Source organism: Pagrus major, chromosome 4, assembly GCF_040436345.1.
Source record: "Pagrus major chromosome 4, Pma_NU_1.0".
Classification (NCBI taxonomy): Eukaryota; Metazoa; Chordata; class Actinopteri; order Spariformes; family Sparidae; genus Pagrus; species Pagrus major.
The window spans coordinates 37,868,356-37,939,357 of NC_133218.1; the positions used below are offsets into that span (position 1 = coordinate 37,868,356).

The 71,002-nt window shown below is 40.1% G+C and overlaps 5 protein-coding genes across 7 annotated transcripts; 1 reads left to right on the plus strand and 4 right to left on the minus strand.

Annotated features, from left to right (window-relative positions):
• The first annotated feature begins 6,172 nt into the window (after positions 1 to 6,172).
• Positions 6,173 to 11,521, plus strand: LOC140994869 (uncharacterized). Of its 2 annotated transcripts, none has more exons than XM_073464694.1 (4): positions 6,173 to 6,660; positions 9,394 to 9,445; positions 10,123 to 10,207; positions 10,398 to 11,521. In XM_073464694.1, the coding sequence occupies exons 1-4, from the start codon at positions 6,343 to 6,345 to the stop codon at positions 10,663 to 10,665; spliced, it is 723 nt and encodes a 240-aa protein (XP_073320795.1). In that variant the 5' UTR covers positions 6,173 to 6,342; the 3' UTR covers positions 10,666 to 11,521. The 2 variants fall into 2 exon arrangements, with proteins under 2 accessions (XP_073320795.1, XP_073320794.1); XM_073464693.1 differs by lacking the exon at positions 6,173 to 6,660 and adding an exon at positions 8,480 to 8,851.
• Positions 11,522 to 12,944: 1,423 nt separating this feature from the next.
• On the minus strand, positions 12,945 to 19,109 carry LOC140994885 (uncharacterized). Its single transcript, XM_073464715.1, has 8 exons — positions 18,740 to 19,109; positions 17,992 to 18,099; positions 16,386 to 16,493; positions 15,081 to 15,149; positions 14,824 to 14,926; positions 13,902 to 13,992; positions 13,702 to 13,780; positions 12,945 to 13,568 (listed from the first exon to the last, which is right to left on the minus strand). Exons 1-8 carry the CDS (start codon positions 18,973 to 18,975, stop codon positions 13,379 to 13,381), a joined length of 984 nt encoding a protein of 327 aa, XP_073320816.1. The 5' UTR covers positions 18,976 to 19,109; the 3' UTR covers positions 12,945 to 13,378.
• Positions 19,110 to 23,546: 4,437 nt separating this feature from the next.
• On the minus strand, positions 23,547 to 38,638 carry LOC140994245 (centrosomal protein of 95 kDa-like). Its single transcript, XM_073463814.1, has 21 exons — positions 38,463 to 38,638; positions 37,598 to 37,726; positions 36,315 to 36,422; positions 35,966 to 36,076; positions 34,863 to 34,983; positions 33,377 to 33,495; positions 32,402 to 32,607; positions 31,214 to 31,262; positions 30,887 to 30,954; positions 30,489 to 30,676; positions 30,244 to 30,370; positions 29,998 to 30,115; positions 29,583 to 29,788; positions 29,350 to 29,445; positions 28,818 to 28,968; positions 27,143 to 27,312; positions 26,944 to 27,018; positions 25,688 to 25,840; positions 25,168 to 25,314; positions 25,013 to 25,084; positions 23,547 to 24,518 (listed from the first exon to the last, which is right to left on the minus strand). Exons 1-21 carry the CDS (start codon positions 38,485 to 38,487, stop codon positions 24,342 to 24,344), a joined length of 2,616 nt encoding a protein of 871 aa, XP_073319915.1. The 5' UTR covers positions 38,488 to 38,638; the 3' UTR covers positions 23,547 to 24,341.
• A 3,862-nt stretch (positions 38,639 to 42,500) lies between these two features.
• LOC140994898 (uncharacterized) lies at positions 42,501 to 47,057 on the minus strand. 2 transcript variants are annotated; one of them, XM_073464730.1, is made up of 6 exons: positions 46,420 to 47,057; positions 44,776 to 44,844; positions 44,519 to 44,621; positions 43,606 to 43,696; positions 43,406 to 43,484; positions 42,501 to 43,272 (listed from the first exon to the last, which is right to left on the minus strand). In XM_073464730.1, exons 1-6 carry the CDS (start codon positions 46,656 to 46,658, stop codon positions 43,083 to 43,085), a joined length of 771 nt encoding a protein of 256 aa, XP_073320831.1. In that variant the 5' UTR covers positions 46,659 to 47,057; the 3' UTR covers positions 42,501 to 43,082. The 2 variants fall into 2 exon arrangements, with proteins under 2 accessions (XP_073320831.1, XP_073320833.1); XM_073464732.1 differs by lacking the exon at positions 46,420 to 47,057 and adding an exon at positions 45,008 to 45,883.
• Positions 47,058 to 54,631: 7,574 nt separating this feature from the next.
• On the minus strand, positions 54,632 to 58,695 carry LOC140994194 (THAP domain-containing protein 1-like). The gene is made up of 5 exons (XM_073463742.1): positions 58,219 to 58,695; positions 56,989 to 57,040; positions 56,363 to 56,438; positions 55,935 to 56,172; positions 54,632 to 54,943 (listed from the first exon to the last, which is right to left on the minus strand). Exons 1-5 carry the CDS (start codon positions 58,483 to 58,485, stop codon positions 54,929 to 54,931), a joined length of 648 nt encoding a protein of 215 aa, XP_073319843.1. The 5' UTR covers positions 58,486 to 58,695; the 3' UTR covers positions 54,632 to 54,928.
• Positions 58,696 to 71,002: the final 12,307 nt, after the last annotated feature.

A 71,002-nucleotide genomic window follows, 5' to 3' on the forward strand; every position in this document is an offset into this window, starting at 1 on the left:
CTCTCAGTGACTTCTGTGCCGTCAGAACAGAAACTAAACAAGCCCCCATCGGAGGATGTCCAGGCGAGTGAAGCGAGCTGACAGTCAGCCGGCCGACCGGGCAGCACCAGACTAAACCCCGGCCCGGGATAACGTCACAGTGCTTGGGGAAAAAACTGCGGGGAAAGTTGACTTTATTTCTTATAAACTTGTAAGTGAAATACCACAAAGGTTAGAAACATGTCTGCAACTCCTGACCATGATTCTGGTGCCTCCTTTTCACGATGGAGTTAATGTAAACAGACCAGTGTTTTTTATTAAAGGAACCACTTAAACTTATTTTAATAAGTCAGCTAGTTAACTTAGTTATAACCTATGATGGCGTCCTGAACAGAGAATGAACTCTCTCTCCCTCTCTGTGAGTTGTAATCTGAATTTCTCTGGTCTTTGTTTTGGTAGCCGGGCCGCCTCGCCTCCATGATGACACCCTGATGACTGCTGCCCCCTCACACTGTGTATATAGAGAGACTGACCACACACACACACACACACACACACACACACATACACATACACATACATTAAGCAAGATGGCTGAGAGCAGTTTGAAACGTCCAGCTGAAGGCAAACTTCAAGCGTCGCCTACACAGAACAAGAAACCATGTTCTTTGGCTAAAAAGGCATCCGACAGAGAGAGAGATAAGACCAGGATCAACATCGGTCTGGCTTTTCCAAGATGGAGAGCCCTAAGAGCTGCTAGAAGGCCTCAGCTTGACCTGGAGCTGGCTTATCTTCTCCTCCATGCGTACGTTATTTGTTAGGTACATACAATGTTACAACATAGGTCCTTAAAGTCTTAAAATGTCTTAAATTTATAAATATTAGGCCATAAAAGTAATTAAATGGTCTTAAAATTGAATTTATGTGGCCATATTCCAAAAAATATTTTATCTATTTCATATATCCATCTTTTAGTTGTTGTTTGCCAAAATAAGTCATGTTATTCTGTGGGAAAGTCAACATTTTGATGTTAGAAATCTTTAAACCACTGATATTCTCTAATGTTGTCCACAAACTGTGCTCCATTAGCCAGCTTCATCACATCATGTTTGGGTTTATATATTTATATTATATTTATATTATATTATGTTTATATATTTGAGTTTTTATACTTGACCATATGTGAGCCGATTGTAACGTCATGTAAAAAACGAGACCTTCCCCGTCTCTCTCAGTTGTCTGTACAAGCCTGTGGACTATTTGTCTAAGTTGTTTAATGCTGCTGGACTGTTGATTTCTTTGTGAAAGACTCAGATTTTCCGAGACAGTCCAAAGTATGTGACTTCATGCACGTTCTTGAGTGAATCATCTCTCTGCTCAGCTAAAAGAGAGCAACAGTTAGTTTATAAATGGTGTCCGCTAACATAAACTAACGACCAGCTTCCTGCAAAACACAGTTCTACAGAGCTCTTTTAAAGGGATACTCCTCTCATATGATATTTCCCTTTTAAAAGGTTTGGGGACTCACAACAGACAGATTATAAAAGTTTGATATGCTGACATCCTGACTTTCCCTTTTCCATTTCCATTTAATCATCGTAATGTATTGCTCTAAATAACACATGCTTTTGTTGAATATTTTGCATGGATATGAAGCTTGAGTATGGTAATTATAAGATTGTATCAATGTTTTTTTTCCTTTGATATATTTTGGTCCAACTAAGAATCCAAATAATACATATTCATTAAATAAAGCTAAATCTGCCATTTAATTATCAGTAATAAATTACTATGAGTATAGGTGCAGCCCTTTAAATTCTGGGCCTCACTGGCGCTGTGAATAGTTAATGAAAAGGCTGTTTTTTGGGAGCCAATTGTCTGGTCGTGGTGAAACTGTGAGTGGGGCTTATCCTGCAGATGGGCATGGATTTAAGTTTTTCAGTGATGTGTGGGTGCATGAGGGATAAACCCACTAGCAATAGCCTCAGAGGGCTGTGGTGATAGACAAAGAATCTGGAGTTACGATATGTAACGGCTCATCACAATGGAATAGAAAGTGAACTAGTGTTACGCTAATGTTAATGTAGTGTAGAAACGAGTTGTCAGTCTCCTTCCATGTGTTTCCATACTGTATATGTTAATGTATTTGTCCATATGAATGAACCGGCAAGCTAACTGCCACGTGTTAAGACTGTAGTTATCTTCAGCCAGAGAATCAACCTCAACGGCCAACTGTAAGAAGAAGTTCTTCATCTGAAACCTGGTGAGAGGGCCTGAGTGTAAATATAAGTTTTAAGTCATTTTAAATTATACAATAATGATGAATGACAATATAACAAGTTCATTTCACAACCTGCTGAAATACACATGCGTATAGGTAAAAGTACATTTTCTTTATTCTTGTTCTGTTTATTCAGTGAAAATGTGGATTATGAATATCCATATATGAGCCCCCCAAATGAAGCTGCGTGGGAAACGTCTTCTGTCGAGTCATCTGAAAATAGAAAGGTAAATGTGACACTGACACATTTGCCAGGTAGAGCTGAAATGATTAGCTGCTCAATGAACTGACAGAAAATTAATTGCCAACCATTTTGACAATCGATGAATCTTTTTTTTCTCTAATGTATGAATTGTCTGCTTTTCTCTGTTTGATATCATTGAACCTGCTTTGGGTTTTGGACTGTTGCTAAGGTAAAACAAGCTGTTTGAATACATCTCCTTGCCCCCGAGAACAGGCTATTTTCTGTCATTTTTTGGTAGTCTAAACATCTTATCAGTTTAATGGGGAAAAAAAGAAAGAAAAATCACCAGATGGTTTGATACTGAAAAATACAAGTTATTAGCAGTGATAGTTTAAAATCTTGAAGATTGTTTAATGCGGATGTCCTCAATGAAAGGTTTCACCTAAAGTCTCCAGCTCCAAAGCTCAGAAGATACTGTCATGTGACCCTTCGGGTTGATGACTGTCTACCCATGCAGACATTTCTAGCTGAAACACATGACAGCACTTTCACTTGAATAGTAAAAAAATGCATGTAGGACCACAAACTCAGACTACAAAGTTGAGTTGCTGAAAACAGAGCCCTGTTTGTACGTCTGTTATCACATTGAAGTTATTATACTAGCTGATTGGAGCCCGACATGAAACCAAACTGTTTTGTTTGTAATAAAAGTGAATGTCAGTGGCGGTTGTAAACTATATTTATCATTGCACCGACAAAAGATTTAAGCTCATCAGTGAGCCAAGTCGTCTCTGTAGTTCTGCTTCCACCTCTGTTGATGTCTTTCAACATTTCAGCTTCAGACGTTCCACTTTAGTTTTACAATTTGCTGCACTTATTTAATATCACACTTTTCTTTTGTGACAGTTTAAATGTATCATCTTTAAATTGTAAATATTTCTACTCAGAAACTGAAGAAAATAGAGGTGAGTCATCTTGACAGCAGCACAGCCCTTCTCCAGCAAAAAAAAAGTGAAAGGGAAGTTTTACCACATTTATGTGGATTTCCATTCAGTCTTGATTATAAATGTAGTCAATTGAAGCAATACATTCCTGTGTGTGCTATATTGACCGAGAGAATCAAGTTCTCCTGCCCGTGGAGCTGTGCCAGCAGCGCCTACATGTACCAGGATGCCTACTAAACAAACTAGCAGCTCAGCGGAAATAAAAGTTTGACAAAGTTGCCAAGTAAATGAATTCCTGCTGTTTTTCTCTTTCACGTCACTATATCGTTACCTCCAGGGCGTGTCTATCAAGTACATACAATTACATACAACAGTAACACATGCCAGAACTAGCGTCCGTTTGACAAAAGCTATCGTAGCCTTTTATCCAAAATATGGATATGCTTTCTTATAAAAGTACATTTTAATAGAACAGATTCGAGAGAAGACACTGATAAATAAACAGTCAAAAGGTTGCAACATTATGAGATTTATAATGTGAGCACGATAACCATCTCAGTAAATATCAGGGTGTCACAGTATACAGAATTACACAATTATTATTATTAATATCAGTTTAAGGAATGAAACAGAAAGATTGTTTTTAGTTGACAAACACTATCATAATTTCACAAAATATTTGATATAAAATTGAAATATATTTTATTATAACTTAAATGGATACTCATACCAATGTATACCTTTAAACTGATAGGTAGTAGACACACACAAACAATTCAGTGGTTTTCCAGTTGTTGTGGGGAAATCTCCATCCAAAATAAAGTTAATCCACTTGGTCTCAACATCCTCAGATGGTGGGAGTGAGCAGATGAAAACTTTTGAATTGGTTCTTGCAGCCAGCAACAGAGCAGATAGGCTTGCTTGGTCCTTGTCGGTCCCTCCCTCTTGCACAGTTAATGCGGCCTCAGCTGCATGTCTTTGGCCGTATACTCTGGCTCGGATAAATACTAAATATCTGACTCAGCCAAACCACAGTAAAATTAATCCTTATCCATAACGTTCTCTGCACATTATGAATGCTATTTCCATTGTTTGGAAATAGCATCCATTTGTTTTCAAGCGGCACCAGTAGAACTTTCTTGGCTGATATCGCACAGCCGGAACAATTTGTTTACAATTGGATGTTTACAGGAAAAGTGAAGTAACAAGAACTTGGCTATTCATGCATCTTTTCTAACTCCCTCAGCTCGTCAGCTTTCGTTGTTGATGAAGAGTGCATCCTTCAGCTGTTCAATTCATGCAGAGAATGCAACAGACAATGTACAGTTATAAAACAAGCCCAAGGACTAAAGCTGGTGGTTTACCAGACTTGCTGTTTCTGTCAGAGCAGCTGTAAATGGACTAACCTGCCGGATGAAGACCATGGTGATTTCCATACGAGTGGAGAAGAAGAAGCACATGGACAGACTGCCTCTGCTATGTCATCAAGCAGCATCACAAGTTGAGATAGAGTCATGTCTGAAATGATCCTCCAACAGACAGTGGTTGTAAAAAATGGATAACTGTTTGTTGAGTCTACCTGCTTCATCCGACCCAGCGCATGGGGGGAGATTTGAAGGTGGGCAGCTTCTCCAGGAGCACAAGGAGGAGCTCATTCTGAGAGGGGATACAAACCCGAACATTTCTTGTATAATTAGACTATACCCATATAGTATTATTTCTTTGACTTGTGACAATAAATAATATTGTGTGCGACAAAAACAGGAATTTCCTAATATCTGAATTGTCATGTGCCTCCTCAGGAAAGATTCAAGTAATTTGAAGACGCCTTGGTTTCAGTAGTAGCTTAATACAACGGATGCCACAGTTGAAAACAAAGGTAAGTTACAGTAAAATTGACATGGAAAAAGTTGCTATGAAAAATTAAAGCTTCTGCGTGCTCTCTGCCTGCTGCTTAATAGTGATGTTGCACTCAACACACATACCTTGACAAAATATTGATCATTCAGTGGCCAAGTATCAGAGAATGATGTTTTGATGCCTCAGTTTAACATGTCACACCTCAAGGCCTTTTTCGGTGGTTTATTTAATTGGAGGAAAATATATATAAATGCGTGATTATGCTGTTTGACATGCCTTTATCAATTATATTGCACTTTTGTTTGTTTCATGTCTGTCTGTAGATTTTGTCAACACTATAGTATCAATTGTGCCAGATGGGATCATGAAGCTTAACAGGTGTGTAGATCAAAATGAAAGCAGAGTTTGAAGATGGGTGTGACCCAACAAGGCTGTCGATAGTAGAGGGGTGAGAGTAGGAAAGGGGCTGTTGGGGCCAACTGAGACTGCTTTTATTGAATGGTCTTGACCAGAGATTTAAGATTTACTATAAATGTAGGTGGCAAAGCTGGCTGCCATATACATTGGTTACATGGTGGGTGCCTACAGCAGAGTGGAGGGAGCTGGATGGAAGATGGAGGATGGTGAGTTTGAAAGAAGCAACTGTGCAGTGAAAGAAATATAATAATAAATAAATAATTTTAAAAAACTGTGTCTGAATGTCTTCTCAATGAAAAGTATTTCCTCAGCATCAATTTAAACAGTGAAATACTGACGGACAAAAAAAAAAAAAAAACTAAACTAAACATAACGTAAAATGAGCACAGACAAGTCATCATGTCTCAAGTCAAGCCACGGGCTGAGTCTTTAACTTTTTATTTTGTGAAGTTATGCTGACTCGACTCGAGTCCAATCACAATGACTTGAGTCCACAGATTTTGGGGGAGAGTCGACCACGCCCACTCAGGAGACAGAACTGTACAGAGAAGCTTCGCGTTACATTTTCGGCAGACCAAAACGTCGAGGCTTATTCCTGTAGCGCCGACACACACACACACACATACACACACTCACACAACACACAGACAAACACACACACACACACACACACCATCATGGTCCGAGTGTGCTCTTTCCCTGGATGCTTCAACAGAGAGAAGCGTGTGAGATGTCGCGTGCGCTCTTCGTCGCAGGACGTCGGCCTCCCGGTGACTTTCCACAGACTCCCGCTACATGACCCAGAGAGGCTCTGGCTGTGGCTCATCGCTCTCCGCCTGGATCTCAACCCCTTCCTCAAATCCCTCCGTGCAGTGCGGGTGTGTAGTGAGCACTTTTCACCGGAGGACTACCGTCCAAAAATGCACGGGAGGAAAACAGAGCTACTTCTGCTGAAGCCGACAGCTGTGCCGACCGCATCACTACAGCAGGCTGAGGTGAGTGCTCGCGAGTTCCAGCTCGTGCACCCACTCGCGCGCTGTCGCTTTAATCCTCGTGGCTACAGTGAAGATTTCATTTGAACAAAGTGTAAATAATGTCTTTACAAACCGGGGTGGGATCTCGGGGCCTGTGTAGTGGCCGGACTAGCTGTGTGGAGCCATTTTGTTTTTTTCTTTGGTTGTTTACGTTTTAAGGGAAGACACTACAGGTGCACTGAAAACACTTTAAACTGTATCACCAGGATTTCTTACAATAAGATATTTTTTACGACAAGTTTTCTTACATTTTATTTCTAAATATGCCAGAGATGCATTATCTAATGTAAAATGCACTAACTTGTATAGAACATATATCTGAACACTGGATAAAGGCACATTTAAATACATACTAGAGTCAAATGTCAGCATCCATCATAACCCACGTCTTTAGGAATAAAATGTTATATAACTCCAAATCTCTCTCCACAATATAGATTGGAATAAAACTGGAAAGTGTTGTGTACTAAATGCCACTGAAGTGGAAATATTTGGCTCGCAATAAAAAAGGCATTTAAAGGTGCAATATGTAAGTATTGGCCACCTCTCAAATTCATACTCCAAACAAGTAGGGGGCAGCACATCACCAGAGTAGCTGCTAACTGTAGCTGTCGTTAGCTCAGTTAGCCATGCTGCTAACTGAGAGCTCAGAGTGGTATTTTGACATGACATATTTAGACAATAAAATGGTGAAAAGGGTAAAAACCTAAAAAGATATCAGCACGAAGCTTCCACAGTGCGGATGATCCGGGTAATTTTATACCTGGGAGGTCTAGCTTTTTTCGATTAATCCACCACTGAGCAGCTTACATAGGAATGAACGGGGTGCCGCCTCTGAAGCTGTATCCAGATTGTAAATGTTACATCCAGGTGTGCTACTTAGACTGGGCAGCTACGTAGATCAGGTAGTGACAGCTCATCTGGCTCATACGTCAAAATAAGCTTCCGGGTGTATTTCCTGGGTGTGCAGCCACTGAATATGGATAGCAGTGTTTCTTCTGCTCAGCCCATCAACTTTACATTGTGACTACATCACAGATTTTTAAAATGTCTTTTTTTTTTTTTAGCTCAAGAAAAGTTATACAAATATAAAACTTCAATGAAGCAAAAGTTCATAATAGAGTCTTAATTGACCTTGTTTGCAGTCTGAGGTGAGCTGCAAACAGCTTGAAAGTTGTCGCTTTCCTCATAGTGGCGTAGGTGAAAATGCTTTTTGGGTCGCAGGGAATTTTTACAATATATGTTTACAATATTTGCAATAATACGAATTTGTAAGCCTTCATTATTTGCAATACCGTGAGTGGCCACTGGGCAAAATTGGAAGCAAGGCTGAGCTGTATCCACCACTGTATCCAGTTCAGTAATACATTCATGGATTAACTGCTGCTGAGGCAGAAAGTAAGTCTGAGAGAATAGAAATGGTTACTGCTGCAATCTTGTGTGAATTACTGGAAAGGACGTGCAGGCCAGACTGCTGAGAGGCTTTCAGGCCCTCTCAGAATCTAGATTGAATAGGCTAGTTTACCAGAGAATGGCTTTATTGGTGCGGTTGAGGTTTTTTTGGTTAGATAGGAGAATTAAGACTGTTTGCAATCCAGTCATAGTCGGCTATGCACATTTTTGGTTGCAAACTGGCTTTAAAATCAGAAGGAGGCCTCTAAGCTTCATATAGGTTATATAACAGGAGGCTGCAGGTGGCGGTATGCACCTACAAAGTCATTTACTGCAATCACCCATAAAACGAAAAGAAGAAGACTCTGCTTCCTGGAGAAAGTAAAAGTTCACTCAGAACATTTTCGTCGCAATGGTGTCGGCCTGCATCGTTCCCAAGTGCAAGGCAGTGAAGTGGAAACGGGGCGCTGGAGTGAGTTATTACCGGCTGCCATTAAAGGACCCGGAGCGTTGCAGGCAGTGGCTGAGGGCAGTGAATAATCCTAAATATGGAGAGAGCAGCGCCATGGAGACTCTACACAACCTCCGAGTTTGTAGTCTCCATTTCAAAGCGGAGGACCTCGAACGCAATGTTTTGGACAAAGCTGAGGGTTACGTGTATGGGAAAAGATTAAAAAACACTGCCGTCCCGTCTGTTAACTTAGACGGAGAGAAACCAGCGGCTTCTGCTCAACCAAAGCGGAGACGCGTTGGATTAAAGGTACAGTGGTCCCTTGTCGTGTGTTGTGATAATTGACAAACCACGATACTATTTTTCAGTGTTAAAGCTCCTTATGTGTGCGAGCTTTAACGTTACCTTCGTGAGCTTGTGGGCTTGTTTTTGCTCACGTGGTATAGAGATTGTGGTTTTAAGTCACTGAGGATAAACAAACGGGGTGTCAGCATGAAGTAAAAACGTGATGTTGTTTTATAGGACATGGAAATCCTGATATTCAGAAGGTGACCGTAGATGCATCATTCAGTCGGATTGATGAGGCAGTGATGTATTACCATTAATTTGGCAGATGCTTTCTCTATGACAGTGCTGGCTAGCTAATGTTAGCTGCTAGCTTGGCTGGCACAAAGTGTTAAAACTGTGTGTAGGCAGATGATGACACAGGATTACACTCTGGGTGTGTAATGTCTGTCCTGAGGAACATGGAGTAGATTGGTTGGATAGTTTATTTTAGTCATACTAAATACTTAAACTCATGTCTGCCATCAGCTGTTAAGAGTGTGTCTGTGTTGTGTGTTATTTTACAGCAACAGGACACCTTGGAAACCGACAAACCACCAGGCCAGATCGGAGACACAGGTGAGTCAGTGAAGTCAGGTGAATGATTTTCACTATCAAGTGAAGTTTACAGGTGCATGTGGCATTCATTAATGACATATGTCTTACAAGTAGCCATATCTGTGTGTGATGGTTGTGTGTAAAGATGACTGCTATGGTGTCCGTTTGGGACATTGTTGATGCAACACTGATGATCAGTAAACCACGTTGTTAAAGGATAAGTTCACCCAAAAATGAAAAGTCACTTCTACTAAAGTTGGGTGGTCCAGAAAAAATTTCTGGAGCTGCCAACATAATAGTGTTGCAACATTCTCATAAACAAGTAGATGGGAAAGGTAAAAAAACAAAAACAACTGGAAGAAAGCCCCCATCTACCCCACTTTTTTAGGAGACTGCTGTCATTCTGTTTTGCTGTAAAGCTCCAGAAATGTTTTGTTGACAACAGAACTTCACCCAACTTCCCATCAAAATGGGTGCGAGTAGATAATGACTACATTTCCTTTTTGAGTAAAAAGGACATTTTTACCCCAAAACAGATATGCCAAGTGACACAAATCTGCCACAGTTAATAACGTGTGTCTTGAACTTTTAACTGGCATCAATTGGGATTGCTCAAAGTCTCCATCTTTGCTATTTTACTATGATATAAATAATGCAGTTCATGAATCCAGCTTGAAAGCAATTTTTCTTCCCTTAAGTTTCTGATGTTGTCCAGCCTGGTGAAGACAGTTTGTTCGAGTCCACCTATAATACACCTGAGACGTCAACTGCAACAATGGAGAAGTAAGTCTTTAAATAACATTTGTCATATTCTTTCCAATGTACCAAGTAAATTATGTAGCTTAAAGTGAGAACTCTGTAATACAGCGTATTGTTTACCACCTGCAAAAATGTATCCATGGTGAGATTTAAGTTTCCACCTCTTGCCGGCTCCATACAACCTGTGTGTCATATCTCTCCTGTCCTGTAACAGAGCACCTCTGCAGCACATTGTTGACGAGGAGGCCATCCTGCAGCTGATGAAGAACTGCCCGATGTGCGACAGAAAGTGCCGCTGTACCAAACACAATCGAGGTCCTTACTTCATAGTCTACCAGAGCTGCTACTTCTGCCATTATCAACGCAAGTGGGCCAGCCAGCCTGAAGCTCTAAACATGAACATTAATAAAGCACACACAGCGCCCAAGAGGAAACATCAGCCAAAGGAGAAGGTGTGTGTAAATACCAAGGCTCAATCATGACCCATTAGAGACTTTAGGAGCCCAGTGTTAACTCTGGCTTACATGAATCTGAATTTGGGCACAGAACCAGAGTCAGATGTGCCTTAAAGTGGAGCATTATTAGGCAGCTGGATATGCTTAATGATGACAAACAATTCTATAAAGAAGAATCGCCCCTGAGTCTACTTACTCAGTTGGACAAAAAGCTGCCAGCTGGTGCCAACAGTGCAGACACACAGCAAACAGAGGGGCCACGGACGCTCAGTGATGGCCATGATGTTGACTGACAGCTGACCGTTGTCCTGGTGTATCAGGACCTTAAGTAAACTGGGAGGAATTGTTTAACAGTCACAAGCACTTAGTATTTCACTTTAGTATGTTTATGCCCACTTTCGTCCAAGCTGGACGCATTATTGTTAAGGTTAATACCCTTATATCCTTGGTTGTTAAAGTGACAATCTCTGTATATTTTTTGGTTATATTTATTTAAATAAATGTCTTTTAAGCATTTACTACTGCTCAGCTTTACATTAAATGCATTTAACTGACGACTCATGGTTAGCGTTTTTATCATGAAGAATTTACAAGAAATGCAATGCATTTGTCAGTAAGCATAACACTTTATTTCACTGCTGTCATCTATCAGCGATGTGTCTACAAAACAAGACAACAGTGATCTTCTGCATTTTTGGACAGTTGATCAATCTGAAATATTGCAGGGATTAATGGAACAAGGAGGAGCAGCTGTGGGCACCAGGCTGCACACCCCCTGACCTCTTGGGGAGCTAACCAACTACTTCCACCATGACGTGCTATTTGCAGACTTCTGCCATGTGCAGTGTACAATCCGATAAACAGAATGATGTTAAAAGGCCAATTATTGCCTGACTTCTTTATTAAAATTACAATAGTTTGTTTTCGCCCCAGAATTGTGTGACCTGTAGTATTAAACTGCATTTGCTGTTACTTCCAGTAACAACAGGTTTTGTTTTTTTAAAATGTATTTTTATTTATTTATTTTCATCCCTTAACAGGTGTCACCAAATCCACCCAGAGTGACTACTTTGAAATAGTTGTCTGGAAATCAGCACTTGATACCCCGTTTATACCAACTTGTGGGGTTAAAGCTATAGTCTGTAGCTTTTTTTTGGTTATATTTGCTAAAATTGTCATTATGATCTGACAGTAGAATATGATACAGGTCAGCTGTGTAAAATCCACTGTCTGTTGGCCCACCCAGTGGCTGTACTTTTGATTTGCAAGAATCTACCTCTCCGACTGAATACAACCAATCAGAGCCAAGGAGAGTGAGCCAGGTGTCAATCACTCTCGTGCATGCCTGCTGGCAGCCCCCCTCCCCCGCGCAGGTGCAGTGCCTGCTCTTACCTGGTCTGATACCACAAGCTCAAAGGCAGAGAACAAGAGTGATGCCGAAATTGAAAAGTGGCTGAAGGTATGTCAATTGCTGCTCAGCAGCATATACCGATCCCTGGACTGGTATACCGATCCCTGGACTGGTATACCGATCCCTGGACTGGTATACCGATCCTTGAAATGGTATGCCGCTGGTATTCTACTGACACATGACGGTATGTGTCACTTGAGACTGTTATGCCATTGAAAGACTATTGGATGACTAATAGATAGCAGAAACTTTAAGCCAACCAACCAAACAATACTTACTGACAGGTTTTCTTTATTAGGAGAACACAATAATGCATTACTTCAATTACATCTACGTCACAGAACATTAACCATTGTGGCATATTATGTATCATGTTCACTGTACTTTGAATGACCGGAATCAGCCGCTAATAAAAAAAAAAAGGATATTATATGGGATATTTTCTGATTCCTGGTACTTTTACTGTGTACTGTTTTACTTCTGGCTTATTGTGATAAGAAAGTGGTGATCCAGCATATAAGCCTTGAGGCATCGATATACCAACTGATCCAGCAGTATAAGCCTTCGGGTATTATACAGGCTAAATTTGGGTATATGTCTATTTGAGTGATTCATCTTTTTCTTTATTAGTAGCTTATTCCGGTCAGAGCTCTGAAACCCATTGTTTTCAATGGCTTGCGCCATGCTACATCAACCTTTTGCTGCATCCAGCAAACAGTGTGCTACGCAACACTTGCATCTAGCTGAGATCCAATCATAGTGCATCCTGATAGCATATTAACAGGAGTGTACGTGTGGTCTTGAAATTTACCACATACAGTGAAGAGTCACTTTAACATTGTTTATTACTTGAACATATGACAACAAACCTTGTTTGAGTGAATATGTATTTTGAAAATACATATTGGCACAAGGATGACACAGCATCATAAGATTAATGACTTCTTGAACAAAATAAAAATCTTAAACGTTTTTCCTGTAAAGAGAAAAGGACTTTCCTTACCTTCTTTCCTTTACTTACCTGCCAGTCAAAACCAAGTATTCTCACTCCCGCTCACTTTGCTGTATGCATATTAACAGACAAATGTGGCAAGCTGAGAAAACCACCCTCTCGCTTGCATCAGGAAAGTAGCCTCAAGTCCAGCAGCTCAGTCTAACATCTCACAGGTTTAATAACAAATAAATAAATGGGACATATTCATTGTTTATCGAAATCTCCATACAATCACTGTCCACTTGAAGCCTTATTTAAGACACGATGCTATCTAAAATAGTAGTACTGCTTTGTGACATCGCCGAGTTGGTCCATGCTGCATCTTTTACTTTCACCTAGGAACAATCATCGTCTTCATCTGGCAGGTTAGTCCATTTACTGCTGCTTTCACAGAAACAGCACTTCTGGGAGACCACAAGTTTTAGTCCTTTGACTTGTTTTCTAACCGTACATTGTCTGTTGCATTCCCGACATGACTTGAACAGCTGAAGGATGCACTCTTCATCAATGATGTACTCTGATGAGCTGAGGGAATCAGAAAAGATGCATGAATAAAATGATGACTTCTTGTTGTGACTTACGTATATGTACAGCTGGGGGTAGTATTTAACAACAAAAGCTTCAACCTGGATTGTGATTATTGATAATAACAACATACCTCCCCAAATCCACCAGATAGCGTCCGTCCCCCACACTTAATGAGATGCTGACTTCGTCATCCTCATCTTCTGGCATATCTGTGTGTGGATCCATTTCAACATATCAGTAATTACTTCACTTATCCTGTAAACAATTAGCTTGCAATCTTAAGGATTTGTTTTGCTGGTGAGGGACTCTGCTAATGTGAAGAAGACTCACCACTATCTTCATTATTTTCTGTCTGGTTGATTATCATCGACTCGTCTTGACTGTTCAATATTTGAGAAGCAGCATCTTCTGTCTGTGGCTCCTTTAAATAGGACAAGAAACAGCAACCCGTCAGCACAAAGCTTAGTTAAAACAGGCAACGTCATTTAATTTATTTAGCACATTTCATAAACTGCAGCTCGACAAATACAGGTTAATATAGTTTAAAGAGAATACATTTAAATCTGTAACAAAAGAACAAGTTTGTATTATAAATGCATGCAGTAAATTGTAAAACTAAAGCAGACTGTCTGCAGCTGAAATGTTGTAAGGGATGGAAGCAGAACCTGAGGATAAAGAGACGACTTGTGCGCATTAATAAACCGTTTTATAACAGCTCAAATCTTTTGTTGGTGTAACACAAGACCAAAAACATTTTCAATGGTTTTTTTTATGTGTCTACAGGTGAAACTCTGAAATTGTAAATCAAAGCCCACAAATGCCCCTGACATTTACTTTAATTACAAGGCTAGTTCTGTTAGGTTGTTAGGTTTAACTGCTTTATTGCTTTGGAGCTGGAGACAATACATGAATCATTTTCAGTCAGAACATCTGCTTTTATCAATCATCATTTTATCAATGATATTTATACTGTCACTTAGCAAATCATTTTCATGATTGAAAGGTTTTTCAGATGAATGGGTAAGACTGTAAAATATCAGAAAATGGTTTCACCAGGAGGTAAGGAAATGTAATCAAACTTCTTGTTTTACACAATCGATGGTCCAAAACCAAAGCTTTTTAGTTTACAAAGATAACAAACAGAGAGACGATAAAGTTAGTGTCAAAATAGTTGCCGACTGATTTTCCGTCAGTTTTATTAAGTGACTAATTGTTTCAGCTCTTGTGGGAGATGTGTCAGAGTCACATTTACCTTGCAGTTTTCAGATGACTGGACAGAAGGAGAAGGAGAAACTTCCTGCTTCACTTCAATTGGTGAATTCATCATTATTGGATATTCATCACCCATGCTTGCCCTAAATATACAGAACAAGAAGCACAAGAGTGTAAATTAACTTCTACCTTTGCGCAAGTCTTTTTCAGTAGGTTGTGTGATTAACATGTTATGCTATTATTCATCATTACTTCATGGTTTAAAAAGACGTAGCAGTAACAATCAGGCCTTCTCACCGGGATTCAGATGAACTTGTTTCATAGGCTGGTCGATCCGCTTGATTCTCTGACTTGGTCCGAAGATAACTACAGTTATAACACATGGCAGTTAGCTTGCTGGTCAGTCAGTAAGGGCTCAAACAGTTGTATTTATGGTACCACCGACGGAGAATAACAACACGTTTGCACTACATTAACGCAAGTGGTGTTACATACCACAATATGTCAAGATGATACACACCTAACCTACCTGTCCAGTAGTATAAAAGCCCTCTTTGAGTCCGTTTTAATACCACATTGTTTCTTAACTTGTTGCCACTTTGTAATAGCAGCGCCAATATATTCTCGTCTTACTGCGCCGTTTATCACCGTCTCTTTTTGCTCGCTGGCCTTTCTCTGATCTAACCCTCTTCTTCTTACCCGCAGAGTCTGCAACAGCTGTGTTTTGAGGCGCTTTGGGCGCCATATTTGTTTATCACTGAGTTATGACATCACGTCCAGTGCGCCAGGTCACAGAATATGGTGTAACACCTGTGCACTGGTTTATTTATGATAACTAAATATATTATTTAGCGTCTTTTAATTAACATCAATTTTTGGACCAATGACCCACCTATCCCATCACCACTCATTCAGAGACCACGCCCCCCAGATTTGTGGATCTGTGAAACAACAACACTCATGTCAACCAATATAAATTGGTACAATAGAATTGCTGTCTGGTTTTTCAGTGTCAGACCGTTTAGACTGCCAAGTTGAATTTAGTTACACCCTAAGAAGAGTTAACCATGTGCTAACACATTGTTTCAGCTACATGGAAGCTACTGCATTAGCCTCTCACAATTGTCGCTGAGGAAAATCTGACATTTTTTAATTGCGTTTAATTGTTAGAGTTTTGAAACGGATTCAATGGGCTCAGGGGAAGAATACACGCCGACAGCTCCTTCTACGAGCAGACGGGCAGGTAGAAGAGGAAGCCGTGGGCGAGGAGCATCAGGCAGGGGAGCGCAGAGGACATTACGCTGGTTGAAAATTTAAGATTGGAGAGGATTGCATATGAACGTGTAAGTAGCCTCAATTGCATTTTTTGTAAAACAATGCCCATTGCACCTGTCTTAGTTGTTGACAGCTTTTTATCTGTGGATAATGAGCCTCAGTAAACATATTTACTTGTTGTCAACTTGCCTCTAGTTTTCAATTGAACCTATATTTGTAGAAGGGCATGGTCAGATTCTGACCTGACATCTAATAATAAACCACACAGCTGAGGCTGTAACAACACAGTAAACTTGGCAATATATGCCTTCACAATCATTTTCGTACCTATCAGAGGATGCCCCGCCAGAAACACTGGAAATGACAGGGAATGGAGGTGCGGTCATCTGACGTTTGACTGCTGTTGAGGTAATGGTGGAAGAACCTGCCTGATATCTGCAAGACACAATGCAATACATACTTACACATACATACCTACACACACACATTACTCTTATAACTTTCTTCTTCTCTTCTTTTTGTTTAATGGCGGCTGACAGCTGGCGTTTAGGTGCAACACCGCCACCCAATGGATGGAAAAAACTAAATAATTTACACCAATGCTTATTAAATTCTTGAGATTCATTTTTATTCATTATTTTTCTCTATCCACTGCAATGCCATTGCAATAGCTAACATCTAAACTTACATACTGTTTGGAGATCTGGTCCAATCACTGCTCACTGCTGGGTGAACGCATCACTAACTGTGCGCCGCTTGTGATTTTTTCCGTGAAAGTTGCCATTGACACCCAGTGTGCATCTTTGCTATTACAGCAAAATGCAAGGGCTTTCATCAGTGGGCCTTAGGCTCAATCATCATTGCCGTCACATCATTCGGCGATAGATAGTGACTGATATTTATTTACATGAAAATCTTCAAGGTTATTACTTTAAAATGCAGAGTTAATAACACAGACTTTAGGACACATTCTACAAATATGCATTTCAAAAATATTTGAATTTCATCTCATTATTTTGTATGATGTCCTGGAAACTGAAGGAGAACGTGTCTCTAATCTGTAAACACCAATTTAAAGCTGCAGTCTGGAGTTTTGAGAAAAGAGTGGACTTAGCTAGAATATTTGAATGATACAGCTCCCAGGTCCCTCCTTCTTTCTCTCTGCTGCACTGCAGCCCTGCCTTCAAAGCCCCTCCCCACAGAGGAGCCTGCTGTGCACGAGCACGCCTGTAACGGAGGACGCAACATAACCAAGATGGCGCATTCACAGGTAAGAAGTTTATTGGGAATATTTCTAGAATTGCTGTTTGGTTTTTCAGTGTCAGACCGTTTAGACTGCCAGGTTGAATTTAGCTACACCCTAAGAAGAGTTAACTATGTGCTAACACATTGTTTCAGCTACATGGAAGCTACTACATTTGTCACTGAGGAAAATCTGACATTTTTAAATTGCGTTTTATTGTTAGAGTTTTGAAATGGATTCAATGGGCTCAGGGGAAGAATACACGCCGACAGCTCCTTCTACGAGCAGACGGGCAGGTAGAAGAGGAAGCCGTGGGCGAGGAGCATCAGGCAGGGGCCGTGGAAGACGGAGCAGACGGTGCAGTATGGGACAAACTGCCGAGAATATTACGCGGGTTAAGATTGGAGAGGGTTGCATATGAACGTGTAAGTAGCCTCAATTGCATTTTTTTGTAAACACAAACCATGCCCACTGCACCTGTCTTAGTTGTTGACAGCTTTTTATCTGTGGATAATGAGCCTCAGTAAACATATTTACTTGTTGTCAACTTGCCTCTAGTTTTCAATTGAACCTATATTTGTAGAAGGGCATAGTCAGATTCTGACCTGACATCTAATAATAAACCACACAGCTGACGCTGTAACAACACAGTAAACTTGGCAATATATGCCTTCACAATCATTTTCGTACCTATCAGAGGATGCCCCGCCAGAAACACTGGAAATGACAGGGAATGGAGGTGCGGTCATCTGACGTTTGACTGCTGTTGAGGTAATGGTGGAAGAACCTGCCTGATATCTGCAAGACACAATGCAATACATACTTACACATACATACCTACAAACACACATTACTCTTATGAAATTTCGACATGACTAATCATGCAACATAATTATCTACTTGTAGAAGAACTACTACACACTGTTCAGTGCCCAGGTATTACAGAACAAACACTCTCGTAAATAAGTACAACATTGATTATGAGTTTATTTAGTGGAGTGAGCAAAAGCACACATAAATCTGGGAGAAAACCTGCTAACGAAAACTAATGTTGTTCAGGTTAAAGGAACTTGGGGCAGGATCAAGAAATAAGACTCGACAGTGACACGACGGCCATTAAAGGTAACTGCAGCCATCAGCCAAGCCGGTGCGGGAGCGTGCATGAACTCTTCACAGCAGTGCAGCTGCTAACTCACCTCCCGGATAACAGGTTGGGCTTTTGGTCCCATATATAAAAAGGGACATATTTCCAACTATTCGGTTTCAGACTAAAGGACCATGGAAAATGCGCAGTCTGTAACTATTCAGTGTAACACAGCGGTGACTAAGTTACATGTTTGCGGCTAACGCTACTTTGCACGTTAGGTCACTCCGAGTCCTCGTGATCTCATATGATTTTCAAATCAAGCTCTAAACATGACCTGTAATGTTTTCTTACCTGGTTACTAGGAAATGAGCCATGTCAGCATCTGTTTTCAGTCCCAATTCAAGTTGGAGCTGCCTCCATGAGTCGAGCGCGTATCCAATGTATATTCGGGTGCCAGCCCGGCTTTGGTCGTATTTTCGTTTAGACTCAAGAGATGCTGCTGATAAACCCTTCTTTTTCTTCTGAGTATGACTTTTTAGTGGAGTTTGTGTGGTGGTGGGTCGTTTGCTGGCTGTAGCAGACTCCATTACTACCTAAACACTAGTTTGGGTCCACCGCGCTTTTCTTCTTCCCGTATCCAAGTCGAAAGCCGTCGAGGACGCGCATTCAGCGTCATCTGACGTCACGTCCGCAGGACTGCGCGGGAAATTCGGACCACGAATTGCAGTACATCATGCAGCACACAGCCTGTTCAAGGCAATGGAGAGATACGTGGGTGGGCTCATTCTTTTTGGTTTTCAACGCTTCATCACCCATTAGCATCAAAACACTTAAAATGCATGTTTATTTTTTCACAAATCCTGCCCCAAGTTCCTTGCAGCTTGCACATCGTGTTGAATACTCATTACTTTGACAGGGCATTGGGAACAAAATACGCCCTGATTGTTCTATTTCTGATCAATACAGCTAAATTACAATGATGAGTGCCTCAGGCGAGTCACTGTAGATATCCAGAGCAACAAACACTATTCCTCACATCGCGAGTTACCAGGTAATCATCTTCACCATGCTGTCTCTCTGGAGCATGAGTAACGTTATTATACAAGCTAACAAGCTAGGATTTCGCAACAAGCTACGTAGCTTGACTGCAACATCGGCGATGTGCGCTATGGTGAGTATTACTATAACTGTCGCCACCATAGCCTTGTGGTTAAAACATAGAATGAAACATGTATCAAGCAATGGTCCTTACTTGTCCCGCAGAAGAGCGGCTAACTCTGCGTCGCTCTTCAGTCTTTGCAAATCCCGCAGCTCCCTCCACCTCTGACGAGACGCTCCATTACTGATCACTTGATCCTACTTTTATTTCGGGCACGGTCCCCTGCTTTCCTTTTACAACGTTTTTATTCGTCAGTCTGCTTATTTTTTCCCTGTGATGTGGGCAATTGTGGAGCCAACCGTGGGATAGGCATTTTTCCGAGCTGTTTTCGCTCCGTCATTGTACTCCAGTAGCGCCGAGATCGAAAAGTGGCCGAAGGTATGTCAATTGCTGCTCAGCGGTATATCCCGATCCCTAGACTGGTAAACCAATCCTCGGAATGATATGCCGCTGTTATTCCACTGACACATGGCGGTATGTGCCGCATGCCATTGAAAGACTTATAAATGAATCAAAGCTAATGAAAGAGCTAGCCTCAGCTAACATGACTAACGCTAGCCCAGCCACTGTAGCCAGTCTGACTAATCGATAGCAGAAACTTTGAGCCAACCAACCAAACAATACTTACTGACAGGTAACATGTTGACCGACAACATGCACTTTTGGACGATTTATTGACAGTTGCGTTTTTTTGGACAGGCATCGACACAGTCACCTACGCTGTCACTGTGTGCTGAACAGTGGCTTGCAGGCATGGATCTATTATAGATCCATGCTTGCAGGTCGCAGACTCCGGCATCTCCGTGTGGAATAGTAGTGTACAAGCCACTTCAAAATTAATTTACATACACATGACTTGGATCGATGAGCAGGGTGATCGAAATGGGTTTCCTGGTTAGCGGACAGGGCCGAGGACCCCTCTCGAGACCGGATTCTCTAACCACCAGTTAAACTGTCACACCGGGCAAGAGGTTGTTATGGAGACATGAATCCGGACAGGATGAATGAAACCTCAACGCGAAGTGGAGGGGTTTCATTCATCCATTCATCCATCTTACTTGCTGCTTCATTTAGCTGCCACGAGCAAATAAATAGGCTGATTTGGTTGTAAACATGATAGCAATTTTAGCTTACACTGCTAACATAGAGGCTAACGTCTCTGTCGAACAAGTAAACAAGTGTTGACAATATTGCAGAGACAGAAATTGTCTCGACGCCGTCTAATAACAGAAAAAAAAAAACTAATGGCAGCTTTCACAGTCATAAGCCAGCATCGGCATAAAAGTTATCTGTGTCACAACATCCACAATAAAGAGGAAAGATTACCTGTTCAACAAAAACTCCGCTGTATCAGCATCGCTTTTCAGGTCCATATCTTCGCGGAGCTTTCGCCACCGTTCAAACGATGACCCAATGTTTACTCGGGTTTGAGCCCTCTTCATTTCGCATCTCCTCTTTGTCTCTGCCTTTTCAGCGACAGACTTGCGCTTTCTTTCAACCTTTGCCGGTGGGGCAAGCAGAGGCCGCTTGCTGCTGTCGCTCTGTTTTCCCTCCATGCCTGAACTGCTCAGGGCCAAACAAACCTCTTGTCTGCTTGTAGTTTCAAATGCGGAAGTGGGTTGGGACGAGGCGTGACCAGGAGCAGGAGAGTGAGCGAGGGGATTGGATGGAGGGTCCGAGAGAGAGAGTGCAAATTGAGCAAGGGAAACTCCCATGCGGACCGGATGGCTGCTATTGGTCAATTTCTTTGCAGTTTTGCAGGCGCTAGAGAGAATAGATTTATTTGGTTCCTTTTGCTCTTCACATTGTGTAGGTCGTACTATTGGGCCATAACCACCATCTAAATAATGATAATAATAATGATCAATCTTTCACATCGTAGACCATAGCTTTAAAGCTACAGTTGGTAATGTTGGAGAGCTAGCAAGATTTGAAAGTGGCACCTCCTCTAGGCTCCACCCCCTCCCGTCAGTGCTCCGTCCAAAGCCACGCCCCCACAAACTTGAACGCATCTGACAGGAGTCAGCAGGGCAGAGGACAGCTGAGTATTTCAGCAAATTTTGGACATCAACCAAACTACCTCATGTACCACCAGATGCGTCGAGTACATGCTCTGTGCAGGAAGCACAGATCCTATAAGTCAGATAAGCAGTATTTACCGATGACCTGTAACGTTACTGGCTTACACTGGCTGTGTCCAAATTCAGGGGCTGCAGCCTTCAAGGCCGCGGCCTTAGCGGTCCACGAAGGCCGCGGCCTTCGGAGAGACCTTGAAGGCTACATCCACCGTTGTTAAATGGGACGGTCTAGCCTTCGGAGTATTTCCTGGTTGCGTCACCAGGTGTTCATGCATTAAAGTCTGTTTTGGTTCAAATCTATCAAACGTGTACATTTATTTGTGTGTGTACAATGTGTCAAATCTGAATTGAATTATCAACATTACAAAATAAACATGAACCCATTGGTGAATAACAACTATGTTTACCATAGCATTACCAGCTTCACGTATTTTAACTGAAAGTTAAACTTTGGAGGTTTTATAGTCTCTTGAAGTTTAACATATCTGGCGTTGGATGTTCAAATGAGTAATAACCGAGTATAAACCCATTACTTAAATTTAAATGTCATGTCTGCGCCACTTGATGTCGCCATTTTCTCTTGCTTCCTCTTCTGTTTCGGGACTGAGCAGCGGTGCGCAAAGGATCTTGGGATATGTGAGGCCGCGAAGGATAGTAGCGGTGCGTCCTCCTAAACGAGGGTGGGGAAGGCTGCATTTGTGGGCTGCATGTGGCGCAGCCTTCGAATTTGGACAGCCTTCGCGCAGCGTTGTGACGTAATTGGCCTTCAAATGCGCCCTTCCTGGGCTGCAGCCCCTGAATTTGGACACGGCCACTGACAGAGAAGTTAATGTTAGCATTGGGCTAATATGAGCTACAAAAGTAGCTAAGTTGGCCGACATTACATATTTCATGAAAATAACAAATCCCCCTGAAGCAAAACAAATGATTACCTGTCCAACAGAAAGACAGCAACCTCTGCATCACTTCTTAGGCCCTTCAGCTTCCTCAGTTGTCTCCACCGTTCAAAAGCTGAACCGATGTTGACTCTGGTTTTCCCTCTGGCTTTATCCAAATCCCTTTTCGTTGCAGCCTTTTCTGCCTCCGGCTTTCTTTTCTTAGCCCGTTTAGCGGGGCGAGCCGTTACAAGTAACGCTGGAAGTGCTACTTTTGGCTGCATTTTCTCTGCCATTGTTCTCTCCTGCTAACTCGGTATGGAGTGTACTGAATATTTCGGCAACAGTGACACGTGATGAGTGCACGCAGGGAGGAGGGAGGGACAGAGGGGGGCGTGGGCAGGACGAGACATGAAGGCATCTGATTGGTTCCTTCCACTCGCACCGAGAGGCAGGGATGGGTCAGTGTTTTTACAGGCCTGCAGCTGCCACAGAGGTCTGATTTTTTTCATTCCTTTTTCTGAACACATTATGTATTGACTACTCTCAGGATGGAAGGACCATTTCACCCAGTATAACAAAAAGTGTTTCTGAACAGGATTACCAACTATAGCTTTAATAGTTACTTCTAACTCACACAAAATTGCACATTTTTTTTTAAGGGAGTCTGGAGTGTATTTCTACAGGCATCAAAGAAGATAACTATATTGGCTACTATTTTCTATTTGTAGAATTTGACATTCTTTCTGTCTTCTTTCATAAATTTAGTGATCGGATCTTTCTGGAAGGATCTTAATGCCAGGGGTTCAAGATTCCAGTTAAACCACAAATATGCCACATGTGAGCCAAGACAATACTGTTTAAAAAGAAATAGGATAACCATATTGTTGCTCTTGTCCTCATCATCCATTATCTAATCAGAGTATTTTTTGATGCAAATGTAAGCCTTCATCCTTCATGTTAATTTGTGATGCTACAGATGAAACTGCCTCATTACAGAATTTGTTCAGTGGAGTGTATTACAATCAGCCTTAAACTTCAGGAGATGAGTGAGCCCACACATTTAATAGATGACGGCGGGGCATGTGTGTGGTCATTACATAAAATGCACAATATCAGTACACAGTGTTTTAACATTGCAGCTCTTTGTGTATTGGTTTAAAACGACCATGTCTTAAGTTCTGGCTGAAAGAAGTCGTGACAGACTGATTATCATCGCCCCTGGTGATCAGACAGCAGGACACCAGGTCAAAAGTTAAAAAATAAATAATCCACTAGAATGGTTAAAATATTAAAGAAAGACATAGCACATGTAAGGGACAAAAGGAGGTTAAGGATCAGTCAGTGTGACATTGATACTTATTAACTTTGCATCTGTGGTCTCTTTTTGGCAAAAGGAAGAACATTTTTACTAGTTGTTTGCTACAATATCAGCACACAAAGACTGCACAGTGAGGGAGCCACTTTAAAACATTCTTAGGTATCAAGTACTAAAACCCATGGAAGAAGGGGACTTGGTCCAAGGTGTCATTAAGTTCAGGTATAGCAGCTGAGGTGAGAGGAGGAGTTAGCTAAATAAGCTAGCAGCTACATATTGTCGGAGTGTGTTCAGTTCATTAATAATCAATAATCAGGATTTGTGTAAGTTCTTACAATGAATTTCCACTTCCTGTGCAAATGTCTGAAGGAAGATACCAAAGAGACTGTACTGCTCAGCCATCAGAATGTCGTACCCTTAATGGAGAATGGCAAAAACAATTATTTTTGCAGCATGTTCCTCTGATGTAAATCCAGCCTTAATCGAGCGGAGCTTAAAACAGCCCTTCATCTTGCTTCTCAGGTCAGTGCAGATAGCTAGTGTTGTACTGGAAGGAAGCCATCTGGACCCGACTGCGCAGCCTCTGGACCTCCAGATCCTGGAAGTAGTCGTCCTCGTCGTTCTGGACAATGATCTTCTGCAGTTCACAAATCTCACGCTCCATCCTGGAACGCAGCTCTCGCTTCATCTTCAGCAGAGCCTGCAAACAATGGGAACGATCAATGTGCTGGTTTATGAAATGGTTCAGGGATTAGAAAATAATCTGGACAATTCTGCCTCAAGGTGCATTTTGTCTGTGGTTTAAAACCAAAGATGGACCTATCTATGTAACAACTGTGCTTTTAGATTTTTAGAAAATAATTGAATTAAAAAAATGTGTTGGCCTTGGAGGACAAGTTCTCATGCACACACTTCTCACAGTGTACACTCAGTGCTTTTATCTCAGAAGCTACAGCGAATAAGGTCTTTTCGAATCAATTTGGGAACTCAGGGCTTCCAGGACACTGGATGAGCTGTAAGGACCTATTTTATGTTTATTTTTGGGTTGGTCCTGATATACTTGTTGTTTAGGAGAATGTTTTGTTGTAAAGCTCCAGAAATGTTGTGGACTACAAAATGTTCTTCCTTTATTAGATAGTGATTCAACTTTCATTTTAGGGTGAAATTAACAGCAGTAGTAAGTGACGGTTTTACCTTTTCTTGAGCTTTTTTCCGAACCTGGATGTCCTGCCGTTCTTGTGCAAGTTTTTCAGCTAGTAGTGAAAACTGAAAGAGAGAAAGCATGTTGTTAAGTCCAATTCTTTACTTGTTCTTACACAGGGCACTCTGTAAATGTGTTTGTGTCCTACCTGGTCTTTGTAGTAGTTCTCCATGGACTTGATCTGGTCCTGGTGCCGTCTCTGATGTTCCAGTCGCTGCTCCCTGGCGTAGGCTTTTTGTTCTCTCAACCGGACTTTCTGTAGCTCCAAACCCTCCTCAAACAGTTGCCGAAACATCTAAAACACAAACACAGCCACACTCGGCTCATCATGTCACCCAACAGACTAATGCCAGATAATCACATGGACTGTGTTTTAATCTTTAACTTAGTAATATTAGTTAACATCTGACTGAAATCATCAACAACTAGGAAGAGATGGGTGACAAGACAGGACAACTACCTGAAGTCCATGGTTCCAGCTTCTAAAATGTGATTATTTGCTTCAATTCTTTGTTAAATGTCAATGAAAATGTCATCTATTTGGGTCGTGACCTGAACTTTTGGTCAGACCAAACAAGAAAAATTATAGAAAGACAGATAAATAATGTCAGTAAACATTAGTCGTGGCCTTAGTCCCTGAACTGGAGCACAAAGTCATTGCTACCCACCCTCTCCTCCTTGGTGCGTGCCCTCATCAGACGGGCTCGGTGCTGGACATGGTAGTCGCTGTGGTACTTCTTGGCGCGTGCTATCTGCTGCCTCTGTTCCCTCAGTCTGTTCTGGGTCGACTTCTGCTGCTGGACACGCTCTTTGAAGTCCCTCTGGAAGATAAACATTTTAGCTTGAAACTGGCAGGTGGATTGTGATTCATAAAGGGAACATTGCCTGAAAGTAGGGATGTCCAGGATCGGGATCGGGGCCGATATGGGCATTTTTTCACTGATCGGGATCGGCAATTTTGAACGTGGACCCAAGCCCGATTATTATTATGTCAGCTGTTGTCAACGGAGCACAATTTGTGGCAGAATGCAGTCGTGCTCGTAATGGTAGTCTGGAGAACCTGTGGATAAAATGTCTGCAGTGTGGAAATATTTCAAATTAGAAAGCGAAAGCGAAAGCAGTCCAACGGCAACACGTAACATCTGCAATACGACCGTTTCGCAAGCTGGTAACAAAAGAGCTGCATTTAATACTACACATTTGATACGGCACATAAACAAAAACATGAGTTCACTCAAGCAATACAGGCAAAGGCACCGAAGCAACAAACACTCGTGGATACTTTCAAAAGGAAAGAGAAATATCCTCGAGTCAGCGACATGGCCACAAATATTACAGAGAAGGTCATTGAATTCATTGCTCTGGATAACCAGCCCATCTCCATGGTAGAGGATCAGGGTTTAGTTACTGACTTTGTTTACTTGTTGTTTTTGTTAAAAAAACAACAACAAAAACTAATGAAAACCAATGTTGCAATAGGATATGCAGAATAAGAAAGAGCCATATGAAAATATTTACTTTGTTTCAACAAAATAAAAAAAGCTATTAAGAACAGCTTGGATGCAGGTGATTTTTTTCTTAATGCAGCTGTATTATCTAAGAAAATATTAGTTAGGGCTAAGTATCGGATCGGGACTTGGTATTGGCAGATACTAAATATTAAATGACTCAGTTCGGGATCGGGGTAAAAAAAACCTGATTGGGACATCCCTACCTGAAAGTGTGCACATGCAAGTGTTTGAGCGCACAAAAGCTGAAAATCAGACTTGACAAACACTTTTGGTTTTTATCTTATGCCCTGTGCTTTAAACAACAACCCAGAACAGGTAGGTGAGGTCCGTCTGCAGGTGGGTGCATGCAATGTGATGTTATTGCTAATGTAACTAGATGTGAAGGGATCTTCTGAGTTTGTGTTGATGCTCACCAGACGCCTGCCGTGCTCTTGGTCTTTGCGGAGGATGTCCACCAGCAGGTCATGTTTCCTCTGGGCTTCCTCCACCTGGCAGACAAGTGATGCTTTTTTCATATTCATCTAATTCCATCCACCAAATCATACAGTCCAAATAATAAAGGGCACAGAGGTTTAAGTCAGGCACTCTGTACATTTGACTGCACTGTCCTACCTGGCTGGGGAGTTTGCTGCGACGCTGGCTGTGGGAGGATGACGGGGCATGGAGTCTGTCCACCTGCTGCATCTGCTGCTCCCACATCCGACCCAGGGCATGGGGGGAGATGTGAAGGTGGGGCAACTCTTCAAGGAGCACAGGGAGGAGGTCATTCTCCTTTACTTTCACTGGAGAGAGACAGCAGGGACACAAACATGAACATTACCGGTTTAATCAGACTACATTCATATTAAATTATTTCTTTTTTGCTTGTGAATAGGATTGGATTGGAATTGGATAAATTGAACATTGTGTGTTACAAAAACAGGAATTTGTTAATATTTGTATTGTCATGTCATGTGACAGCTGATTAAGTTGTCTGAAGACATGCTGGTTTCAGCAGTAGCTTAATACAACCATTCCCATGGTTGAATAGAAAAAGTTAATTTGTGGATGCCTGATGCTTTAAGGGCTGAGTGCATAGGTAAGGATGCTCTCTACACTGGTGCTTAATAGTTTTGTTACTCTCAAAGCCCATAACTCACCAAAGTACTGACTGTGGGCAAGTATCAAAACAAGATGTATTAATGCCTTCCTTTAAAGGGTTAGTTTAGGTTTTTTGATGTAGGGTTGTATGAGGTACTTAGTCCTTAGTCAGTGTATTGCCTGCTGGGTCGGCAGTAAAACATATTTAAGCCACCTAAAATAGGCCCATTAAAAATACAATTTTATAAGGCAGGAGGAATTTATATATTTCTATTTATACATATTTATTAATGAATACTTTATAAGGAAATTATAGAAGTAAGGATTTATGTTTCACAGAACAGATATGCTATATGTTACTATAATATTAACAATGTAGTTTTCTGTCTGTATATTCCTCATGGAGCCTGCCTGAAAAACAATTTTGGTTCATTAAGTTTCTGATGTTTGTCAGGCTGCTATTGACTGCTGATGGTATAAGTTGTCAGAATAGAGTCCATTCTATTATAGTTTATGTTTTTAACCTTGTTTAAAATGACTTAAATTACTATATCTTTTTTGAAGTATTCCAACTCTCAACTAAAAAAGATCCTTTTGACTGACCATACTGATGTTAATTCACAGGCTTTCAGGTAAATACACCTGAGGCATCCACTGCAACCATGGGGAAGGCAACATTAGCCAAAGGAGAAGGTGTGTGTAAATGCCATGGCTCTATTATCGTAGCCTAATAAGATTAGTGTTTCTGAATCTTCCGTCTCAGTGTCACATGACCCATCAGAGACCTGAGGAGAACTGTGCCAACTCTGGCTTACATGAATCTGAATTTGGGCACAAAACCAATGTCAGCTGTGCCTTAATGTAGATCATTATTGCACAGCAGGAGATGCTAGATGATGACAATTCTGTAAAGTTTTCTGTGGAGTTATAGCTTCAGACCAAAATAAGGACATTTACTTTTATAATAAGGAACACAGTTGGAGTACAGCAGAGGAGATGAGCATAGATTTACTTGCCAGTTGTGACAAAATACTGTAATGACAATATTTAAGTACAAATATTATAATAATTATAATCTTTGTAAAGTTAGTCATAATCCTGCAGCACACTACGAATGTATTACGCCGCTACTACTACATACAGGCTTATATGTCAGCATGTCGAAGCATGACTAAAAGGTCCATGTAGTGAATATAATTTAACCTACTTGAATGAGCTTTCCTGGGGGACTCCTGCGACCTCCGTCCTGGTGTGGTTTCTCTGTTACTTTCTGATCTGTGCTGGGCCTTCGTTCTAGCTGGCGATGGTCTGGCTGCTTGGGAAACATCCCCTAGTATGGCCTCTCTGTACTGTCGCTCCTACAGAAAGAGACACACACACTGTGAGTAAACTGGGAGGAATACTGCATTGTGAGTATCCACATTTTTTTGTAAATACATTCAAGTTAGCATTCTTTTTGAACAGATGCGCTTTCACAAATTGCTAAATGAGCAACCATGAACAAGAACAGAGCAGACACAACACTACTGAAACCATTTCTTTTAAGCAGTAGCTCTAGTAGAGAAATAAAATCGATTCAACACAGTCACAACAGTTTGTAATCTTAAATGAATATGAGAAACTGATAGAGGTCTACGTCAGTGTCCTAAACATTGATGTGATGTAGTAAACAGAGGGGGAGTGCTGAGAGGCTTCCTTATTGTACTCAGACTACACAAGACATCGTAAAAATGACTTACGGCTTCCTGGGCTTTGAGGCGTGCCTTGTCTAGTTCTGCTCGTTCTTTGTCTTCATATCTTTTCAACTCCTCCTCATAGGCCTTATTCTGCAGGAACTGAGAGAGAGAGATTCATTTAATCATTTTTACATTTTTTTTTATTTCTGATGTTCTTATTGAAGATAAAACTCATCTTCAACATATTATTTAGGCTACATTTACAGGAAAAGAGAACACAATGACTATGTTAATACCTTGCTATGTTTCTTGTGAGACGGTCTGTGGTGTACCTCCTCTCGCTGTGAATGACCAGGAGCTGTGAGGTTGGTTTGTCTCCCGTCATCCACACTCAAGGCCTCTGCCATGGCGTCTTCTAACTGTCCCTGCAGGGAGCGACGGACCCGTGGAGGGGAGGGGGATAAGGAACGAGTCCGCTGGGTGGATTCAGCGTTGGGTGTTCCTGAAAATTGGAAATTTTACAATTCAATACAATTGTCAGTGTTGATGCAAATCACTAATTAAATCTTTGTTGTGTTTATAAAATTCTCACGTGGAGGACCAAAATCTGTCACATCATGTGACCTTTAAATTAAAATTAAAACTTGTGCAGTGCTTTTGTTATAAATCAATATGACACAACTGTGTTGTAGCCATAAAATGTGTGTGTACCTGTGTGTTGTCTAGGGGTCCTGCGACACTCCATGATGCTGTCACTGTGGTGGGACTGCTTGTCCTCTTCTTTGACATCACTGGACTCTCCACTTTCACTCAGAACTCGTTTAAGCATCTACAGGAATTACACATTGCACATTGTTACAAACATTAAAAGGATAACAGAAAAATGTCATACCATACTTTAACCCAACCTGAATAAAACAGACACACTGGTAGGATTAAAATACAAAATCCACACACCTGATCAAGTTCTTCAAGTCGATGTGAGAGTTTCTCAGATATGTGATGTAGCTCCTCTTCTGCTTTCTTGTTCCTCTGTCTGCGATATGACAGAGGCTCTTCAAAACCTTCCTCCTCCAACCTGCTGCTGCTCAGAGATATTTAGACAGTTAGAAAAAGTAAAAGAAAAAAGTAATGTTACTTTTTCCCTGCATAAAATAAGTTCTATGAGGAAATCTTTCCAACAGGACCTCCACACGTCTTACCTGAGGCCCGTCCTTTCCCTGCGACCCCTCCTTCTCTCCGGTTGTCTTCGTGTATAACTCTGATCCTCCTCATCTTCTTCAGTGTCTGGTGGAGAAGGGGTTGTGGCCGCCATCTCATCCTGCAGGGTGAGGAACAGCACATCTGGCTGGGTGCGGAATAAAACCCTCCTGGGGCCCCCATTAGTTGGCTGAGATTAGACAGAAAGAGAAACAAGTTAATTATCATAAAATAATTATTTCCACCAGGGTGTCAGGTTTCCATCACAAACAATCCGAGCTGGAGCAGGTAAATACTGTATATTGTATTGAAGTTAGAAATTCCAGTATCATGACAACATTACCTGTCACCACTAAAACCAAGTGTGTCTGCATGGGTTAAAGTGAAGTTGCTCTCTTACCTCTAGTGCCTCCCCCTCCACTTCTGTCCTGGCTCTTTGCTGACTGGACAAAGACTTCTCACTCCCAGCTGGAAATTGAGCAAAACATGACCCCAAGAACTAAGTTACACTTCACACTGCTTGGGGATTTTCACTTGTTAGCCATCACACAGACGTAGCAGATAAACAGTATAATTTGGAGATCCACTGCCAACTCAAATGTCAGTTACAACTATTAATTCCATCAGGTGCTCACCACTTTTTTAAGCCTATGATCTGTGATGCTTTTAAAGAAATCAAGTAGCTAAAGCAGTTGACATTTTGTTCTGGTACATTTGTTTTACTCACCAGGAGACTGTAGTCCATTGGTAACTGTCTCAGCTTCTGGTTTAGAGGTCTGTGTGAAAAGGACGAGTGAGTGAGAAATTAAAAAGGGGGGAAAAAGCAGGAGAAGAACAGTTGTTGTTGCCATTAACATTGACTACAGAGGGGCAGTTTAATGAATATAGTCTGCAGCTCATAAAAGTTCATTTTCTAAAACCGCCACCAGAGACCAGCAGACACAAGACCTGTAGAACGTATTAATACTGGTGATGGGTCCAGACACTCTAAAGAAAGAAGAGGGAAATGTTCTGTAGGATTGAGCTTGGTGGCTGTTGTTGTCGTTGTGTACTCTCAGTTACAGGAGCCACAGGGTTAAACTGTGACGGCAGCCAACACCAAGCTTTGTCCATGTCAGGGCCTGCTATTAAGTAAGTGTGCAGACCCTTTTTTCAGTAATTGTCTTAATTACTATGGAAAAATTCTCAATAAAAGGGGGAAAATATTATAAAATCACATCATCTTGAATAAGGCAGTACTTTCTCCATGTTTGGAGATCTTTCTTTCTTTCTTTCTGCCTACCAATAAACTTTTAATGAACAGTGAACTGTTAAAAACCAGAAAATTGCTGAAGACTTAACTCTTCAGCTGGGTATGGACACAAACTTAAGTACATCTACTTTTATCATCTAACAAGGTGTAGGTGGTGGTTTGAGTGCATTAAATAATAGTTGTAAAGCTTAGGAGGAGGTTTAGTCACACTGAGAATATGGTTGGTCAGGGTTGTTGGTGACCCATAAAACAATCCCATATACATAAATGTGTTTCCTCCAATGTAATTGATAGCTGACATTCAAAAGACTTTCATTTAAACCAGCCCTTCAGAGGTTTTTTAAGTGACTCTTACTCTCGTATTGTTATGAATAATATTGAGGAAGACTGAAAAGTAAGTTTATTACTGAAGTTCACCTCTGCCATTTTCTTAATGAGTCAGCACACACTTGTCCTTCCTGTATTGTCCTCAAATCACTAAAATAGGAAGTGCAAGTGTGTGGGTAAAAAACAGAAAGAGACAGTCTTGCATTGCTGGCACTGTAGTAAGATACCTCATTGCCTCTTGAAGATAACAAGTTAGCATGTCCTCAAAGTCAGTGCAAGTAAAAGGAAATTGACTATTTAACACTTGAACATCATCAAGCTGTATTATAAGGATACCTCTGTAGTGACAGGAACAGCTTCCTCCTCTGCCTGTCCTTGGCTGAGGCCAGCAGCTGTGGAGGGTTGGCTGGGTGGCTGTGGGTCTGTGTTCAGCCTCTGGGGGGTGTTGCTCTGGTTGGGTGGCTGCAGGGCGATGGCTGAGTGCAGCGGTTCAGTCGGTGGAGCGTCCTTGGCATCCAGAGGACCAGAGTTGGTGACTGTGTCTGAGGTTTAGGGAGGGGCAGCAAGTCCCAGCAGATTAATCATGAGGACTTTTTGAAAGAGTTATTACAGTAATACATTCAAATCTTAAGTCGCTCAATAATAAACGAATCAAAATATGAATGAAAGTTGAAGGCAACGTGATGTGATGGAGCAGACACATGACAGCATTTTTCTGATTATCGGAATCTGTGTCTTTGTTGTCCGATTGTGGATAAAATTAATTAATTTAAAAAAAAAAGCTAAATAGTTGACTAATATTTGGTATTAATAATCCGAATCTGCAAAGAAACTAGTGACTTAAAGTTATCCATTAAATATAAATATTTGCCACCAAATGTATATCATTTCCAAGTAGTGGTTATCAGTTTCCTTGATAGCAAATAATCGGTCCCTGAAAAAATTAAACAAACAAAAAACAAAACAACATATCGGCCGATCCCTACTAAATCGTCTTAGAATACCTTTGTGGTTTGCAGCAAGGCCACATGACTGATTAGATAACTTCTGTATACTGTTACAGCTACACCAACAACTTTAATCAGTGCTGGAAACAACAAATGTCCTCTCAGATGCTTAAATTGTTTCAGACAAAAAAAAAGAAAAGAAAAAAAAAGAGGCATGAGCATTTTAAGAAAGAATTCTTGACTTATCTTAATGTAACAAAACATCTGGAAACCCAGAGGGGGAATAAAACTGACATGGTTGATAGACAGACGGGCCCAAACACAGTAAAGAACAAGTAAAGATGGGCTGTGTTTCCCATCTTACCTTCTTGTTTGGCTGTGAATGTGCGTGCCGAGACTCCCAACCCAATGAGCTCACTAGTGGATCCGATCTCTTCAGCGTTCCAGGAATGGAGGGAATGTTTACTGGAGTGGACTGTGGACCTAAACAAACAAACAATAACAACAATAAGACATATTATTAACAAAAAGTGCTGTATATTAAAATGAAGGATGTTTAATTTGATAAACTTGGTCTGAATTCATCAAACCTCACAATTACTGTGAGATGTCGATAAGTTGCCGCTAAAGACATAAACATCAATACACTTGCATGTCAAAAATTCTACTTTGTGAGTTTTCCAGATCTGAACCATGTCCAAGGCTGGGTCGTAACAGTGTTGTTGTTAAAAGACTCGCAGTTTTCCTCGTACACAGGAACGTCATATTGTTGAAATAATCACAGCAAGAGTCGACTCACTGATTACACAAAAGCTACAAAGACACAGGCTGTAGCAGTGGTCCTTCTGGTACTTACAGCACCGCCACAATACAAAATGTATTTATACATTACAGTTGCTTTAAGTGCCTCCAAGATGTAAATGTTAACAGACAGTTTCAAAATTCACTTTTAATAGTATGACTTAGCACACCAGCAGTGCCACAACCTACACCCATACAAACAAATAATAAAATGTTATTCAGAGGCACACCCAGCTGCAGGAGCCTGTGTCACACCTGAGTTCATGTGTTTGACACACACCTCACCACACCTTTTTACTATTTACACTACTGCTAGAAAATTAGCCCGGCTAGCTGTTGTTCCAGCAGGATGTACAGGTAGGACCTGCACTACAGCTGAATGATATAGTCAAGGTCATGTCGAACAAACGGGTTGATTTGTTTTGGTCTATGGGAAAGAAAGAGGAGTTGGTATTCTTTTATTATGAGGTTTCTATTCATTCTACAATGTGCTGCATTCTCATGATAAAAGAGCAATGGGTGTGTGACTGATGTCTCCTGTTTTATTTGTCATACACCGTTTATCACATATCATCCCCCATTATCGCTTTGTCAGCAACGTTTTAAACACTCTGGTGCACTCCTCCACTTTCAAAATAATAAATATGACACAGACTTAAACCAGCTGGAGTAAAAAGAAATGACCGTATGGCCTTTTGCTATCGGAAACACCTGTTGTCCTTCATGTCTTCCCAAAGAAAATGGTCTCGTACACAGGAATTAGTGGATTTTTACATTTTAAGGAGTCGCAACAGTACCATGTTTAGAACTAACAGAATAACTGCACAGCTGGCACAAACTGTACAAATTTTTTTTTAAAAAAAATCAAACTTTATCAAGAAACAATTAACAAAAAGGGTCACAGTATCACTCACACTGTTAAGCATGGTGATCTCTGGGGAGAGAAGTGCAAAATCACCACTGCAATTAAAAGGATAGCATCCGAGATATAAATAAGTGTTTTTTAGTTTTGGGAGAGTATGTGAAGTGCATCTAGTAAGAAATCTTACTCTCCACTGGAGGACGAAGCTGCTCCATCCAGTTCAGCTTCCTTGTTATCTGTGGCATCGCAATTTGCCGTCTCCTTGGTTTCACCAGGCGCATCCTCATTCGGACTGTCATTCAGATCCTCTGAAAAAAGTCATGAACAGTACAAATGACCCAGAGGAAGTGACAAAAAAAAAAAACTTTAGAAGAATGATGAGAAAACAGAACTGATGACAAAGAGAAAGCAACAATTGTGATTACAACATGAAATGACCTCCATGGAATTTAAAGAGGAACAAAATCATATGACCTCATCAATTGATATTCTCTTTTTGAAAACAAAGAAAACAAACCTAAAAGACTCACAGCCGAAAAAAGACGGACAAACAGCCATTTTGTAGCTTTTAGCACAGACATAAGTACCAACAGCAGACGCACAACTTGTACAGTGTCACCACAGCTCAGATTAATGAACCTTTCAGCCCCAACGATCTGTATTCACAGCAAACAGACCACTGTTAGCTTCTATTGTACTCGTTACCAATTTCATTATTGTACATGCAGGAAGTTTGATTAAGCCTTTTAGAAACTCTCATCATTGTGGAGACACAGTCATTAACTACTAATTGGTGTTTGGCAGCAGTCTGAGGGACGGCCCACTGACACAAAGGCATGCTCAGTTCTGCCAAACGAAGAGGCCCAACTGTTCTCTATACAGTCCTGCACCAGCTGGTCTTAAACTGGGTTTAGGACACATTATGTCCAGTTCACGGTGAGGGACAGACACGCAATATCACCTCAATGAGCACTTATGTCTTAGTCAGTAAAAAAAAAGAAGAAAAAAAGAAGTAGTAGTGGATTCAGGCCCTCTGGAAACTGCTCTAATATTCTGGCTTTTGGGATGACTAAAGCAGAAATCTTCCTGAAAAATCTGTCTGGCAGTTTTAATAAATGATGAAGCTTTAAATTATGTGGTTAAAAATGAGAATGTGCCAATTTGTCACATGAAACACAGATAGTGTGTGTAAAAGTACAGTTCAAAATCTATATCTTCACAAATACCTAATAATATAAAAGGCATATCTGTAAAGTTGATGAGGAAAAAGTGACTAATGAATCTGCCTACCACCATTCTGTGACTCCTCACTTATCTCCTCCTTGAGATATTCCAGGAGGCCATCAAAGATTTCCAGGAGGTTGTTGATAGACTCTTTGTCCCCTCTGACAACATTTTCTCCTGCGAACACACAGCAATCCTCAGCATTACACTCGGTACTCATTAATTTTTACTGCTGAATAAAAAAGGGGGATTGTTTTGCCCTCGTGTTTCGGCAACCCCCCCAGGAAGTGAAGAAATTGGGCCATGAAGCCCAAAATAAAGTGATTTGGTGGAGAAATTTTCCAACATCTCCAGTTGGTCCAAGTGAAAGTTAAGTTTCTCTTCTCTTACACAAGCAATGTGTTAATTATTATACCTGTAATGTGTGAGAGACTGATCTGAAGGTAATCCAGAGAGAGGGAATCAATCACAGACTGAACGTTATGGACGTCATCTTCTTGACTGCATGGTGCTGCGATGTAATCTAGGAACACACAGAGCATGTATGGGACCACAGAATCAGGGAAATGCACACATCACAAACTTAAAAAAACATGTGTTCACAGACTTCCTGCAACATTTTGGAACTTCACTTAACAAACATGTCATCACGAGACTGTTAATGTTGCTGAGCTCTTTCCTGCTCTGTTAAGTACAGGAAAAAGCTCAGCGACATTAACAGTCTTGTGATGGCATGTTTGATGGTCTTAGGAAGCATTCCTGACATACTAAGCACACTCATGAGATCATACTCTGAACTAAAACCTCACAGCTTGTTAACCATCAGCGTTTGTGGCCTTATGATTAGAATTAAAGCAACCTTGTTAGGGCTAAAAATAATGGCAATTTTCATAATCAATTTTTTACTGATCATTTGCTGAATGGATTAATTAACCACGCAGTCTATAAATGTCTGGTGATGAAACTTTGAAAAGCTGTTATTGTTCATACAATAAAACATTTGTTTTTGGTCTGTCTGACTTTGAAATCTTAAGATGTTCAGTTTATTATTTCATAAAACAAGAAAAGCAGCCAATCATCACAAGGAAGAAGCTGAAACCAGAGAATGTTTGTTATTTTTGCTTGAAAAATAATCTAAAAGATGAATTTCTCATTAAAGTAGTTGCCTGCTATTGTTGATGGACTAATCAGGAGCTGCAATGATTCGTCGATCAAAAGGAAATTAAATGCCAATGTCATCGATTAATCACTAGTCATTTTTCAATAACATTTTAAACATTTGCTGGTTCCAGCTTCTTAAACATAAAGATTGTCTGCATTTCTTTGTCATTTTTGGCAGCTTTTTTTTGTCCAACCAATTGTTCAAAACTGAAAGCCTCTTCATTTACTGTTACACTTGGGGATAATATTTGTGATGAGCATTTTTCACAATTTTTGGGGGGACATTTTATAAACTAATCAATTAATTGAGAAATAATCTGCATATTAATGAATAATTACAAGTACACTCGTCTGAAAATCTTTTGCTTCGAGACTCCACTAAAGAAATGGTAAATATTCACTTGTAAATAAAACATATACAACAACAATAAAATACATAATAATTAAGTAAAACAAAAACAGAGCATGCAGAGCAAAAATATGGCCAGCAGGGATAAGGTGGATGACTTTTGTATGATCTCCAGTTTGTTTCCTTACCTGGAACTTTCTCCCCCAGGATGTTCTCATACAGGGAAATGAAAACATTTGCATCACAGTCCGTCAGTTTCCTCAGCCTCAAGTTTATGTGACACTTGCTGAGTAGATCATTTGCCACATCTACCCAATCTGTACAAAAGAAAGGGAATGGTTCATGTAAAGTCCTTAAGTGGAAATGTCTATAGGATGATACAGGCAGAGAGTAGTGAAAGAGTTAAACGAGCAAAATTCTGCATCTTTGGCAAGTTGACTTAATGAATACAGTCAGGGGACATTGTACCGTGAATTAATTCACATTTAGGGTTCTCATTATGTGACATCCACTTGTTATTCATTCACAAGTCAGTTTCAGTACCTCCTCTCAGGGTGATAATGTTAATTCAATCATGAATACCCATCCGCGGCAAACTTCAGTCAGAGAGCGGGGAGTCATCTCTCCCTCACACACACTGTACTACTACACAAGCTACTGTTACAGACTACCCGTCCGGATCACAGACATTACGCTTTTAACAAATAATACCGGTGGCCATGGATTTGAGAAGAATAAACAGCAAGCAAACTTGTGTCTTAAGTTACCTGGCACCTTGACGTCAGCTCTAACGTGTTGTGACACAACTTTACCGGTTAACTCAAATGTAGCTAGCTAACGTTGCTAACTCTGCGTGCTTGCTAACGGGAACATGATACGAGGACGTTGTACTGTGAGCTCTCATACTTCAATTAAAACGTGTCTCTAACATGTATATTTAACGTCAAAAGCTGTGGTAACAGGAAAGCAACAACAGCTAACGTTAGCAGTTCACTATTAACGTTACGTGTCGTTAGCTTTCTCGGGACAGGAGCGCAGTGTCGGCTGTCTTACCTCTCTCTCCCTCCTGGGTTCCCATGAAACAGCTGTCGACGAGAGGCGACTGGAGCTCAAAATCCACTAAATAGCAACAAAAGGGTCTCGTATAACCCGGAACCCCGACCCTGGCCTGAGAATGTGGGTCCGTTTTGTTGTTGTTGGTTTCAGTACCAGGGAGAAGGAACTATCGGCTCTTATTTAAAAATGAAGTCTTGTTTGATTGGACGATACGCTCGTTCTTTGTTTCCGGAAGTTCCCTTTGATGGGTGCGTACCGCCCTCTGCTGGTCACTGTGTGCAATGCAGGCAATAATAATGTGTATAAATACTAAGGTCTCCCAGCATGTATGGCTATTTTATCCTTGCTAAAACCCACATATATTTTAAAATGATTATATTCTCTCTCTCTCTCTCTCTCTCTCTCTCTCTCTCTCTCTCTCTCTCTCTCTCTCTCGTACATAAAAGACGAAATGTGTGTTTTTTCTTTTAAATGTATGTAGCCCTTTATACACAAATGGGTACAAACATGGCTTAAGATAATGTAGAAAATGTAGATTTAAATATAAATACAAATAAGTGAGAACTGTATAGACACTGCAGTCTCTCTCTCTCTCTCTTTGCAGCTTTTTAATCAAAGTTATTGAACTCTTTTTTCAATCAACTCAAGAGATAATACAATGGTGCCCAAACTTTTTTCCCTTGGATTGCCAAAACTGAAAGGAAGCACATGTGTATTGTATTGTTAATGCACAATGGTGCTAGAAACCCAAGTTTCCTTGATTGTCTGATTTCCTGTGCAAAGGGTCACTGTAAATCGCCGTGCTCAGATTACAATAAATAAATAATAATTATGGATCCTACATATTCAAAGAGCACTTGTACCTCACAGAAATAAAACAACACAAAAAATGTTACATATTTTTTTAATTCTAAAAAAAATGTTTTCGCTTGAAACATCTGGAGGGCCAAATTGAACCTAATGGTGGTCCAACTTTGGCAACCCTGAGATAATATCAAGGCTGGAAAGCTGCACACCCACTGCTCAGTTCATCTCCAGAGGGTTAAGGGGTATTATAAACATATTATAGCCCAACACCACCAGGATGAGCAACACCTGCTGAACTCCTTACCTCCACCCTAATTTTGTATTTATTTATTTATTGTCTATAGATGATAATTTTGTCAAATAAAACCTTTTTAACTCTTTTTTGAGTAAATAAGAAAACAGTGTGTAGAATTATTTTCAGCTTTAAAGGTAAATTAAATTTATGTTTCAATGTTATCCTTTGAGAGTGGATTTTTCATTTTACATTAGCCCAGTATAAATTTGTACTTCACCTCCACATTGTCTTCTATATTAGTTTTACTACAACTCATACACCACAATATTCAGGGATTAAAATGTGGAGTTCCCATTGCTGTACAGTGCACACAGCAAACTACACATGGTGGCTCAGCAGGCCTTTTTAACTAGGAAAAACATTGGTGTTACTAATAACATTAACAATATCTGTGTTCTTTTAAGTGTCCCAGTAAGCAAAGACAGTGTGACAATGAGTCAGCATGAGCAATACCCTGAAACTAAAGCAGCGAAAAGGAATTCAGCCATCATCAATAATATATTTACACCTTTACACCTTCTCCACTGCCCTTCATACTCAGTGACTCATTAAATTAAAACCCTTTGAGGTCCATTTGAATTAGCCTGAAGAGATATAGCAGGTAAAGCTGTAAGAGTGTGAACAGTTTCTCGAATAAACATCCATTTCCCTAAAGCAGAGGTGAGATTAAAAGATCATGACTGTAGCTCTACATACAGGATATCTAATTAAAGGCTAACTATACCTAGCTCTTGCACTTATCAGATATACATTTGTGTGCTTGCAGTTTTCTCTTAGCAACAACAACACAGCAACAAAAAGTGCTGAAGATGTTAGAGGAGATATAGCGGCCTAGTACAGTAAATGTGATGTACATGGCAGATAATAACCTGTTGATACTCATCTAGCATCAGAAACGAAGCTGGATGTGAAACTGTTGTTTAGATGAGGAACACATATAAATAGAAATAAGCAACAACATGAAAGAGGGAAGCTGAAATGAGATGAATCTACAGCAGCCTCGTCAGTGGCTTAACAACACTAAGTTTGAATCCCACCCCACTCCCCCCATTTCCTGTCACTCTTTGCCTGTCCTACACAAATAAAGCCATAAAAAGACAAAAAAATAAATCCCAACAGGTAAAGCATCTAAAAAAAATTACAGGGCAACCTGAAGAAACTGAGTTTAAATTCAAACTAAAGGACCTGTCAACCAATAAACCAGAAGCAAGAACCTCTGACAGCCATAGTTGAGAGAAATTAGTTTTTGATCCAGACCTCCTTTTCAGCCACAGAACCTTTTCTGTGTTATCTGAGGGGTTGTTGTGTAGACAACAAGTAGTGTTGTGTTGTGTAGTGCAACCACACTGAAAACATGAACAGAATAAAGCGACCCTGATGTAAACAGTTATAGAGCTAATTGTTGATGAGCTGTTCACTGCAAGAAGGAAAAATAAGACCCCTGTAGTTGAATATGATGGTAAGGTGTAATTGACACCTTGTGTCAAGGAAACAAAAAGACCAAGACTATAAAGGCGGTATTTGTAAGAAAAAGTGATTTTTGAGTCTCATTCCTAACTCATCAAATAATGAGGCTCTGGGATGGTGGCCTACAATCCTAAAGCATCAGTGTTTGACAGGTTGGGAGTGAGACTCAAAAATAAACTTTTCTTACAAATAGCACCTTTAAAAGGAGCATATAACATAAATGATCATGTATTTTATGGCCAGTTCTAATAATTAACAAAGAAAATTAAGCTAAATGTAAATTAAGAGAAGACTTTTCATAATTTATATTTTATGATAATTTCTTTATGCTTGTAAAATATTATCATGGCTGTTGTGATATTGCATAATGCATCAATGATAGTTTTTGTTGAATTTTTAATGCACAACTACAGATCTGGCTTAATTGCATCATAATCATATCACATCTGCGACATGTAAGATTGTCTTGCTTAAATATAAAAGTAAAGTTCTGCCCTTTTACTTAAAAAAGTTCCAATTTATTCATAACACATTGTGTCCTATTGAACATAAAATGATCAAAGCTGCAGTAAATGCATGAAAAACCTCTTGACACATATGACACTGCTAAAACAGTAAGTGTGTCTCTTACACAGCATGTGATTTTAAAACACAGCACTCATAAATAAGGAAGGTGGAGCTATTTCATTAATGTGTGTATGCATATGTGGTGTGGGACACCCTAGACAAGTTGCCAGTTCATCACAGGGCTGACATATAGAGACAACACAACCTTTCACGCTCACATTCACACATACGGGCAATATAGAGTGACCGATTAGCCTAACTTGTGATCAACTTGCTGCTGCATTTGAGCAAATATCTGACCACTTTTACAATGTAACTGACAGTGTGAGGGACTGACAGAGCTGGAAGAAAATGACACATTGTCTTCTGCAGCAGCCTGTTGAATGCCATCCATTATTTAAGTATTTACACCAGTCTTGTCGCTGTTACAACAGTCACAGTGACTGGTCAGAATAATTTGGTATTTGTGTCTTTAATCTCATATCTGTGGTAGATGTCAGGCCATATGACTTCCACAAAAGTGTGGACATACTGTATGTTCTCCTTCGAGACATTTATAACTGGCCGTGTGAACAGAGTGAGAACTGACACTTTAGACATGTATCTACAATAGCCAGCAATAGAAAGCAGACGTTAAGAGACAAAAGCAGTACTGATACATACGAAAACCCTTAACAAATAATACATTTAGCATTTTTTGATGCATGAATGTTGATTAAATCTGATTTAAATTGCCATTATAGTACTTCATTTTGATTAAAATAGACAAGATAATAAAAGAACACATTAAGCTTCATAGTATAATATGCAGTCATATGATGCATTGTTCATCAGGTCTTTAAGGCTGGATTTACATCAGCACGTGTGGTCTTGAAATTTACTGCCAACAGTGAAAAGAGTCACTTTAACATTGTTTATTACTTGAAAACATGACAACAAATCTTGTTTGAGTGAATTGAGTGCATTTTGAAAATACATATTGGCACAAGGATGGCACAGCATCATAAGAATAATGAGTTCTTGAACAGACATCTGAGCAAAATAAAATCAAAAGTTTTTCCTGGAAAGACCAAAGAACTTTCCTTACCTTCCTTCCTTTACTTACCTGCCAATCAAAACCAAGTATTCTCCCTCCCACTCACTTTGCTGTATGCATATTAACAGACAAATGTGGCAAGCTGAGAAAACCACCCTCTCGCTTGCATCAGGAAAAACTGAACACATACAGAGAAGTTGATGATGACTTCATGATATTCTGGAGACGAACAACCAAACTCCAAAGAGGCAGCATAGTAGCCTCAAGTCCAGCAGCTCAGTCTAACATCTCACAGATAAATAAATGGGACATATTCATTGTTTATCGAAATCTCCATACAATCACTGTCCACTTGAAGCGTTATTTAAGACACGATGCTACCTAAAATAGTAGTACTGCTTTGTGACATCGCCGAGTTGGTCCATGCTGCATCTTTTACTTTCACCTAGGAACAATCATCGTCTTCATCTGGCAGGTTAGTCCATTTACTGCTGCTTTCACAGAAACAGCACTTCTGGGAGACCACAAGTTTTAGTCCTTTGACTTGTTTTCTAACCGTACATTGTCTGTTGCATTCCCGACATGACTTGAACAGCTGAAGGATGCACTCTTCATCAATGATGTACTCTGATGAGCTGAGGGAATCAGAAAAGATGCATGAATAGAATGATGACTTCTTGTTGTGACTTACGTATATGTACAGCTGGGGGTAGTATTTAACAACAAAAGCTTCAACCTGGATTGTGATGACTGATAATAACAACATACCTCCCCAAATCCACCAGATAGCGTCCGTCCCCCACACTTAATGAGATGCTGACTTCATCATCCTCATCTTCTGGCATATCTGTGTGTGGATCCATTTCAACATATCAGTCATTACTTCACTTATCCTGTAAACAATTAGCTTGCAGTCTTAAGGATTTGTTTTGCTGGTGAGGGACTCTGCTAATGTGAAGAAGACTCACCACTATCTTCATTATTTTCTGTCTGGTTGATTATCATCGACTCGTCTTGACTGTTCAATATTTGAGAAGCAGCATCTTCTGTCTGTGGCTCCTTTAAATAGGACAAGAAACAGCAACCCGTCAGCACAAAGCTTAGTTAAAACAGGCAACGTCATTTAATTTATTTAGTAGATTTCATAAACTGAAGCTCGACAAATACAGGTTAATATAGTTTAAAGAGAATACATTTAAATCTGTAACAAAAGAACAAGTTTGTATTATAAATGCATGCAGTAAATTGTAAAACTAAAGCAGAGTGTCTGCAGCTGAAATGTTGTAAGGGATGGAAGCAGAACCTGAGGATAAAGAGACGACTTGTGCGCATTAATAAACCGTTTTATAACAGCTCAAATCTTTTGTTGGTGTAACACAAGACCAAAAACATTTTCAATGGTATTTTTAGTTGTCTGCAGGTGAAACTCTCTGAAAACTGTAAATCAAAGCCCACAAATGCCCCTGACATTTACTTTAATTACAAGGCTAGTTCTGTTAGGTTGTTAGGTTTAACTGCTTTATTGCTTTGGAGCTGGAGACAATACATGAATCATTTTCAGTCAGAACATCTGCTTTTATCAATCATCATTTTATCAATGATATTTATACTGTCACTTCGCAAATCATTTTCATGATTGAAAGGTTTTTCAGATGAATGGGTAAGACAATAAAAATATCAGAAAATGGTTTCACCAGGAGGTAAGGAAATGTAATCAAACTTCTTGTTTTACGGCAGGTCCAGAACCAAAGCTTTTTAGTTTACAAAGATAACAAACAGAGAGACTGAGTGTTGAAATAGTTGCCGACTGATTTTCCGTCAGTTTTATTAAGTGGCTAATTGTTTCAGCTGTTGTGGGAGATGTGTCAGAGTCACATTTACCTTGCAGTTTTCAGATGACTGGACAGAAGGAGAAGGAGAATCTTCCTGCTTCACTTCAATTGGTGAATTCATCATTATTGGATATTCATCACCCATGCTTGCCCTAAATATACAGAACAAGAAGCACAAGAGTGTAAATTAACTTCTACCTTTGCGCAAGTCTTTTTCAGTAGGTTGTGTGATTAACATGTTATGCTATTATTCATCATTACTTCATGGGTTAAAAAGACATAGCAGCAACACTCAGGCCTTCTCACCGGGATTCAGATGAACTTGTTTCATAGGCTGGTCGATCCGCTTGATTCTCTGACTTGGTCCGAAGATAACTAAAGTTATAACACATGGCAGTTAGCTTGCTGGTCAGTCAGTAAGGGCTCAAACAGTTGTATTTATGGTACCAACGACGGAGAATAACAACACGTTTGCACTACATTAACGCAAGTGGTGTTACATACCACAATATGTCAAGATGATACACACCTAACCTACCTGTCCAGTAGTATAAAAGCCATCTTTGAGTCAGTTTTAATACCACATTTTTTCTTAACTTGTTGCCACTTTGTAATAGCAGCGCCGATAGTTTTTCTCGTCTTACTGCGCCGTTTATCACCGTCTCTTTATGCTCGCTGGCCTTTCTCTGATCTAACCCTCTTCTTCTTACCCGCAGAGTCTGCAACAGCTGTGTTTTGAGGAGCTTTGGGCGCCATATTTGTTTATCACTGATTTATGACATCACGTCCAGTGCGCCAGGTCGCAGAATATGGTGCAACACCTGTGTACTGGTTTATTAATGACAACTAAATATATTATTTAGCATCTTTTAATTAACACGAATTAATTCTGATGCATGAATTATAATTAATTAATTCTTTGAAACAGCAACACTCATGTCAACCACAGCGGAACTTCAACAACAATAACCGCTTTACGGCAGCCCTACGGCAACTTTCAGGGGACACACTACTTCAAACAGATAAACACAGGGCAGTCTGTTCTACTAGTTATGTGCTAAAGCCGTTGCAGGAGGTATCGGAGATGTAGCAAAAGTTGCCATGGCTCTTGACAAGACGACGCGCCACCAACCCTGACTTAAAGCTGGAGTTTGTAGAATATGTGAGTGACGCATGAGACTGGGATGGAAACAACTGCGCCCCTCCCCTCCCTGTTTCGACTCCGTAGCTCCACCCCGGTCTCGTGGACGCGCGCGACTGTAGCTTTGAAATATTCAGTCGGACCTTTTCTGTCACACACGTGCCATGGCCGAATTACAGGTAAGAAAGTACTTTACCTTTCTCTCGTGAACAAATTGAACGTATGAACAAACAAACATTACTTTTGCATTGTTTAGAAGAGCGATAGAGACCGACAACAATTATTTCTTGCTAACGTCTCAGCGTGACACAGCCGACATGTCTGGCACTAATAAAGCTACGATATTTGTCATACTGACGTGATACTTATACAGCATAATCTAATGACAACAGCAACACTTATATACCACGGGAAAGAGGTGTGAATGCTAAGAATAATAAAACAAGGTATAACGCTAAAGTAAACAATTACCCCCACATGCACGGACTATCGGAGACAACCACTTTATTCAGACAACCTGAAAATAAATAATAACTGTCACATCCATATTTACACGACACACGTCCTCTGTATGTCGTGTATATATAACGCTACTGACAATACATTTGACGTTGACTTTGGCTGTGACTTGCTTGTAGCTGTCGTGAGCCTTTGGCTACGGTTAGCATAAAGCTAATCAACTCACAACATTACTCGTCAATTGTGGCCCAACCCCCTGCTTTATTAGATTCACGGTCATTTCATTACACAGCCAATTACTACCACGCATTTAGATTATTAGCTACGTAAAACTTGCATTGGAGGCTCACCTGTCCAGGAGAAGAACAGCAAGCTCAGAATCCAACTTCAGCCCGATGCTATCGCGAAGCTCTCTCCACCTCGGATATGCTTGTCCAATGTTTATACGCGATTTATTCCGTCTATTGTCACTGTCCCTCTTAGACTCTCGTTTCTCTACATTGGTCTTCCTTTTTTTGGCTTGCTTAGCCGTGTACGCTTTTGTTGGTAATGCCGGGATAGCGACTTTTCCTGCCGGGACGTCCGCCATTGCACCTTCACGGAAGGTGAATGCGCATCGACTTTGGTCGAGCAACCAATAGGAACGCCCCAAACAGCTCGCTCTGTAAAATGAACTGTGATTGGCTGAACACTGCCGTCACGGCGCTGAGTTTTCAAAGCCTACAGAGCCAAGAGGAGACGCAGCAGTCCAGTGTTTCTGTCATAACACTGTGAATTACAATATGCTGAAAGGTTATTATTGATTTTTGACCAAATGACACCAGAAATAACTTACACACTCCAGCTTAAACACGAAGGATGGTCCTTGTTCTTCTGATTGGCTTGCTCTACAGCTAAAGCGTTAGCCAGCTTTGTTTTACCCACCAACGATAAACCTTATTACATATATCAAATGTAAACCGACATCTCGCAGTGGGTTTCATAAATAACACATTACATACCCTTCAATGAGGAAGTGGGCTAACTGAGGGTCAGATTTGAATCCCTCCAATTCCCGCAATTCTCTCCATTTGTGAAATGACCGACCGACGTTCACTCGTGTTTTCGACCGTCTTCTATCACATTCCCTTTTAGCCTGCTGTTACTCGAATAATGACCGTACTCTCCCTTTTCTCTTTGCCAATATTGTATCAGTATCAGCCATAACCATAAAATAACGACAAATGTAAAACTAACGACAAATCCCCTCCTACATCCCTTAACTGGAGAATGTACTCACTGTCAAACTTTCTTCTTCTCCTCTTTTTGTTTAATGGCGGCCGACAGCCGGCGTTTAGGTGCAACACCGCCACCCACCGTGTCCTTTCCGACTGGATGGAAAAAACAAAACTATTTGGTAATTCAAATTCAAATAGGTTCAGTTATTGAAAATGTCCTCAAGCAAAGGTCCGGTGTAGTGCCGAGAAGAGACTGCTTGCCGAAAAACGACTGCCCCCGACGGGAACGCGCATCAGTTCAGAGGAAGTGGGCGTAGGTCTACTACGGGTCAGCTGGCAGACGCAGCACCGAGAGAAATGTTTTTTTTGCTGTGCAGTCCTGCAGCCCAAGTGAAGAGGCCACGGAAAAAGAACGGCGCAGATAAAAAAAAGTAACCTGATGTTTCCATAATGTAGGCTAGTTGTCAACAATTGATGAGGGTAGATGCTTTACCTTGCCACTTTTATTGTTGTTGTTGTTGTTATCGTTGTTGCAATGTGATTTTACACCGCTTTGATCTATAAATAAAGTCATAATTCAATATCCCTGTTTCAGTGATTTTATAACGAGGATTAGGAAATCAATGCAGAAAAGAAAGCCGGAGTGTTTCCACGTCACATTAGATAGCAATCATATAACACATACTGAGAAATTAGTAAGTGCTATCAGAGGTGGGTAATAACGATTTACATTTACTTCATTACATTTACTTAAGTAACTTTTTGGATAACTTGTACTTTTAAGAGCATAATTATGAATACAATAATGCAGTATATATAGAACTGTAGGCTAACTGTAACGGATTGCCTTTACATTCTGCATAACATTCTCTGTGTTTGCCAGGGGCCTGCCGAAAAGTGACTGCACCCTGTAAGTCCTTATTGCAAAGGAGTGATATTGACCAAATTCACTGTACATGCACCTGGTTTCCTCTACTATTAATGCTGAAAAGACAGAGAATGTAACCCCTCCCAATCCAGAGTTACAGGGTGCAGTCACTGCACAGTGACACAGTGATATTGACCAAATTCACTGTACATGCACCTGGCAAACACAGAGAATGTTATGCAGAATGTAAAGGCAATCCGTTACAGTTAGCCTACAGTTCTATATATACTGCATTATTGTATTCATAATTATGCTCTTAAAAGTACAAGTTATCCAAAAAGTTACTTAAGTAAATGTAATGAAGTAAATGTAAATCGTTATTACCCACCTCTGATAGCACTTACTAATTTCTCAGTATGTGTTATATGATTGCTATCTAATGTGACGTGGAAACACTCCTGCATTCTTTTCTGCATTGATTTCCTAATCCTCGTTATAAAATCACTGAAACAGGGATATTGAATTATGACTTTATTTATAGATCAAAGCGGTGTAAAATCACATTGCAACAACGATAACAACAACAACAACAATAAAAGTGGCAAGGTAAAGCATCTACCCTCATCAATTGTTGACAACTAGCCTACATTATGGAAACATCAGGTTACTTTTTTTATCTGCGCCGTTCTTTTTCCGTAGCCTCTTCACTTGGGCTACAGGACTGCACAGTAAAAAAAACATTTCTCTCGGTGCTGCGTCTGCCAGCTGACCCGTAGTAGACCTACGCCCACTTCCTCTGAACTGATGTGCGTTCCCATCGGGGGCAGTCGTTTTTCGGCAAGCAGTCTCTTCTCGGCACTACACCTGAACATCATAATGTCTAACTTGCGTTATGATTTAGTGTGATATATATTGAAGTAGCCTAGTAGTTATATCAACGTCTGCATGTAATCAACAACTGACTGTCAAATCAAATAAAGAAAGAACAATTCAAAAACGTTTTGACAATATTTATTGTCACTTAACATTTAATTATACAGATATATAATACTGTAGATATGTATCACTTTCTTCTCTCTAAGGAAAAGAGAGGCTGCATTTAAAAATAAAATGGTGAAAATAAATAAAATAGCTTTTTAAAAATTGTGCATCTTAAAATAAAGTACTTAATTTTTAAAAAATAAAGTGCAGCAGCAGCTTGAGTTTCCCTTTTTCTTTGTTAATGTTTCACATCTTAACAGTCTCAACCAATTTTACAACAGATAGAAACAATTGGACAATGGTGGAGCCAACCGTGGGATAGGCATTTTTCCGAGATGTTTTCTCTCCGCCATTGTTCTCTGCCTTTGAACTAGCAGTATCAGACCAGGTAAGAGCAGGCACTGCGCCTGCGCGGGGGAGGGGGGCTGCCAGCAGCGTATGCACGAGAGTGATTGACACCTGGCTCACACTCTCCTTGGCTCTGATTGGTTGTATTCAGTCGGAGCGGTAGATTCTTCCAAATCATATTACAGCCACTGGTGGGCCCACAGACAATGGATTTTTACACAGCTGACCTGTATCATATTCTACTGTCAGATCATAATGACAATTTTAGCAAATATAACCAAAAAAAAGTTACAGACTATAGCTTTAAGAGATATTTATTTACATGAAAATCTTCGAGATTATTACTTTAAAATGCAGAGTTAATAACAAACTTTAGGACACATTCTACAAATATGCATTTCAAAAATATTTGAATTTCATCTCATTCTTTTGTGTGATGTCCTGGAAACTGAAGGAGAACTTGTCTCTAATCTGTAAACACCAATTTAACCCCAAAAGTTGGCATAAACGTGGTATCAAGTATCAAGTGCTGATTTCCAGACAACTATTTTAAAGTAGTCACTCTAGGTGGATTTGGTGACACCTGTTTTTACGGGATAAAAAATAAATAAATAAAAACAAACCTGTTGTTACTGGAAGTAACAGCAAATGCAGTTTAATACTACAGGTCACACAATTCTGAGATGAAAACAAACTATTGTAATTTTAATAAAGAAGTCAGGCAGTAATTGGCCTTTTAACATCATTCTGTTTATCGGATTGTACACTGCACATGGCAGAAGTCTGCAAATAGCACATCATGGTGAAAGTAGTTGGTTAGCTCCCTAAGAGGTCAGGGGGTGTGCAGCCTGGTGCCCACAGCTGCTCCTCCTTGTTCCATTAATCCCTGCAATATTTCTTTACATCTGCATCATGTTGCTGTGGCAACATGATAAAAAAAAAAAAAAAAACTTCAAAATATTCCTACGCCGGATTTCCGGCACCGTGCCGGAGGTCTTCAAGCCCTGCAGTTGGCTGTCAGTCAACATCATGGCCATCACTGAGCGTCCGTGGCCCCTCTGTTTGCTGTGTGTCTGCACTGTTGGCACCAGCTGGTAGCTTTTTGTCCAACTGAGTAAGTAGACTCAGGGGCGATTCTTCTTTATAGAATTGCTTTTCATCATTAAGCATATCCAGCTGCCTAATAATGCTCCACTTTAAGGCACATATGACACTGGTTCTGTGCCCAAATTCAGATTCATGTAAGCCAGAGTTAACACTGGGCTCCTCAAGTCTCTAATGGGTCATGTAACTCTGAGACTGAAGATTGCTAATCTTATTTAGATGCGATGACTAAGCCTTGGCATTGACACACACCTTCTCCTTTGGCTGATGTTTCCTCTTGGGCGCTATGTGTGCTTTATGAGTGTTAATGTTTAGAGCTTCAGGCTGGTTGGCCCACTTGCGTTGATAATGGCAGAAGTAGCAGCTCTGGTAGACTATGAAGTAAGGACCTCGATTGTGTTTGGCACAGCGGCACTTTCTGTCGCACATCGGGCAGTTCTTCATCAGCTGCAGGATGGCCTCCTCGTCAACTCCTTGATAATTTCTTGTAAACCGTAAACATACATTTATACACAATTATCTCCTGTGTATTCATCTCGATTTATCCAAAAAATGCCCAGAATGCATACATATTAAGATAAACATGAGGTACATAAGCACACTGCCCTCTGCTGGCTAAGAGAGGGAAAAAACACAAGCGCTCACAGACGGCGCACATGTCGGCTCTCAACGAGCAATTAAGGACCAGAATAACAACAACATTCATAAACACGTAACTGCTACGCATAGACAACTTTAAGGCTGCAGAAAATCACATTGTGATCTTTAAACAAGGTGAGGATAACAGACACGGCAGTGAAAAATACACACATTACTGCTGACACGTTTTAACAGATTAACGAGGCAATAAAATACTACAATATGAACGATACTCACGTTTCTTCATTCACTCATACCCGGAGTGTCAACACAAAGCACACCTCCAAAAAACACACGTCAAAACCACAGGTAAGTCTCAGGTCTCTCAGGTGCATAAACTCTTGACAGGTAAAGGGAAAAAAAAGTCCGTCAACATGGCTGAAAGCTATTGTTTTTTTGAAAGCTATTGTTTTTCCTGACGTCTTCACGCCGTACTGTCGTCACTTCCTGTGGCAGCAGGAAGGAGGGGCTATGCGCTCCCTTCAAAATAATAGCCTTTTATACACTATTGTTATACCATCAATTCCTGGCGATTTTCCGTTTTTCATTTGCTTTATTGCAGTGTCAATTTCGGATTTACTTAACTTTTCTTCTGGAATATTTTCCCTCTCATTTAATATTTTTATTTTGTCTTTGACCAGTCCAAAAAGGAATTCACACTACATTTCTTGGAAATTCGATTTGTATAAATTATTGTAGAAAAGCCATATTTCCTTGTTCACTTGTTCAAGGTCTTCAATTATTAGATCATTTTTCTTCAGTTTACAAATCTTCTTTTTACTTTGATTGTGCTTTTCTAATCCAAAGAAGTAAGCTGATTTTTTTTCTCCATGTTCGAGCCACCTGGCTCTTGATCTTACATACGCCCTGTTTGCCTTTTCTAAGTAGAGTTCATCTAACTGAAGTTGAAGGGCATGTAATTTAGCCTTTTCCTCCACTAAAGATTCCGATTTATTACAGAGCTGATCCATGTGTACTTTAAGGAGGTAGGATTTGACATTCTCCAGTAATCAACTGTGTTAGTTGTTACACATAAATTGGACAAGGTGTCATCATATTCTGGTTGTGGACCTCTATGAGGTATTCGATCCATCCAGGAGTTTGGTGCTATATTAAAATCTCCTCCTAGTATCATCTTTTCCGTCACAAATTTAGTTTTCCATTCATTTATGAGTATTCCCAAACTTTCCATCATGGCTCTGTTGTTAGTTCGATTATTGTAACCATATACACATGTTAAAATGAATCTTTGGTCATGAATCTCTACCACCACCATAAGCCAGTGTTCACCCGTATCACTTTTGTGCTCAATTATCTTACCAGGTAATCTGTTGAACAACATCATAACCCCTGCAGAGTGAGAAGTTCCATGTGAAAACAGTATTTTATCTCTCCACTGTTGTTTCCATAGTTTTTCATCTGTTGTTCCCGAATGAGTCTCTTGAAGGAAAATGCAAGTTGCCTTTTGTTCTTTATAAAATAAAAAATAGCCTTGCATTTAACAATATTTTTCAATCCTCTAACATTAACAGAAACAAATAAAACAGACATTGTACTTTCAAAAGTCCTTGAATGCGCTTTATGTATTAACTGAGCGCAGGAATGAGCATGTTGTCCTAAGATATTAGTTCCAATGCATCAACCTATTAGTGTTAGTTAACTTTCTCTTAACAACCCACTTAACTTTTTTTTCCCTTTACCTCTAATTAGGTTCTCTCTTAATGTGTACAAAAACATATTTCATCTCTTTATCCAACACAATAACTGACTCGAATTTCTTTTCTTCTTCTATTTCTAAGGTCTAACAGTTTAACCTGAATTCTGTGTTGCCTCAAAGTAAAAGACGATTTGACTTTTATCATGTCCACTTATTAAGGCTCAATTCTCCGTCCATCGATTACTGCATATCCCTCTTTTAGGAAGGCCTTTCTGCCGGTGCGTTGAGCTTCCTCCACTTTTGGCCACAGCTTTGCCCGAGCCTCTCTGTCCTCCTTTGAAAAGTCCTCCTTGAAGTGGATGTTCATTTCTTTGCAGACTCCTGCCTCTTTGGATTTCCTCCAGACTTCGTTTCAGGCCGAGTTCGTCAACCGCCACTGGGATCACCCTTGTGAGAATGCCGACTACCACGTCTTTTGTGTCCTCGTTTTCTCTTTCTTTCAATCCCAGAAGTCTGAGATCCCACCATCTTTTATATCTTGCGTTTTCAAGGCACATTTCTTTGAGGGAGCGGTTTTCATTTGTCAGAGCCTCAATTTGTTTCTGTATTTTTCCAATATTCTCCTTGTTCTCTTCGACTGCTTTTGAATTGGCCTCTATGTGGGATTCAAAGATTTTGAGTTAGCCATTAGCCTTTTTCAGTTGATGCAAAGTTCAAAACTTCCTGGTGTAACTTAGTTGGTCCAAAACTTGTTTCCTGCTGTTGGGTTGGTTTTCCTTTTTTTTTTTCCTTAATTTTTTGGTGCTTTTAAATGCCAGAATTAGGACTTTAAAAGTAAACTGTTTCTGCCCCTGCTGAAAATGCAGCCGCTTACTCCGCCATCTTGATGCTTCCCCCCAGGAAGAAGCATAGACATGTGTACATAAACGCCTCACTGAGCGGGTTGGCCCGCTGCTGCGATACCTCGACGTCACCACCATATTGGAGGTGGCAGCTCTGCCCCGTGATCTAATACAAGTCAATGGAGTGAACTTTATAAAGCTCCTTCTACAAAGTGCTAAAAGTTAATGTCTCTCATTTACACATTCACACACGTACGAATATATTCAGGAAACAGATAGGAACCAAAAACAAACGTCTGTAACGTTCTCTGATGATTTAAACATTAACCTCTCCATACATGTTCAGTATACAGGTATATGGAGCCCTGGAGGTGACATGAATGTGTTTTTTTTCTCGCACGCGCGAGATACAGTAAGTCCCGCGCAAGAGATACATATAGATGAACGCATCTATATGAAATGGACTAAAAGAGCGGTCATGCCCTTACAAAAAAGTTTATTCAAGTGTTTATTAGTATACTTACCAAATTATACTAAAGTATACTTGGCTTATCTTATATAAGTATACAGAAAATTCTAAGTATATTTGGCCTATACTTGTACTTAATGTTTTGATCGAGATATACTTAAGAAAAGTATTCTTGCCTTATATAGAAAGTTTAAGTATACTTGGCTTGTAGTTGTGCTTACTCTCATGATAGAGCCTATTTAATACTTTTGCACGCATATTGGCTTCTTTCATGTAGTACTCCAGCATGTTTTACATACTATCTTATAACTTACATGTTAAAGTTTATAGTAACACATCAGCTTTGGGGTGGAATAGCTGAGAGTAAATAGTACACAAGTGGAACTGAAACTGATCTTATATGTACACAGTGTTATTAACCCACACAGAAACAGATAAACATTTGCCTGATTTTATTGACAATTCTTCCAAGGTGTGAGAGTATTGTAACAGACTTGATTCATACTGGCTGCTTTTATAAGCCATTACCAGAATATGAATACATTTATATTTAAATCTCATCACAAAACATCAAGTCTCTCATCTCATCTCATCACAAAAGGAGCAAGTCTCTTTATGTAATACATAAATCATTGGCTACAACACGACCCATGACCGCTCTTTTAGTCCAATTCATATAGATGCGTTCATCTATATGTATCTCGCGCGTGCACATCCATGTCACCTCCAGGGCTTCATATATCTGCATACTGAACATGTAAGGAGTAGTTAATGTTTACATCATCAGAGAACGTTACAGACGTTGTTTTTGGTTCCTATCTGTTTCCTGAATATATTCGTGAATGTGTAAATGAGAGGCATTAACTTATAGCACTTTGTAGAAGGAGCTTTATAAAGTGACTTGTATTAGTTCACGGGGCAGAGCTGCCACCTCCAATATGGCGGCGATGTCGAGGTATCGCAGCAGCGGGCCAACCCGCTCAATGAGGCGTCTATGTATATATGTCTATGCTTCTTCCTCTGTTTCATGGCGGGTGGCAACCAGCCAGTGTTAAGGTAAATTACCACTATGTTCGTGCTCAAAAATGCTGATTGGCCGAAGAGGAGTCCTGTGTATCTGTGCTCGATTGCTCTTCCTCAACTACCCAGATGTCTGTCACAGTAAATTGAAATTGAATTGCAAGAACTGAATTTGAATTGTGAGAACTGAATGTGAAAATATATATAGAGTTGAATTTTCAGTGAGGATCAAATATAGTTTCAGAGAAACTGAATTAAATTTCATAATCTTACATTCAGTTTCAAGTTTATTGGAATTCAGTTCCAACCTAATAAATTAAATTTCAAATTATAATATTCAGATTCAGTTTTTCAATGCAATGATTCAAATTAAACAATACAAATTCAAATTATGTGATTCAAATTCAGTTTTTTAATGCAATTATTCAAGTTTAGCAATTCAAATTCAATATAAATGATTTAAATTCAGTTTCTAGTGGCACGTTTCAGCCCATACGATTCTACTTTATAGAATTGTTTTTCATCATTAAGCATATCCAGCTGCCTAATAATGCTCCACTTTAAGGCACATCTGACACTGGTTCTGCGCCCAAATTCAGATTCATGTAAGCCAGAGTTAACACTGGGCTCCTCAAGTCTCTAATGGGTAATGTAACTCTGAGACTGAAGATCGCTAATCTTATTTAGCTGCGATGACTAAGCCTTGGCATTTACACACACCTTCTCCTTTAGCCGATGTTTCCTCTTGGGCGCTGTGTATGCTTTATTAATGTTCATGTTTAGAGCTTCAGGCTGGTTGGCCCACTTGCGTTGATAATGGCAGAAGTAGCAGCTCTGGTAGACTATGAAGTAAGGACCTCGATTGTGTTTGGTACAGCGGCACTTTCTGTCGCACATCGGGCAGTTCTTCATCAGCTGCAGGATGGCCTCCTCGTCAACAATGTACTGCAGAGGTGCTCTGTTACAGGACAGGAGAGATATGACACACAGGTTGTATGGAGCCGGCAAGAGGTGGAAACTTAAATCTCACCATGGATACATTTTTGCAGGTGGTAAACAATACACTGTATCACAGAGTTCTCACTTTAAGCTACATAATTTACTTGGTACATTGGAAAGAATATGACAAATGTTATTTACAGACTTACTTCTCCATTGTTGCAGTGAACGTCTCAGGTGTATTTTTGGACAAACTGTCTTCACCAGGCTGGACAACATCAGAAACTTTAGGGAAGAAAAATTGCTTTCAAACTGGATTCATGAACTGCATTATTTATATCATAGTAAAATAGCAAAGATGGAGACTTTGAGCAATCCCAATTGATGCCAGTTAAAAGTTCAAGACACACGTTATTAACTGTGGCAGATTTGTGTCACTTGGCATATCTGTTTTGGGGTAAAAATGTCCTTTTTACTCCTTCCAGTTGTTTCTTTGTTTTTTACCTTTCCCATCTACTTGTTTATGAGAATGCTGCAATGCTAATTTGTCGGCATCTCCAGTAATGTTTTCTTGACCGCCCAACTTTCCTTCGGCATGGAGGCAAGTAGAATTTAATTTTCATTTTTGGGTGAACTTATCCTTTAACAACGTGGTTTACTGATCATCAGTGTTGCATCAACAATGTCCCAAACGGACACCATAGCAGTCATCTTTACACACGACCATCACACACAGATATGGCTACTTGTAAGACACATGTCATTAATGAATGCCACATGCACCTGTAAACTTCACTTGATAGTGAAAATCATTCACCTGACTTCACTGACTCACCTGTGTCTCCGATCTGGCCTGGTGGTTTGTCCGTTTCCAAGGTGTCCTGCTGCTGTAAAATAACACACAACACAGACACACTCTTAACAGCTGATGGCAGACATGAGTTTAAGTATTTAGTATGACTAAAATAAACTATCCAACCAATCTACCCCATGTTCCTCAGGACAGACATTACACACCCAGAGTGTAATCCTGTGTCATCATCTGCCTACACACAGTTTTAACACTTTGTGCCAGCCAAGCTAGCAGCTAACATTAGCTAGCCAGCACTGTCATAGAGAAAGCATCTGCCAAATTAATGGTAATACATCACTGCCTCATCAATCCGACTGAATGATGCATCTACGGTCACCTTCTGAATATCAGGATTTCCATGTCCTATAAAACAACATCACGTTTTTACTTCATGCTGACACCCTGTTTGTTTATCCTCAGTGACTTAAAACCACAATCTCTATACCACATGAGCAAAAGGTAAAGTTAAAGCTCGCACACATAAGGAGCTTTAATCTCTGTGTCAGAGCCACTTGTCTAGATTGTGGGAAAAAATATAATCAAAACACTGATCTTCATCAAGTGATTCTCTTACTTTGACCATATTGACAGACAGAAAACACAGTCTTGACTACCATTTCTGAAACTACTTTGCACCAAAAATTGTATGTCTAAGTAGTGCTAGTAGTGGCATTAGTAGTAGTGTTCAACCAATTTCACAACATGCTGAGCTTTGTGTAATCAAAATTACATTACTACTGTCCTTTTTGGCATCATGGGAATCTTGGTCAGCCGTCCCACATTGTTGGACTCAGCATGGTCAAGAATAAGCACACATACATCCCCCATCCCATTTCTAGAAGCTGTCGTCACTAACATTCCGGTAGAAGATAACCAAAAGTGCATCACCTCCACTCTTTCTGCAGCCACTTGTACAGCTCTTGGAATAGCATTTTCCCTCATATACACTCTCTTTCGTTTTCCGCTTGTTGTAGGCACCCTGAAGGCGTCATGGTCAAAGTGGTCACTACAAACTCGGTTCACGAAGGTAACGTTAAAACTCGCACACATAAGGAGCTTTAAAGTGAAACTGCAACCTAGGCAGGTATACTATGTAAGTGCATAGTTTTTAGTCAAGTAACATCAAACATCCTGTAACGTTACCACGTTTGTGAAAACGGTATATAAATATACCAACATATAAGTTATATAAAAGGTCTGTAAAGTACATACCTCTGTCTTTAGTTGTGACTCGGTCGGCACAGCTGTAGTCTTCAACAAAGCTCTTCCTTTAGAAAATTTGAAATCCTCCGGTGAAAAGTGTTCACTGCAGACCCGGAGTCCATCGACGTTGGCGGTGTTGATATCGCGACGAAGAGCAATCAGCCACAGCTGTAATCTTTCAGGGTCCTGAGCTGGTAGTTTATGGAAAGTCACGGATCTCCTGTACGAAAGCTTCATTTGATTGAAGCATCCAGGAAAGGAACACACTCGAACCATCTTTTTATATTAATTTACCGGCGCAGTTGAAAAAAAGAGTCAACCCTTGAGTGACAAAGAAAATAACAAAAAATGCTGTTTTACATCCAACTCGGGGAGAAGCTGACTTCGTTGTCGTGCATGGCTGTGCTCTCGTGTCGCTCACAGCAGGATGTAAATACCGGTGTGTATCTATCGCGAGTTCTCGTTGATCTTGTCTGGCGCGGCTTCCGTAGTGCGAGCGGGTGTGAGCAAAACTACCCCTGACTGCAGTAAGCAGATGGGGGCGGGGCTCAACGTGGGCGGAGTTAAACACTTGACTCCGCCCATGTTTGACACCACCCATTGCGCGGGCGCCATCTGGTGGCGGAGACCAGGCAGCACATTCTCAAACGTCAATGCAGCACCTCCGGACAGAGACAGAGGCGTCAAACCCACGTATTGATTGCATATGTAGAATAACGATACACTTCCAAATTCACCTGTTAGCTGGATTTCATTAAAATACACAGAGAGAGCTGATAATTAAGTTAAATGTATTAGGTGCCATTGTTTGATCAACTCTGTCCTGATATGTTACACCTCTGGGTTCAGCTTATAATTAAATAAAACGCTTTTGACTGGGGCACCTTTCATTATTATTTATATCAGGATCGGGTCTGGTGCCAAAATGTAATTCTTTGGGAAAACATGTTTCTTTTCGTATCTTAAATGTAAATACCAGCAATAATAGTAATAATACATAATATTCAATATACATTCTTGTCTCATCTTAATAAAAAAAGAATGGTAATACGTTTACATTTTCATGAGCCCTCACAACTTGACACGCAACTTCTTACTGAGGTTCAGCTCCCACTGAACTCGAAACCTGTGTAACTAGGGCCAGCTGAACTGGAACAGTGAAGTGAAATCAAGACTTAATATTGGGCTTCTAACTATATTAAAACAGAAACAGCTATGAAAAAGGTTCATGCATTTGATAGACTTAGACATTCCTATTTTTAACTTATTAAATGTCTTCTTTTTTACTGTAAGTCCATTATTTTATCCATGCTGCCTATATTTAAAAAAAAATTCTACCATAGCATTTCCCCAAGTGAGTGTGACAAACAGTATAGACATAGACACGTTAAATTTTTGTACAATCAATTATATCAGCTACATTAAGGAGATCAGAGACTGAAGTGATATCTTTCAAAAGCAGACACAAACTCTGAACTGACACAGTCTAGGCTACATGTCTTTCCTCAAAACAAAGAGGAGCACTCTTAGCTCGGGCTTCACTCAACATAACAGAAACAAAAATACCATATACATCTCTGTATAGAAACCTACTGTATATGATTAATCCAAAGATAGTCTGTACAATGCATGAACCATGTACATTTCTAGGGGTCATTTGTAATGGGTTAGGTTGAGGGTTCTGTACACTTGGACACTTTATTCCTTTTCAAAAGCAGAAAACACCTGCATTTGCCTTGTGTCCATAATTTCTTTACAAAATGCTTCATAATCTTCCTGCAAACTAAAAAGGACCATGAACGATTCCCTTAGTTCATTCGTCTCCTCTTCATCCAGGCCATCAGACATATGTAGCAGTTCCACTGCCCTCAAGCGATCTTCCTTGTCCATGGTGAGGACTTGGGGAAGGGAAAGTTTTCCCTTGAATGTTTCTGTGCCACACCACCTTGCTGCCTCAATGGTGTCCCTAAGCAGAGCATCCTCCTAATCAAAAATAAAGAAAACAATTATTAAAATGAAGGTTGGAGAAGGCATAAACAGTGAAATAAGAAAAGCCCACAGCAGGCAACATACCCCGTTCCCTGTTCCCAGTTCTGGCAAGTTCTCAGCTTCCTCTAGAAAGGAAACAGATTGTGGTTCTTATAGGCACAATAACAATGCAAGATGTAAAAAAGATCAGTAGCTGATTTTAAGTATACTGGTTTAATGAAAATGGAGAAATGACTGCAAAACCACCTCTGTGACATCCCACCATCTACAACCTTGATGGATGTGTGTACAATAATACTGCTTTGAACAATACCTGATGCTTCAAAGACAGATTCTGACTGCCTGAACTTTTTTGGAGGGACCACTTCCAGATCCTGAAATAAGTGGAGGGATTATGCTTTAGTTTGCAAGCAATAGTTTGACTACAAGACTAATTAATCACATGACCTCTCACCCGTTGTACTTTTTGCTCTCGTTGCCTTTTTCTTTCCTGCAATCTGTCTTCTTCAGACCTTGGTGATTTAATGACAACATACATTCACTATGAAAACATTCATGTTGGTCTGTTGACAGTGAGTAAAACAGGTTATTTAAAAGAACCTGATTCAAAAGTGTGATATTGAGGGCACTTACGGCATGGGGAAGTTCTGCAGGAGAACAAGACACCACCATCTCCTAATTTGCAGCATGTTTTCCTTTGAAGAAGGAAATGCAGGAAGATTCAAATATGTTTCGAAAAATAATACCTTGTATACTAAGCGTAATGTGTCACAATTTACACATACCTCTCTGAAATCGTAATTGGCCCCCTTTACAATGTACAGAGCGTACTGTAAGTCAAGAGGTACTGGTTAATGTAATGTCATGCATATTCCCCCAGGGTACAATTATTCAATACAAATAATGTGTTTTGTATGTAGCAAGCAAACATTTTACAGATAACAGCAATGATATAACATACTGAATAGGTCTTACCATCAAAACAAACATGCTTTGTTAGGCCCTGAGGTGTGAACAAGGTATTTTAATAAAAGAATGGCAAGAAAATAGTAAATGTTAGCAAATGCTATTAAGTAATGTCTCAACTGAACATCATTCATGCCAAGCTTCCTCCAGGGGCCAGGGGCTATCACAAAAACATAACAAAACACTGACAAATAAGTCGGATATAAATATTAATCTAAAACTCAGAAAAGGAGATTTGAAGTCCAGGTTTATATTCATGAAATGCACGTGAAAACTGCATAATATTTTCCCCCCTCATACCGGCCCAAAAGTATGTCGGCCTACTGGGAAAATGCTTGGATACCAGATTACCAGTCCAGCCGTGCCGATCTTACTTTAGTGTCAGAAACAGTGGCAGGTATTTGTACTTGGGAAATTGTAAAAGAAACAACAGTGGAGGAGTGAGATTGGAAGAGTATGATACTGGGGGAGAAGATAGATGGGTTTTCAGTAGTGCTGACTGGGGAAAATTTAAGCAGATTAGTGATAAGGAAATGGAAAAAGTTGATGTTAGTCAAGATGTTGATGAATTAAATCGTTCTGTTTGTGAAGCCATTCTAGGGGCAGCAAAACAAACAATTCAAAGGAAGGGAGGCAGAAGTAAAAAGAAAATTGTACCATGGTGGACGAAGGAATGTGACAATGCAATAAAATCACGGAATAAAGCATTTAAAATGGTAAAAAGAACTCATAATTTCCAGAATCTTATTGAATTTAAAAGGTTGCAAGCAAATATGAGGAAAACAATTAAAAATGCAAAGAAGGATTATTGGAGGAAATGTTGTAATTCAATAGGAAGAGAAACAGAAATAGGTAAAATATGGGGAATGATTAAAAGAATGAATGGAATTAAAAGAGAATATGGGTATCCAGTCTTAGTTGAAAATGAAACTGCTGCAGTGACAGATGAGGAAAAAGCAGAGATGTTGGCACAGAATTTTGTTAAAGTTCATAGCTTTAGTAATATTAGTGAAGAGGGGTGAAGAGGAAGGGAAGCTACAATAGATGAGAATGAGGAACTATTACTACAAGAAGAAGATGCCAATGATTTAATAAATGTATCATTCACAAAGGCAGAACTGAATCGTGCTCTTAAGAAAACCAAGACGTCATCACCAGGAAAAGATCAGATATGTTACTTTATGTTAAATCATCTTAGTGAATCATCTAAAGACAGTTTACTGGAGCTATATGATAAAGTTTGGGGGAAGGGAAAATTACCACAAATTTGGAAAGAAGCTGTTGTAGTTCCAATACGTAAGCCAGGAAAAGATTGTAAAAACCCAGGGAGATATAGGCCTATTGCTTTAATATCTGATGTGTGCAAAATAATGGAAAGAATGATGAAAGAATTGTTATAGGGTGAATGGTGTCTCTGTCTCAGCCACTCTGCCCCCCATCACTTGTTTCTGCACTATGTAACTTAAGTGAGAGGGTAGTATCACAGCGTTACATACATGTTTACTTCATCATACAAGTTTTTAACACATAACATTGTTATGATGTAATGAGTTTTGTCCGTAGTTAGCACCTACATTATGTCTGACACATTGTTACAGACCTGGGATTTGTATTTATGACAGTGGTGTTGCACTCAGAAACTGTGGGGGGTGCCAAATCACACAAAATGCCCATTTCTACATAATGATGTTTTGACAGTGGAAATCCTCTGAGAAAGCGTCTGAGGTCTGGGACCACTATTTTATACTACAATGTAAGAATTAAAGGAGACACTCATAGATTTGAATTCAGTCAGTGCATGATGTCATTATTTTTTTTGCAACTAAAGCAGTAATTGGATTTTTGTCTCCTTCCTGCAGTGCAGTAATAACCAGGTTTAAATTCTATCCACACTAAACTGAAAAATCTGAATAATTCTGTCTACACCTGAAAATAATGTGCATATAAACAAAACCACAGAAACAGCTAAATGGCTTCTTCTTTTCAGCTGAAACTGAGAAAGGCAGTCCAGTGGGTTTGGATGCAGGGTCATGGAAACAGTTTCTTTTCACAGATCCAGAACAAAAAGGTGTCACAGGCAACATCATTCCAGTTGTTTAGAGCATCATATTTCATTATCTGCCCACAGTTTTCTTGTGTCCCACCGTTGGGCTCCCCAGAATCCCAGTAGCTGAAATAAAAAATAAAAAAAACCTTTCACTGGAGAACACAACCCAAGAAGCATGAGGCAGTGATTTAATTTAAATTAAAAAAAGTGTGAACCTTTGGGTCACCGGAGTCCCATCCACCCATTTCCATGTCCCCTCTGTTTCTGAGTCAGTCAGGCCAATCCACATTGGCTGCTTGAACTTGTTTACAAAGTTCTTGTTTAAAGAGAGAGACACAAACTATAAACAGCACTATCAGAAATGTAAGCTTTTTAATTAAAGTCATATCAATGTATCCTCCACCCTGACGTTTGCATACATTCAATTACTTTTAACTCTTTATTCTATACTACTATGGTCCTATGTCTGTTTTACACACAGATACATGTATGCAGACCTGTTCTCCTTCACTGTTGATAATCATCAGGTCTGCACCTTTGTGACGACAGTCATCTCGACTTGATTTCCAGGTGCGTCTGAAAATGGAAACTTGATAGAAACTACGGCCATAGTACACCCAACCTTGTTGTGCATAGTGAGAAACAGAGAGAACGTTAGTATCTCATTCACAAGAATTAATAAATGATTCAGCTACAACACAAAAGGCCAAGGGTTTCTATGAGAATTCTGAATGTTAAAATTTACCGCTATCCATCAGCATCAGCTCCAGCTTAGCTCTCTCATCAATCAGCTTTTTCAGACTGGCTTCTGTATCTGAAACAGAATTCCGTGTGTGTGTTGCATTAATCTCTCAATGATACAGTGTTTAATTACTCTCTGTCCACAGAAGATCATTTAAGTCCTTACGCTAAAACTCTAGTTTCAACACTTTTCATTGCTTACACTATATTTTGCACCCTTATCTCTTTCCTACAATTTCAACTCTACATAAAGGAATATGAAGAGCTGCTTCTTCAAATAAAGTTAAGCCATCTATGCAGTTCAGCTTCCAGCTCTTCATCATATTAAATGCCTTAAAGGGGAATTGCCGTTTTTTTACAACCTGGACCTTATTTCTAGCATAAAATACGATAATTTACTCACCCAGATAACTTTGGTGTCATTTGGAGTCGTTCGGACGCAATTAGATCCAGTGGAGCGCCGCGTATATCCATATAATGTGAGTGATCGGGGCACCGAAGCGCAGCCTCTATATAAAGCATTATCTGCCGCGAAACTAGTTCATTTCACCAATATTTTGTTATGATACGCTAGTGCTATTCCCCTCTGAGTCTGGGCTTGCCTGTTATCAACATCCGGGGTCTGTAGGTTGACCTAGCCGTTTAGCCTAGCTGCAGCCGTTTGTTGTTCTTTGGCCAGCTGTTCCTCTCTCTGTCTCCGCATCCTCCTTTCAATGAGCTCCTCATCTGTGTACTCGTCCATGTCCATCATAGACAAAGTCATCGTCCACCACCTCAGAATTGGAAAAATATTCAGCCATGTTGCAAAAAACTAGCAGTAGCAAACTACAGGTAAACAAGCCGGCTGTGCTGTGGCTGCGCGCGGCTTTCAGAGATGACATCATCCAGGTCAGAGGTTAGTAGGTCAACCTACAGACCCTGGATGTTGATAACAGGCAACCCCAGACTCAGAGGGGAGTAGCACTAGCGTATCATAACAAAATATTGGTGAAATTAACTAGTTTCGCGGCAGATAATGCGTTATATAGAGGCTGTGCTTCGGTGCCCCTATCACTCGCATTTTATGGATATACGCGGCGCTCCACTGGATCTAATTGCGTCTGAATGACTCCAAATGACACCAAAGTTATCTGGGTGAGTAAATGATCGTATTTTATGCTAGAAATAAGGTCCAGGTTGTAAAAAACGGCAATTCCCCTTTAACTAGCATGCTTCTACATTGCATCATTTTTGAAATTATACTTCCATTTTAGAGCGTTCAGATTATTATACTTATGAGTATATGTGTGTGCGTCATGGCAAAATGTGTTCCTGGAGACACACTAATGTAGTGAGAACTAACTGTAGCCCCATTCATACTGTCTTTTCAAGGCGGGAATCTTGCGCCACTATTCCGCCTCGCCGCCTGTGTGAAAGTTACAGAGGCGGAATGGGGGGACAGTTTCGTTTCGCCTCTGATCCGCCAGCGGAGTTAGTAACAGAGCCACAACAGAGGCGAGAAGGCGCCTGTGTGAAGCTGGCAGTGCGGGTCAGAGGTGTGATGGTCTGATGGCATTCATAGTCTGACAACTAAACAGATACTCCATTCATCAAATGAAAGAGAAATGTCCCACATTTCAATCCACAAAGCAAAGTTACAAAACCAAACATCAGTAATGTGGTCGCCAGGCGGCTCCTGCAGTTGACTGATGGTGACTACTTGACGTGATTTAGCGCAAAAAACTTTAACTCACCATGTCTTCATCTCCTTCCTTTAACTGTTTTAGTTACTGTCTCTGGCAACTTGTATGGAGGAAGTGAGTCGCGAGAGAGTCAGATAGGGTCTGCTATTTACTGATGGTGATTATGTAATTATGTAATTTAGAGCAAAAAACGTAACTTAATCAAGCTCGACCACAACACATAATAACAGCATCCATATGATTATAAACAGTCGGCCGATACATGTTTAGATTTACAGGTGGAAACCAGGGGAAACTTAGATCGCAACGTCATGATGTGTACCGTCAAACCTTTTTTGGTTTCGGAATGCCGAACAAACAAAGTTGACGTAAAAGCAAGCGTTCATCGCGCCAATAACGCGGAGTGTCTGTGTGAAAAGGGATACTGAAGCAGTTTTAAGTAGTTTTTCAGGTGTTTCGATTTCTGTCAGATTTTGTCAGTGTGATAGCGTCACAACTGTGCAGGATACAGTCCAAAACTTTATAGATTTGTAGTTGAGATCAAAATAAAGACCAAGTTTGAAGATGGGGGTGGACCAAGTGTAACATATATATATATGTTGTATTTGGTTTGTGAATTTTATCTGATTTAAATAGTTTTATTTCCCTTTTACCTGTGAGAAGGCATTTTTCTGCACTTTGCTTTCTTTTTGTTTCTCCTGAGCCCCCGTAGTCCTCCAGGCTTCTGTAGCCCCTCCCTTCTTCCCCTCACAGTAATGTTTACAATGGCTGAGGGTGAGTTCGGCCGGGAAATCCCGCCAACATTTTTTTGTTGTTTGCCGTGTAAATGTGGGTTTAACCTATTGAATGTGTGAAGAAAAATATGCACAGAGAATGTAAATATGTTTATCAGTTGTTTTCACTAGTTTTTACGTTCAGAACAAGATTTTACAAACTATTTTATGTTACAGATATCGGCGCTCGCTGTTCATTCATTACACACCCCAAGTTTTGCTTCTGTTTAAGACAGACAGCTTATGTTTTTGTAATTTTCTTTGAAAATATTAGAGAAAAAAAAGTGTAACAGACAGCTTATGTCTTTGTAAGACAGTAATGTTTACAATGGCTGAGGGCGTGAGACAAAAAGACGGATGACGACATTTTGTATCTGAACTGTCCCCCGCAGGTTTGGGTCAAATAAACGCTGTAAACACTGCAGAATCCTTCTTCTCCTTCTTGTGCCGACCCACTATGGTTACACCAGGGGCGGTCCTGGCTAGATTTACACCCTGGGTGAACCATCCCTCGACCCCCCCCCCCAAAAAAAACCAGCAAAACTATATGTTATTTGTATTATTTTATTATATATAATCTTAAATACAAAAAGGTAACAAGAACAGAGAAAAAAACAAGATAAATAAATGAAATACAGTATATAAACACCAATGTAAATTGCACAAATCCTTCATCACAGGATCTAATAACCATGCTTGAAAAATCCCTGAAGAAAGCTAAAAAAAATATTGTACTGTCATTAGTATACATGTTATTCACAGCATTTATAGTGTTTACAAAAGTAAAAAAAAAAAAAACACACACACACACCTGAGGAGTCCTGCAAGGAACATGTGGCTGAGGAGGTAGATGGCTCCAGGACCATCCCTGAATAGGCCTGTGTGGCTGCAGAGGTAGATGGCTCCTCATCAGACTCCAGGACCATGTCTGTGGCTGCTGTGGAAGTATCTGACTCCTCATTTTGGCCAGTGGGTGCTCCAGCTCCAAAATATTTCAGAAGTGCCCCTGAATTTACAGTTAAGATACAATATGTAAGTTAGATCACACTTACATCACACATGCAACAGTTACCCAATTAAAATGACCATAATGCACATTTTATTAACGTTTGTTAACATCCTATTAACTAAGCATAACACACTACAAATTATTCAAAAAGCTATATCACATGTAGCTTATGTATGCCATGTCAATGTATATTAGAAGTTATTTAAGTTAGCATATAGCATATAGCATTAAAAATTCCACAGTCAGGATGTGAATTTGCACTTGTTGTGTTGCAAACACAAACTAGCCTAGGTTGCCTATGGGTGAAATTAGTTGCATGACATGATGCCTCAATTCTAATAGTTGCTAGTTCAGCAAAACTAAAAACCTTCTGTGGCTAAGTAGCAACATATTAGCAAGAGGCTAATAAATAGCCTATAGGATACTGTCACTCACGTCACTCATAGAAATCTGCATACCTTTATCTTTTGCCCGTTTCTCCTCCTCTTCTTTTCTTCTTTTTCTGAACTGGGCACCTGATGGCTTCTTTGCTCTTTTACTTTGATCCATGATGAAGATGAAGACTTGACATCATTACCTTTTGCCAACACCGTCCATTCGCCCGTCAAACAACCGGAGTCACGTGATGTAAACAAATATACGTAGATGCATGCACAGATTTTTTTTTTTTCACATAACCCAATTAATTACATGTAGGTATATGGGTCTATATTAATTTTAAGAATGAAATACAATTTATTTGGAAGCAGTTTGTGTTGTGTGGCCTGGGATTATCAGTCTATCCCCCACCCCCCTCCCCCTTGCCTCTGCTGACACACACAACCTGTGTGACTCTCAGCAGCAAGTTGACGTGACAATAAGGGGCCCCAGCGCCCACTCCACTAACTTGACATGGAAATGAGCGGTAGTCTAGAAAACTGGCGAGTTTTGTTTTGTCGTTTTTTTTTTGCTTTTTTTTTAGGGTGCTCGTGCGCCCTCACATAGATTGCGCCCTTGGCGGTCGCCCACATTGCCCATAGCAAAAACCGGCCCTGGGTTACACAAGCAAGGGGTCCAAATTAAGGGGGTGCCCCCTCACACTTTACACACTTGCTCACATTCGTTTCAATGCAGTCATGAAACTTCACAGGTGTGTAGTTCACATAAAAATGCAGGCTGACTTATAGAAGATGGGTGTAGTCTGACCCTGCATGTTCACAAAATATTCCAAAGTTCATACACTTTTGACAAGGTCAATAGCTTGCAAACTATTTTAGCACTTAAGTGGAAGAATGAATACAATTATGTTTGAACTGGAAGAGAAGTAAAGGTTGGGGCGGCATAAGTTGAAGACATGAAGCAAAACAGCTCAGTGTCAGCTTTTCAAAAGCCAGCAAAGCCACTACAATCTCTTCACAAAGTCTGTCCTCTAGTTACCTTGAAGCTTCCTCTGAAGATCATTTCTGCCTCTGGTCAAGGTATCAAATCTTTCTTGCAGCCGGTTCTTCTCTGTAGCCAGACGGTTGTTACTGGTCAGTAACTGGTCTCTCTCTTTAGTCAGCATATTGTTACTGGTCTGTAACTGGTCTCTCTCTTTAGTCAGCATATTGTTACTGGTCTGTAACTGGTCTCTCTCTTTAGTCAGCATATTGTTACTGGTCTGTAACTGGTCTCTCTCTTTAGTCAGCATATTGTTACTGGTCTGTAACTGGTCTCTCTCTTTAGTCAGCATATTGTTACTGGTCTGTAACTGGTCTCTCTCTTTAGTCAGCATATTGTTACTGGTCTGTAACTGGTCTCTCTCTTGAGTCAGCATATTGTTACTGGTCAGTAACTGGTCTCTCTCTTGAGTCAGCATATTGTTACTGGTCTGTAACTGGTCTCTCTCTTGAGTCAGCATATTGTTACTGGTCTGTAACTGGTCTCTCTCTTGAGTCAGCATATTGTTACTGGTCTGTAACTGGTCTCTCTCTTGAGTCAGCATATTGTTACTGGTCTGTAACTGGTCTCTCTCTTGAGTCAGGTTGTTGAAATTGGTGTGTAACAGGAACATATCCATTTCCCCAACTGTGTTTGACACATAAACAAACAAAGATTGTCAACCATTATTATCATTTAAGGCAGTGGTTCTCAAACTTTTTCGGTCATCCCCCACTTTGGACAAGGGGGAATTTTCAAGCCCCACCTGCCCCCATCGCCCCAACACAATGCTAATGAATTACGCCAAGCTTAACATCCGCGCGAAAGTTTGTTCCTCTACAATTGACCGTTTGCTAAGCCCCACCCCCCTTAGTTACTGTTGCTATGTCTGTCAAGCTTTCGCTCCTACCATAAGAAATATGGAGTTTTCAGTGATATCAATAAGAGATATTCCAAAGGAAATTAAACTGTAACTGTATACACAAGACTACAAACAAGTTTACAGGCTACAAACTGTGACTGGGTTCATTTTACTCGGAAGGCAAGAAAATATGAAGCTTGAACTAAGAACTGTAAAGTCCCCCTCTGTCTCTTATCTGAAGTTATAACTTTTTATAGCTTTCAGTATTTTCAATGTGTAATATTTAAGAGTTAGCCACCTATTAAAGGTCACTCCAAACAAATAGTAGCCGCTGTATCACCCGAATAACCACTAACTGCTGCTAATTATATTCTTTGCTGTAGCTACTATCACTATAGGTACTAGTTGTGGTTTAGCTAGTTAGCCATACAGCTAGTGGTCCTATTAGAAGGGAGTCAGAGAGAGAGAAGAGCTCACAACACACATAATCACGAGGATTTGAGAAGTTATATATTTGATCTGCAACTGTGTATTCCTACTCAAAATGAGCACACTTAAAGTAGCGTGCTCTGTTCTTACGGCCAGGCAAAGCTGCCTATTCATGTAATTTTGAATGGAGAGGGAGGTGCATCACTCTGTCTCCACTCTCTGCTGTTTCACCAAAGTGAGAGAGCAACACGGGTTGACATTAGCTGACATTGACATAACATTGCTTTCTAAATATAAGCTACATTACTTTATCAGCATACTAAAAAAGTACTCACACATGACAACCAGAGTTATGAGTCCAGTCAGGAGGAGAAGACACAGCAGACCCAGAATCACTGCAGCAGCTCTGAGTGACCTCTTCTGAACTCGTGTATCTACAGCAGCTGGAATTAGAAGACAATATTTGTAATCTGCTTATTTTTCAATATCAATTCATAACTTTAAACAGATTTGGATGGCTGTCAGATGGAGCGAGACTGACAACTTCACCAGCTTCATGCTCTCATCAGTCAGCCAGAAGTGAGAAAATCGAGTGGGTCTGAACTTCTCTTTCAAACTCCCTTTTTTCATTCTGTGCAAAATTTCTCTCACATTTATTGTAACACTGTGAAGACCTTCCAGGAAATCCTCTCTCAATATGTGTACTGTACCATACTTAAATGACTATTCCGTCTTTGTATGACAGCCATCTTTCACTTTGCCTTTGAGAATAGCCTTTCTAACAAATACTTTCAAGAAGGCATAACCTGGACATGACCTAGCACTTAATTCTGTTTTGAAAGCTACTGACTGGCCACTGTCAGAGAACTACGGAAGTGTATTGAATTCACTTGGGAT

Excerpts from the sequence above, each read along its gene's own strand:
- LOC140994869 (XM_073464693.1), top strand. The coding sequence starts at position 8,504 with ATGGTGTCGGCCTGCATCGTTCCCAAGTGCAAGGCAGTGAAGTGGAAA. Across the intron at positions 9,446-10,122 it reads AGGCCAGATCGGAGACACAG|TTTCTGATGTTGTCCAGCCT; the intron begins GTGAGTCAGTGA and ends TCTTCCCTTAAG. Across the intron at positions 10,208-10,397 it reads TCAACTGCAACAATGGAGAA|AGCACCTCTGCAGCACATTG; the intron begins GTAAGTCTTTAA and ends GTCCTGTAACAG.
- LOC140994885 (XM_073464715.1), bottom strand. The coding sequence starts at position 18,975 with ATGGAGTCTGCTACAGCCAGCAAACGACCCACCACCACACAAACTCCA. Across the intron at positions 15,150-16,385 it reads GGCGGGGCATCCTCTGATAG|TTATCTTCGGACCAAGTCAG; the intron begins GTACGAAAATGA and ends TTATAACTGTAG. Across the intron at positions 13,781-13,901 it reads AGAAAATAATGAAGATAGTG|ATATGCCAGAAGATGAGGAT; the intron begins GTGAGTCTTCTT and ends ATCCACACACAG.
- LOC140994245 (XM_073463814.1), bottom strand. The coding sequence starts at position 38,487 with ATGGGAACCCAGGAGGGAGAGAGAG. Across the intron at positions 30,677-30,886 it reads TGGAGGGGGAGGCACTAGAG|CCAACTAATGGGGGCCCCAG; the intron begins GTAAGAGAGCAA and ends GTCTAATCTCAG. Across the intron at positions 25,085-25,167 it reads AGAACTACTACAAAGACCAG|TTTTCACTACTAGCTGAAAA; the intron begins GTAGGACACAAA and ends TCTCTCTTTCAG.
- LOC140994898 (XM_073464730.1), bottom strand. The coding sequence starts at position 46,658 with ATGGCGGACGTCCCGGCAGGAAAAGTCGCTATCCCGGCATTACCAACA. Across the intron at positions 44,622-44,775 it reads ACAAGTTCATCTGAATCCCG|GGCAAGCATGGGTGATGAAT; the intron begins GTGAGAAGGCCT and ends CTGTATATTTAG. Across the intron at positions 43,697-44,518 it reads AGTCATCTGAAAACTGCAAG|GAGCCACAGACAGAAGATGC; the intron begins GTAAATGTGACT and ends TCCTATTTAAAG.
- LOC140994194 (XM_073463742.1), bottom strand. The coding sequence starts at position 58,485 with ATGGTTCGAGTGTGTTCCTTTCCTGGATGCTTCAATCAAATGAAGCTT. Across the intron at positions 56,439-56,988 it reads AGGCCAGATCGGAGACACAG|TTTCTGATGTTGTCCAGCCT; the intron begins GTGAGTCAGTGA and ends TCTTCCCTAAAG. Across the intron at positions 56,173-56,362 it reads TTCACTGCAACAATGGAGAA|AGCACCTCTGCAGTACATTG; the intron begins GTAAGTCTGTAA and ends GTCCTGTAACAG.